The 72,089-nt window shown below is 45.4% G+C and overlaps 1 protein-coding gene across 1 annotated transcript; it reads left to right on the top strand.

Annotated features, from left to right (window-relative positions):
• The first annotated feature begins 34,987 nt into the window (after positions 1-34,987).
• On the top strand, positions 34,988-45,950 carry LOC120042117. Its single transcript, XM_038986976.1, has 5 exons — positions 34,988-35,173; positions 37,239-37,464; positions 37,828-38,840; positions 39,186-39,500; positions 45,837-45,950. Exons 1-5 carry the CDS (start codon positions 34,988-34,990, stop codon positions 45,948-45,950), a joined length of 1,854 nt encoding a protein of 617 aa, XP_038842904.1.
• The last annotated feature ends 26,139 nt before the right edge of the window (positions 45,951-72,089 follow it).

Here is a 72,089-nt window from a genome sequence, read left to right on the forward strand (position 1 = left end):
CTCATTTCTTTTTTGGAACTTTGTTACTGAGGTGGCATAGACTATGGAAGTATTGTTTAATTCTAGTAAGGTAGCCTACAGTATGTATTTTATACGTTAGTGGTAGACTGAGATCAAACAAATAACCTAAGTAAACCTGGATGCTAGTTGTGATATCTAAAACATATTGACTTTGAATTAAGCAAAACACCTGTATTATGAATGGTCAATCATTTGATATTGTTACGCTGTTTTTTACATGTATTTTATTTCACCTTTATTTAACCAGGTAGGCCAGTTGAGAACAAGTTCTCATTTACAACTGCGACCTGGCCAAGATGATGCAAAGCAGTGCGACAAAAACAACAACACAGAGTTACAAATGGAATAAACAAATGTACAGTCAGTAACACAATATAGAAATCTGTATACAGTGTGTGCAAATTGAGTAAGGATTTAAGGTAATACATAGGCCAATAGTGGAGAAGTAATTACATTTGAGCAATTTACACTGGAGTGATATATGTGCAGATGAGGATGTGCAAGTAGAAATACTGGTGTGCAAAAGAGCAGAAAAACAAAAAACAAATATGGGGTTGAGGTAGGAAGTAGGTTGGTTGGGCTATTTACAGATGGGCTGTGTACAGCTGCAGCGATCGGTAAGCTGCTCGGACAGCTGACGCATTAAAGTTAGTGAGGGAGATATAAGTCTCCAACTTCAGTGATTTTTGCAATTCTTTCCAGTCATTGGCAGCAGAGAACTGGAAGGAAAGGCGGCTAAAGGAGGTGTTGGCTTTGGGGATTTCCAGTGAAATATACCCGCTGGAGCGCGTGCTATGAGTTGGTGTTGCTATGGTGACCAGTGAGCTGAGATAAGGCGGAGCTTTACCTAGCAAAGACTTATAGATGACCTGGAGCCAGTGGGTTTGGCAAAGAATATGTAGCGAGGTCCAGCCAACGAGAGCATACAGGTCGCAGTGGTGGGTAGTATATGGGGTTTTGGTGACAAAATGGATGGCACTGTGATAGACTGCATCCAATTTGCTGAGTAGAGTATTGGAGGCTAATTTGTAAATGACATCGCCGAAGTCAAGGATCGGTAGGATAGTCAGTTTTACGAGGATTAGTTTGGCAGCATGAGTGAAGTAGGCTTTGTTGTGAAATAGAAAGCCGATTCTAGATGTAACTTTGGATAGGAGATGCTTAATGTGAGTCTGGAAGGAGAGTTTACAGTCTATGCAGACACCTAGGTATTTATAGTTGTCCGCATATTCTAAGTCAGAACCATCCAGAGTAGTGATGCTAGTCGGGCGGTCGGGTGCGGGCAGCGGTCGGTTGAAGAGCATGCATTTAGTTTTACTAGCATTTAAGAGCAGTTGGAGGCCACGGAAGGAGTGTTGCATGGCGTTGAAGCTCGTTTGGAGGTTTGTTAACACAGTGTCCAAAGAAGAGCCAGATGTATACAGAATGGTGTCGTCTGCGTAAAGGTGGATCAAAGAATCACCCGCAGCAAGAGCGACATCATTGATATATACAGAGAAGAGTCGGCCTGAGAATTGAACCCTGTGGCACCCCCATAGAGACTGCCAGAGGTCCAGACAACAGGCCCTCCGTTTTGACACTGAACTCTATCTGAGAAGTAGTTAGTGAAGCAGGTGAGGCAGTCATTAGAGAATCCAAGGCTGTTTAGTCTGCCGATAAGAATATGGTGATTGACAGAGTTGACTGCCTTGGCCAGGTCGATGAAAACGGCTGCACAGTACTGTACTTTATCGATGGGGGTTATGATATCGTTTAGGACTTTGAGCGTGGCTGAGGTGCACCCGTGACCAGCTCGGAAACCAGATTGCGTAGTGGAGAAGGTACGGTGGGATTCGAAATGGTTGGTGATCTGTTTGTTCAATTGGCTTTCAAAGACTTTAGAAAGGCAGGGCAGGATGGATACAGGTCTGTAACAGTTTAGGTCTAGAGTGTCTCCCCATTTGAAGAGGGGATGACGGCGGCCACTTTGCTATCTTTAGGAATCTCAGACGATACGAAAGAGAGGGGTTGCAACAATGGCGGCGGATAATTTTAGGAAGAGAGGGTCCAGATTGTCTAGCCCAGCTGATTTGTAGGGATCCACATTTTGCAGCTCTTTCAGAACATCAGCTGTCTGGATTTGGGTGAAGGAGAATTGTGGGGGCTTGGGCCAGTTGTTTCGGGGGATGCAGAGCTGTTGGCCGGGGTAGGGGTATCCAGGTGGAAAGCATGGCCAGCCGTAGAGAAATGCTTATTGAAATTCTTGATTATCGTGGATTTATCGGTGGTGACAGTGTCTCCTAGTCTCAGTGGAATGGGCAGGTGGGAGGAGGTGCTCTTATTCTCCATGGCCTTTACAGGGTCCCAAAACGTTTTGGAATTAGTGCTGCAGGATGCACATTTCTGTTTGAAAAAGCTAGCCTTAGCTTTCCTAACTGACTGTGTGATTTGGTTCCTGACTTCCCTGAAAAGTTGGATATCGCGGAGACTATCCAATGCTAGTGCAGTACACCACAGGGTGTTTTGTGCTGGTCAAGGACAGTCAAGTCTGGAGTGAACCAAGGGCTATATCTGTTCTTGGTTCTAATTTTTTTGAGCGAGGCATGCTTATTTAAGATGGTGAGGAAAGCACTTTTAAAGAATAACCAGGCATCCTCTACTGACGGGATGGGGCCAGGTCGATTAGAAAGGCCTGCTCGCTGAAGTGTTTTAGGGAGCGTTTGACAGTGATCAGGGGTGGTCGTTTGACTGCGGACCCATAACTGACGCAGGCAATGAGGCAGTGATCATTGAGATCCTGGTTGAAAACAGCAGAGGTGTATTTAGAGGGCAAGTTGATCAGGATGATATCTATGAGGGTGCCCATGTGTACGGATTTGGGGTTGTACCTCGTAGGTTTTTTGATAATCTGTGTGAGATTGAGGGCATCTATCTTAGATTGTAGGACGGCCGGGGTGTTAAGCATATCCCAATTTAGGCCACCTAGCATTACAAACTCTGACGATAGATGGAGGGCAATCAATTCACATATGGTGTCCAGGTGGGCACAGCTGGGAGCCGAGGGGGTCTGAGGGGGGTCTATAACAAATGGCAACAGTTAGGGACTTATTTCTGGAGAGATGGATCTTTAAAAGTAGAAGCTCAAACTGTTTGGGCATAGACCTGGATAGTATGACAGACCTCTGCAGGGTATCTCTGCAGTATATTGCAATTCCGCCCCCTTTAGCAGTTCTGTCTAGATGGAAAATAATTGGGGATAGAAATTTCTGAATTTTTGGTGGCCTTCCTAAGCCAGGATTCAGACACGGCTAGGAGATCAGGGTTGGCGGAGTATAATGATAGGAGACAGGTGCAGGAATACGGAATAGTTTTTTTTAAATTTCTCCACCCAAAATAAAGTACGTCATGAAAATGTCAGGGACGAAGCACAAAACAAGTAAATACATTACACAGGGATGCAACCCCAAAAAACGAGCGAGGTGTAAACCTCTGAATAATACACGGGACGGGACCCGTAAAAACAAGTGCACAATAACACGTAGCATGAAAGCCGATACAACAGAACACATGTACTCACAAGACCAACGGACATGGCGTTAATAATCAACAAGGACAATGGGGAACAGAGGGCACATATATACACATACTATTCAGGGGGAATAGGAACCAAGTGTGCGTGATGAGACAAGACAGTCCGGGGTTGATGGTAATGAATCCAGTTCAGTGACACCTAGAAGGCCGGTGACGAAGACCTCCGGAGCTGGTGAACGGAATGAGAAGCAGTAGTACTGGGAGGATCCGTGACCGTACTTCCCACTTTCCTCGACGCACTACACCAGCAGCGGGACGACACCGGCCCCACAAACTGTAGGCTCAGCTTCTGACAGGGCAGGCGGAGCGGCAGGCAGAGGGTGGAGAATCAGACCCGGTTGTCTGGAGAGAAAACAGGCGCCTCACTGCGATGGCGGTCGGCCTGTTCCTTGCGCCGACACACTGCCCGCTGGAGACGAGTGTGCGCAGTGTTCCAGGGCTCCTCAGTGTGCCAAAACCACTCGACCACAGCAGGAGCCAAGGTCTGGATCGTATGCCAAGGTGACAGGGCCGGCTGATACCCCAACACACACTGGAAAGGAGTGAGGTTAGTGGAGGAGTGGCGGAGGGAATTCTGCGAGTACTCAGCCAAGGTAGACAATCCGCCCACTCCCCCAGCCGGTCCTGACTGTAACACCTCAGGAACCAGCCCACTTCCTGATTGACCCTCTTCACCTGCCCATTAGCTTGAGTACGGCACCCGGAGGTGAGACAGACCGTGACCCCCAGTGTTCAATGCCCTCCGGGATCCCTTAGTGCCGACAGACGTGCGTATAAAGAGCCTCCGCGGTTTGCATGGCCGACAGGAGCCCAGGCAGAGGAAGGAGGCAACAAGCTTTGGAAAACCGGTCCACAATGACGAGAATGGTGGTGTTCCCCTGGGAGGGGGGAAGGTCAGTGACAAAGTCAACCGAAAGGTGAGACCAAGGTCGTTGTGGAACTGGCAGGGGAAGGAGCTTTCCATAAGGGAGGTGTCTGGGTGTCTTTGACTGGGCACAGAGGGAGCAGGAAGAGATGTAAACTCAGGCGTAGCCAAGGTGGTATACTAGTACTTCTCAGTCAGACAGATGATGGTACGGCTTATCCCAGGATGACCCGACACAGGCGCCGTATGCGCCCAGTTAAGGAAGCGGTCCCGCACACCCGCGGGCATGTAGGTGCTGTTCTCCAGGCACTGTGCAGGTGCGGGTTCCGTGCGCAGGGCCTGCCTTATGTCGGAGTCCATGTCCCACACCACTGCCTTCAGTGTCTCGAACACCCTCTCCGCCATCCAACGAAGCCACTGGGGACATCCTCTCAGCAGGGAGGTAAGAGGCGTGACCACCATGCTGAAGCCCTCCGGAAATGGTTGGCTAACCCCAGGAATCGCTGGACTGCTTTCACGGAGTTGGGGATGGACCATGACCTGACGCGTTGCTCCTCCATCTCCACTCCCGCCGTGGATATGAGGAAGCCCAAAAAGGACACGGTCCGCTGGAAAAACAAACATTTCTCTTGTTTAACAGATAGATCATGCTCAAACAGTCTTCTCAGCACAGACCAGACTAATGAGACATGCTGGGCGCGGTCATCAGAATAGACCAAAATCTCATCTATATAAATCACTACGCCCCTTCCCAGCATGTCCTGAAAACCTTTGTTAATAAAGGCCTGGAAGACTGATTGAGCATTAGACATACCAAAGGTTATTACGAGATAGTCGTTTGTTCGATGATGGTTGGGATGAGGGACAAAGGATAGCTGAACTTAACGGTGGCTTTATTCAGTGTTCGATAATCAATGCAGGGGTGCAGTGCCCCATCTTACTTCTTAACAAAAAATAAGTTTGAGGAGGCTGGTGACGTAGAGGGGCGGATAAAACCCTGCTGGAGGCTCTCCTGTACGTAGGTCTCCATGGCCTCAGTCTCCGCATAGAAGAGGGGATAGACGTGTCCTCTTGGGAGGGCTGCGTCAGACAGCAGGTCAATGGCACAGTCCCAGTTCTCCAAATGAGGAGGCAGGTGTGTAGCCTGGGTCTTAGAGAAAACCCGGTGCAGATCCTGGTATTCCTCCGGTAAATCCACTTGAGGGGCGTGGTCCGGAATTTCCACCGTAGTCGTGTTGACAGACATCGTGAGACACCTCCCCTGACACTCCTGTGACCAAACCAGCAGTTTCCTCTCGGACCATGAAATTACAGGGTTATGCCAAGTCAACCAGGCGAGACCTAAAACAACGGGGTGCGTGGGGGTGTCTTTAATCAAAAAGGTGATCTGTTCTAAATTCTGTGTCATGGGTCAGCAGAGAAACTGGAACAGTGATGTGATGTATAAGCGCTGTCCTTATTGGATGATTATCCAGGGCTCGAACCGGAATGGGTGACTGTAGGGGAACCAAAGGAATGCGTAATGCAGTGGCCAGTGGCCAGTGCACTTTCTAAAAGATTCCTGTCAGCTCCGGAATCAATCAGAGCAAACAGGAGTGAGAGGCTAGGGTATTCATGGAATTAAATGGGAAAACACACTGGTTGAGTTGACAGAAAAGGAGAGGAGATCTTGCATCCTTCGCGGGCAGGTCGGGGAAAAATGACCCCTTTCTCCACAATAGGAGCAGAGGCCCAGATTCCTTCTTCTCCTACGCTATGCCTCAGGCAAACATGCAGAGCCCACCTCCATCGGCTCTGGCCACGGAGCAGGTGTAGCCATGGGCTCCGGACTCATAGCAGGTCTTCGCCGGGACCGCAGGATGTTGTCCAACCGGATCGCCATGCTGATGACCTGGTCGAGTGACAGGTTGTCATCACGGCAGGCTAACTCCATCTGTACCTTCTCCCACAGACCGCTGCGGAACACGTTGACCAGAGCAGACTCGTTCCATCAGGCGCTCTCCGAGGCGGTCCTAGATCCCTGGCATAGTCGGAGTAGGGACTCACCCCCCTCTCGGCCCAATCTAAGCTTGATGCCCTCAATCTCACACAAATGATCAATGAACCCACCAGGTACAACCCCAAATCCGTAAACATGGGCACCCTCATAGATATCATCCACTCAACTTGCCCTCCAAATACACCTCTGCTGTTCTTAACCAAGATCTCAGCGATCACTGCCTCATTGCCTGCATCCATAATGGGTCTGCGGTCAAACGACCACCCCTCATCACTGTCAAACGCTCCCTAAAACACTTCAGCGGGCAGGCCTTTCTAATGGACCTGGCCCGGGTATCCTGGAAGGATATTGACCTCATCCCGTCAGTAGAGGATGCCTGGTTGCTCTTTAAAAGTGCTTTCCTCACCATCTTAAATAAGCATGCCCCATTCAAAATGTAGAACTAAGAACAGACATAGCCCTTGGTTCTCTCCAGACCTGACTTCCCTTGACCAGCACAAAAACATCCTGTGGCGTTCTGCATTAGCATCGAACAGCCCCCATGATATGCAACTTTTCAGGGAAGTTAGGAACCAATATACACAGGCAGTAAGGAAAGCTAAGGCTAGCTTTTTCAAGCAGAGATTTGCATCCTGTAGCACAAACTAAAAAAAGTTCTGGGACACTGTAAAGTCCATGGAGAATAAGAGCACCTCCTTCCAGCTGCCCACTGCACTGAGGATAGGTGTCACGACCGTCAAAAGGAGGAGACCAAGACGCAGCGTGATATGCGTACATTCTTCTTTAATCTAAGAATGAACACTGAACAAAAAGAACCGTGAAGCTATACAAATGAGTGCTGACAGGCAACTAGACATAGACAAGAACCCACAAATACCCAATACCCAATACAAATACCCCTACCTAAATATGGTCCCCAATCAGAGACAACGAAAAACAGCTGCCTCTGATTGGGAACCATATCAGGCCACCATAGACATATATATACCTAGACCTACAAAAAACCCTAGATATACAAAAACCCTAGACAGGACAAAACTAGCATACACACCCTAGTCACACCCTGACCTAACCAAAATAATAAAGAAAACATAGATAACTAAGGTCAGGGCGTGACAATAGGGAACACTGCCACCACCGATAAATCCACTACAATTGAGAATTTCAATAAGCATTTTTCTACAGCTGGCCATGCTTTCCACCTGGCTACCCCTACCCCGATCAACAGCCCTCCAACCCCCACAGCAACTCGCCCAAACCTCCCCCACTTCTCCTTCACCCAAATCCAGATAGGTGATATTCCGAAAGAGCTGCAAAATCTGGACCCCTACAAATCAGCCGGGCTAGACAATCTGGACCCTCTCTTTCTAAAACTATCTGCCGAAATTGTTGCAACCCCCATTACTAGCCTGTTCAACCTCTCTTCCGTATTGTCTGAGACTCCCATAGATTGGAAAGCTGCCGTGGTCATCCCCCACTTCAAAGGGGGAGACACTCTAGACCCAAACTGATACAGACCTGTATCTAGTCTACCCTGCTTTTCTAAAGTCGTCGAAAGCAAAGTTAACAAACAGATAACCGACCATTTCGAATCCCACCGTACCTTCTCCGCTATGCAATCTGTTTTCAGAGCTGGTCATGGGTGCACCTCAGCCACGCTCAAGGTCCTAAACCATATCATGACCGCCATCGATAAGAGACATTACTGTGCAGCCGTTTTCATCGACCTGGCTAAGGCTTTCGACTGTAAAATCACAACATTCTTATTGGCAGACTCAACAGCCTTGGTTTCTCAAATGATTGCCTCGCCTGGTTCACCAACTACTTCTCTGATGGAGTTCAGTGTGTCAAATCGGAGTGCTTGTTGTCCGGACCTCTGGCAGTCTCTATGGGGGTGCCAAAGGGTTCAATTCTCGGGCCGACTCTCTTCTCTGTATACATCAATGATGTAGCTCTTGCTGCAGGTGATTCTCTGATCCACCTCTACGCAGACGACACCATTCTGTATATGTCTTGCCCTTCTTTGGACACTGTGTTAACTAACCTCCAGACGAGCTTCAATGCCATACAACTCTCCTTCCGTGGCCTCCAACTGCTCTTAAATGCAAGTAAAACTAAATGCATGCTCTTCAATCGATCGCTGCCCGTACCTGCCCGCCTGTCCAGCATCACTACTCTGGACGGTTCTGATTTAGAATATGTGGACAACTACAAATACCTAGGTGTCTGGTTAGACTGTAAACTCTCCTTCCAGACTCACATTAACATCTCCAATCCAAATTTAAATCTAGAATTGGCTTCCTATTTCGTAACAAAGCATCCTTCACTCATGCTGCCAAACATACCCTCGTAAAACTGACCATCCTACCAATCCTCGACTTAGGCGATGTCATTTATGAAATAGCCTCCAACACTCTACTCAACAAATTGGATGCAGTCTGTCACAGTGCCATCCATTTTGTCACCAAAGCCCTATATACTACCCACCACTGCGACCTGTACGCTCTCGTTGGCTGGCCCTCGCTTCATACTCGTCACCAAAGATCACTGCACCTGTACATAGCTCATCTGTAAATAGCCCATCCAACCTACCTCATCCCCATACTGTATATATTTATTTATCTTGCTCCTTTGCACTCCAGTATCTCTACTTGCACATTCATCTTCTGCACATTCTACCATTCCAGTGTTTAATTGCTATATTGTAATTACATCGCCACCATGGCCCATTTATTGCCTTACCTCTCTTATCCTACCTCATTTGCACATGCTGTAATATAGATTTTTCCGCTGTATTATTGATTGTATGTTTGTTTATTCCATGTGTAACTCTGTGCTGTTGTATGTGTCGAACTGATTTGCTTTATCTTGGCCAGGTCGCAGTTGCAAATGAGAACTTGTTCACAACTAGCCTACCTGCTTAAATACAGGTCAAATTAAAAATCAAAAATGTAAATGACGACGTTGAAGCCCAAAACAAACACATATATAAATATTTATATTACACAGGGATGCAACCCAAACAGAAGAGCGAGGTGTAAACCTCTAAATAATACACAAGACGAGACCCGTAATAACAACTGCACAAGCACACGTAGCACCAAAGCCGATACAACAGCGCACAGGTACTCACAAGACCAACGGACATGGGGACAATAATCGACAAGGACAGTGGGGAACAGAGGGCACATATATACACATACTAATCAGGGTGAATGGGAACCAGGTGTGCGTAAGGAGACAAGTGTCATGACGTTGGGTTGGGGGTAGGTTTATGACAGTCATAAATACCTCTTTCCCCCTTTTTCTCTCTCCCTACTATAACTGATGTGACATAAGGAAACCCATGGGTTAACATAGAGATTCTGGGTAACATCAGAAGTTGGGGGAAATGAACTATATTCTGGTAATTCGACCAACTGAACATATGCGGTGGTACTTAAGGTATATTATGTCAGTTCGGTTGCCCTCTGACACATTCTCATCAAGGATTGAATGACATAAACTCTACTGTGGAAAGTCTAAATGTCAGAGATATCGGATTCACATGGAATTGTTGTTTAACTTCTTGCGAATATAGGGGGTGCTGTTTCGCATTAGCATAATTTGGTCTCCAGATTAAACTGCCTAGTACTCAATACTTGCTCGTACAATATGCATATTATTGTTATTATTGGATAGAAAACACTCTCTAGTTTCTATAGCCGTTGGAATTATGTCTCTGAGTGGAACAGAACTCATTCTACAGCACTTTTCCTGACAGGGAGTGAGATTTCAGAAATCTTGGCCTCTGGTCCCAGGTCAGTTTTAATGTCCCTGTGAATGCTATGAGGATACAAACACTGCCCACGCCTTCCTCTAGATGTCAGTAAGAGGTGACAATTTGAATGGAGTCGATTGCGCAATCAGGGCCTGTATAAAAGACCACAAGGCGGAAGTAGCTTTCTTTTCTTCCTGCGCCTGACGCACGATGGACGTCGGGACTGGCCTCCTTCCAAGCTTTGGTTTAGGCACTTCTATATCGCCGGTCATGTTTTTACTCGTTATAGGTGTTAAAAACATCATAAGGTAGTTAATTTAAACCGTTTTATAGCAATTTATATCCGTTTAGTGCGATTTTGAGGCATTTCTTTGTGGCGCACTTTGAGGAGCTGGGCACGTTTCCAGTACCGGTCGAACGTTAGTGGCCATTTCGACGGGACAAGAGGACATCTTTCGACCAAAAGACGATTAGACCCGAGAAAGGATACATTGCCCAAGATTCTGATGGAAGATCAGCTCATAGTAAGAACTATTTATGATGATAAATCGTTGTTCTGTTGAAAAATGTTAAACGCATAAGCCGCCATGTTTTTTGGGTAGCTTCGCTTTGGCGAACCCTGTATTGCACAGTAAGGATAATTTTAGAAATGTAATTCAGCGATTGCATTAAGAACTAATTTGTCTTTCGATTGCTGTCCACCCTATATTTTTTAGTAAAGTTTATGATTAGTTATTCATTAGGCTAGATCACTGTCCAAAATGGCGCCCGACATTTTCGGCCCAGGTTGGCTACTATTCTCATTGTATAACCACGTTTTTTTGTGGCTAAATATGCACATTTTCGAACAAACTCTATATGTATGTTGTAATATGATGTTACAGGAGTGTCATCGGAAGAATTCTGAGAAGGTTAGTGAAAAAATTAATATATTTTGTCGATGATAACGATATCGCTCTCTTTGGCTTGAATCAATGCTCGGGTAACGTTTGCATATGTGGTATGCTAATATAACGATTTATTGTGTTTTCGCTGTAAAACACTTAGAAAATCTGAAATATTGTCTGAATTCACAAGATCTGTGTCTTTCCATTGCTATGCGCTGTGTATTTTTAAGAAATGTTTTATGATGAGTAAATTGGTAATACACGTTGCTCTCTGTAGTAATTCTAGTCGCTTTGGTGAGATTTGTGATGGTGGCTGCAATGGCAAACTATGATTTATACCTGAAATATGCACATTTTTCTAACAAAACCTATGCTATACAATAAATATGTTATCAGACTATCATCTGATGAAGTTTTTTCTTGGTTAGTGGCTATTTATATCTTTATTTGGTCGAATTGGTGATAGCACCTGATGGAGTAAGAAACTGATGGAGTTAGAAAAGTGGTGTCTTTTGCTAACGTGGTTAGCTAATAGATTTACATATTTTGTCTTCCCTGTAAAACATTTAAAAAATCTGAAATGGTGGCTTTATTCACAAGATCTGTATCTTTCATTTGGTGTCTTGGACTTGTGATTTAATGATATTTAGATGCTACTATTTAATTGTGACGCTATGCTAGCGATGCTAATCAGTGGGGGGGGGGGGTGCTCCCGGGTCCGGGTTTCTGAGTCGGTAGAAGTTAATTCAAATGTTTGAATATGACATTATTTGTGAAGAGATGAAATGTAATTTTAGCTTCCAAATGAGAGATCTGTGCTTTCATAAGTTTTCCTCTGCTCACAGTGGTCCGCCCCTGTGAAGAGACATGGGTTATAAACCTTTCAGACACACCCCTCTCCCTCCACTATAAAAGCCATTTTCCCAGAAAATAACTTTCTGTTCCGGGTATGCTAGGATGACGATCCAGTGTCAGAATGGTTCAGATAATCACTATAGATGAAGCCAACATCAGCATGGACTTTGACTGTGAATGGTATGAACTTTGAACTCGTATTCACTACAGAAGTGATATCTCCTAGCCTTGGAGTTAGCAACAGCTAAACGCAGGTTCGGAAGGACAGTCCAAGTATCCCGTCTAATACACACAACGTGTTCCCGTGACTACCAGAGACATTCTTCAAAGGACAGAGGACTCGGGTTGGCGACACGGGCCATCTACCACCAACCTACTGAAGCGCAGCTCAGAGTAAATATTGATTGCATTTTCCTCTTCAAATGGGCGGTAATTTAGAATGCATAAGATACTGTATTTACGATAGCACAGCTCGCCTATGTCAAGTCTCCCGCTCTTTCACTAGGACTCCCCCCCTTTCCTTTGTGTAACAAGCTGTCATATCGATTCTGCCCGCTAGGGACGTTTTTCTGTATGACGTAATTTGTGATCAAGTTATGATTTAATTGTGTATGTGTGTTTCTGTGTGATTAGTTAGGTATTTAGTAAATAAATAATTAAACCCAATTTTGTATTGCTGATTCAACTTGTTAGTGTAACGGCTGTCGTAGTCGTTCTCCTCCTCAGACGAGGAGGAGCATGGATCGGACCAAGATGCGGATTGGTAAGTATTCATGTTTTAATGGGAAAACAACAAACACTACAAAATACAACAACCAACAAACGTGACTAACCTGAAACAGTCCTGTGTGGCCCAAACACTGACACAGGAACAAACACCCACAAAACACAAGTGAAACCCTGGCTGCCTTAGTATGATTCTCAATCAGGGACAACGATTCACAGCTGTCTCTGATTGAGAATCATACCAGGCCGAACACAAACTCCCAACATAGAAAATCAAACCTAGACCAACCCACCCAACTCACGCCCTGACCAACTAAAACAAATACATAACAAAGGAAAACAGGTCAGGAACGTGACAGTTAGCCAGGATTCTTGCAGATAATCAAGGACTTACAACTTTCAGATGAGACTGAATAAAATGACGATTAATGTGACTGCTATTTAGGAAAATATTACTAAATCTTTAAGAGTTTATTCGAAAGATAACAGCTCTATAAATATTATTTCGTGGTGTCCCTCTCTAGTTAATTCATATTTACATGATTAGTTCAATCAGGTAATATTAATTACGGAGAAATTATTTTATAGAATAGCATGTCATAGCAATTAATCTGGCATAGTCAAAGACACGACACAAGACAGTCCGGGTTGGTGGTAATGAATCCAATTCAGTGACACAGATATGAGGTAGAGCATTTTATTTTAATAAAAAATGTGGTTACATGGATTCAATATAAATATTAGGTATGACTGTGCTCAATAGGTAAAAAAATGATTAGACATGAGAGCTTCTGTGGGTAATCATGGCAATGGGGCCTTCATTGTGACATCACAAGATTCTGATTCTAGGAGGTTAGCTGTTGTACAGACAAACAGAACAGTGCAAAGAGACTGATTCAACTAACCACTGACAGATTATTCATGTCCTATTTCATTAGTGAGAGAACACGCTGCTTACTTGAGGGGTAGGTTGTAATATAACTTACTGTTTTACTATGTTTCTGTAGAATAACTACTTTTCAAATGACTTGTGTGCTAACATGACCTTTTAAGTAGGCCTAACATGCAATCATGGTGACAAGAGAAACTGTTGATGAGATACAGTTTGCTTGAATCCATTTTTTTGTGAGAAAATGGTTCATCCTGACACCTGAGATGGCATGTTACAGTTGTTGTAGTGAGCCAGCCTAATGGCAAATACATTCTATTGATGAAAGAAAACCCCATCTCTGTGTTAATCCCCAACATATATTGCAATCAATTATCTCTATAAATATGTACCAAATATGTACCTCTTTAAATTGAGTTGCACTCAGAGGCACTCAAAGAGAAGACTGGAGTGTTTACAATAGGTGAAACTGTACAACAAGTTAGGTCCATGATGGATATAGAGTCACTTTCTTCCCCAAAATCTTTTTGGAATGATATTATATTAAGTAAGTGATTAGTGTGGTTTGTGAGAACCAGGCCCAATATGGAGTGGTGTTACATGGGGGGTTGAATAAGGCTCAATATGGAGTGGTGTTACATGGGGGGTTGAATAAGGCTCAATATGGAGTGGCGTTACATGGGGGGTTGAATAAGGCTCAATATGGAGTGGTGTTACATGGGGGGTTGAATAAGGCTCAATATGGAGTGGCGTTACATGGGGGGTTGAATAAGGCTCAATATGGAGTGGTGTTACATGGGGGGTTGAATAAGGCTCAATATGGAGTGGCGTTACATGGGGGGTTGAATATGGCTCAATAGTAAGATACAGAGATAGCCTGAAGTTTGATTTTTGAACTCTGTGTTGTGCTTTGTCATCTCCAATGGCAACGCCTTGCATCACAATGATGATGTCATGAAGGATATTGTTAACATAATGATAGGAACAGCCAAAATCGATTCATTTCAACTTGGTCGCTTTTCCAGCAGCCAACTTTTGACTAGTATTTCAGATAGGCCTACTGCGTAATCATCTCTGGATTGGGATTGTCACTTGCTTAATTGTAAGTAAACGGGAAGAAACGTGTGCACATCGTAAAGAGATGCATTACTATTTGGTTAGCAACACGCCACTTACTACAACGTTATGTAATTTCCAGAGTTATTGTTAGCTAGGAGGAAGACATGGAGGGTTCAACGCTGACACAGAGGAGGGCTGAGTGTCAGTTGAAGGAAAGGGAGATCCAGACAGACTACATGATGGAGCTGGGAGCCAGGTTGGCTCTGATATGGCAGATCCAGAGGGAGCAGGAGAAGGAGATGAAGAGAATTTTGTTTGAGACGAGGAAAATGCCAAGCCTGATTGAGGAGGTAACAAGACCAACTTTGACAAAGTCGACTAGAGTTCTGTTGAACAATATTGATTAAAGCAAATATATGACAATATACGGGCAAAATGTCCCATATGCCATTGAATGTAAGCTAACAGTATTTTGTCTGATAACTTTTCTTGTGTTGTATCGTGTATGTCTCTGAGTATTGTTATGTACATAGTCCTCAGTTCTTATGGTTGCCTTGTCTTGAAAAAAATGTAAATAACAAGACCAAGCGATCTCTCGTAGACCTTCATATCAGGATTATGTAGTTGTCCCACCTAGCTACCTTAAATTGAATGCACTAACTGTAAGTCGTTCTGGATAAATGCTTCTGCTAAATGTCTAAAATGTCAAATGTTATGCTGGGTGTGGGGCATGTATTTTTACACTTAGTTGACTCGTTGCCTAGAAGACCCAGGGTTGGTACAGACTGGTGCAGAGCATCTGAGAGGACAATAGATATATACAGCGTCTTCGGGAAAGTATTCAGACACCTTTTCTTTTTCCACCTTTTGTTACGTTACAGCCTCATTCTAAAATGGATTAAATAATACACACAATACCCCATAATGACACAGCGAAAAAACTGTTTTACATTTTTTTTGCAAATGTATTAAACTTAAAAACAGAAATACCTTATTAACATAAGAATTCAGACCCTTTGCTATGAGTCTCGAAATTGAGGTCAGGTGCATCTTGTTTCCATTGATCGTCCTTGAGATGTTTCTACGACATGTGGTAAATGAAATTGATAGGACATGATTTGGAAAGGCACACACCTGTCTATATAAGGTCCCACAGTTGACAGTGCATGTCAGAGCAAACACCAAACCATGAGGTCGAAGGAATTGTCCGTAGAGTTCAGAGGATTGTGTCGAGGATGAGATCTAGGGAAGGGTATCAAGAAATCTCTGCAGCATTGAAGGTCCCCAAGAACACAGTGGCCTCCATCATTCTAAAATGGAAGACGTTTGGAACCACCAAGACTCTTCCTCGAGCCGGCCGCCCGGCCAAGCTGAGCATTCGGAGGAGAAGGGCCTTGGTCAGGGAGGTGGCCAAGAACCCGATGGTGACTCTGACAGAGCTCAAGAGTTCCTCTGTGGAGATAGGAGATCCTTCCAGAAGGACAACCATCTCTGCAGCACATCACCGATCAGGCTGTTAAAAGGCACATGACAGCCCACTTGGAGTTTGCCAACAGGCACCTAAAGACTCTCAGACCATGAGAAACAAGATGCTCTGGTCTGATGAAACCAAGATTGAAATCTTTGGCCTGATTGCCAAGCGTCACGTCTGGAGGAAATCTGGCACCTACGGCACGGTGAAGCACGGTGGTGGCAGCATCATGCTGTGGGGATGTTTTTCAGCGGCATGGACTAGGAGACTAGTCAAGATCGAGGTAAAGATGAACTGAGCAAAGTACAGAGAGAACCTTGATCAAAACCTGCTCCAGAGCGCTCAGGACCTCAGACTGGGGGCGAAGGGTCACCTTCCAACAGAACAACGACCCTAAGAACAAAGCCAAGACAACGCAGGAGTGACTTTGGGACACGTCTCTGAATGTCCTTGAGTGGCCCAGCCAGAGCCCGGACTTGGAGAGACCTGAAAATAGCTGTGCAGCAACGCTCCCCATCCAACCTAACAGAGCTTGAGAGGATCTGCAGAGAAGAATGGAAGAAAGTCCCCAAACACAAGTATGCCAAGCTTGTAGAGTAAAACCCAAGAAGATTTTATGGTGTAATTGCTGCCAAAGGTGCTTCAACAAAGTACTCAATACGAAAGTAAATCGCCATTTTTTTTGTTGTTGTAATGAATGTGGAACGATTCAGATTTTGCTTTGTCAATATGGGGTATTGTGTGTAGATTGATGAGCGCAAATAATTATTTAATCAATTTTAGAATAAGGCTGTGAGGTAACAAAATGTGGAAAAAGTGAAGGGGTCTGAATACTTTCCGAAGGCACTGTATATGTGATGTATTAGTATATAGTGTTCACTCATAAAGTATGTATGTATTGAATGTGATCACTTTCATCATGTCTGTTACTTTTCTCCTGCAGAATGTGAGAGATGTGACCAACCGTCCACTCACTGAGTTCATGGCTCACTGTATTGACTCCCTCCCACCACTGGCTTTCACCAATCGGAGGCCTATACCAACCATGTTGCATCCCCCCTCTCCATTGGCCATACGCGCTCAGGATGACAAGCGGTTCATTGTATTTTCATACTTTGTCCCTGTTGAGTGCCCAGTTGCCACAGAGACCACTGCAGATGTATCTGCTGGTAAAGGAGAGGACTTATCGACAGATACACATCTTTCCTCAATGCTGCATCGATACCTGCCACACTTCTTTAACAATGACTCCATTCCACCACAGCAGACAGTAGAGGGAACCACTGAGGTCTCAGTTGCTCCAGTGGCAATATCTAATATCAAGGAAGAGGACAGATTCTATCCTTTCTCTCTCCCACCACTGGCTCAGCGGTTCATTGGCAATTCATTCAATGTCCCGGAAACCTCCCAGCCTGCTGTTTCAGCCACGGAGTGCCGAGTTGCCAAAGTGGCCACTGCAGGTACAGCCACTGTCAAGAACCGGTGGGCAGCTAGAATTCTTCCTTCAGTGCTGCCTCCATGCCTGCCACCAGTCTTTGACATTGACTACAAACTGCCAGGGGCGGCAGTAGAGGGAACCAACAAGTGTCCAGTTGCCAGTGAAACAACCAATGATGTGTCCACTCAACTCAAAGAGGACATGGCAGCTGATCAAAGCCCTCCTGACCCTGCAGCACTGCCTCCAAGCTCGCCATGTATCCGTGACTCTGAACACAAACTGACCAAGGAGGAAAAAGAGGACGCCACCGAGTCCTCCGTTGCCACAGAGATGACTGTAGGCACATCCATTGTCCAGGGAGAGGACCTGGATAAAAGCCCTGATCCAAGGCTGCCTCCAAGCTTGTCACACATTTTGGACAGTGACCATAAGCAGCCAGAGGAGACGAAAGAGGGCGCCACTAAGTGCTCAGTCGCCGCTAATAGTGAGGATCCATCGGCAGCTACAGGTCTTCCCTCAGTGCTGCCTTCAAGCCTGCAACTTGTCTTTGACAATGACTACAAACGGCCAGAGGATGCAGTAGAGGGTACCAGCAAGTGTCCAGTTGTCAGTGAAGCAGCCGCTTCCGTGTCCACTGTCCTCGAAGAGGAGTTTTTGGCTGATAAAAGTCCTCCTGCACCTGCAGCTCTGCTTCTAAGGCTGCCCTGCACCCAGAACATTGACCACAAACAGCCAGAGGAGACCGTTGAGAACACCACAGAGTGCTCAGTTGACACAGAGGCAAGTGCAGTTACATCCACTGTCAAGAGAGAGGAACTGACCGGTGATAAAAGCCCTGTCCTTGCACTTCCTCCAAGCCTGGCATGCATCCATGACAAGGACCACAAGCAGCCAGATCAGAAAGTGAAGGGCACTACTGAGGAGGTGGATATCTGCCCTCACGCTCACCAGCTGGTCTCAGATGCTGACTTAACTGCAACCCGCAATGATGAGCTGCCCACCCCTCTGATCTGCGTGGTCACTAAGACGCCTGTTAGAGTGGGAGCCTCCATATGCAGGTCAGAGGATGATGATGAACCCAGGCCCTGGACCCTGGAAGAGGCAATGGTAGGTGTCCTGTTTTACACTACTACTTTACAGGTTGGGGGTCAGTTCCATTTCAATTCAAAGCGTTGTAGAGAATTTGAATTTTAGAGTACTTCCTGAATTGACCTGAATTGACTGGAATTGACCCCAACCCTGCTGCTCTTTGCTGATAGTATAAAACATCACCCCTTACTAAGGTTAACATTTGTATTACTTTTAGTATGGACTCAGGAAGTACATCTATGGGTATTGTAAAATCTAATGGGGTGTCCCATGAGGCCATCATTGTATGTTGATTACTCAAATGTGTATTGAATGTGCAACACTGAAACAATACTACATCTAGAGTCAATGTCTTCCTGTTAGGATTGTTGGATAAGACTTGAAATTGAGAGTGAAGAGAGGAGCGTCAAGGATGTGAGCCCGAGGGAGGGATTGAAGAGTGAGGTGGACTGTGCCCATTCCAAGTGCTCCAATGGGAAGGTTTCATCAGAGAGAGCAGAGACCATCCTGGGAAGAGTGGGCTTTCTGGTCATGAACCACATGCAGAAAATCCCGTGTTTGAAGATGGAGGAAAAAGAGAAAAATAAGAAACTGAATAAGAAGTTGAAAGATGACGAGAAAGAGAGAAAGGAGATGAAACACAAGCAGGAAGAGCAAAAAAAGAGGGAGGAGAAAGACGTGAAGGAGAGAGAGAAAGAGCAGAAGAAAGTCATGAAGGCTGAGAAGAAGAGGGAGAAGTTAGAACAGAAAAAGAGAGAGAAGGAAAGAAAAGAGAAGGAAAAGGCAGAGAAAAAGAGGTTAGAGGGGGTGATGAAGATACATAATGACATGATGAAAGACAGGATTAAGAAAGAGAAGAAGTGTTCTGAGGAGCTGAAAAAGAGAGAGAAAGCTCAAGCTGAGTTCCTGGAGATGGAGCGAAAGATTCAAGAAAAGGAGGAGAAGAAGAGAGAAAAGATGAGGAAAGAGGAGAGGAAGAGACTGGAGAAGAAGAAAAAGGAACTGAGAGGGTGATAGAAGAGCAGGGAAGGGATGAAAGCTTGAAGATGGATGAGTAGACTGGGTAATAGAGAGAGAGCAGGGAGGGATACTGTATTTTTGCATGCAATGAAAAAAGGAATAAAAATATTACATTACAAAGGTTTACTCTCTGTTTGATTTTTGTCAAGACATACTGTACAACACAGTATAAACACACAATGTTTACTTTTCACAAATCTGGGGAGAGTTGCACTGTTTAAATGTTGAATTTCAAATCGACCCGATGGAGCGGGGCTGTGCTGAGATGAGGAGGACGGAAAGGGAGGGGGAGAGGATGGAGGGTAGAGCTGAATTTGATGGAGAGAAATTTGATAGAGAGGAATATGATAGACAGGAATATGATAGATGGGAATATGATAGATGGGAATATGATAGAGGGAATATGATAGAGAATGAATGGAGGAATATCTGATGCTCTTGAGCAAGAGAGGTTGCTAATTGGCTAAATCAACATGGATACAGACAGGTTCAAACATGTTTTTAACAATAGGCACTGTTGGCAGGTTCTATAGTCAGCTGATATTGATTTCCTTAGTTAATAATTTATTGAACTACATTGCAAGAATTCAGGTACACCTCCAACAGCTTCTACCCCAACTCATAAGACTCATGAAAAGCTAATCAATGGGCTACCCAGACCTCTCTTTTACTCTGCTGCTATTCTCTGTTTATTATCTATGCATAGTCACTTTAACTCTACCTACATGTACATATTACCTCAATTACCTCGACTAACCGGTGCCAATGCACTTTGACTCTGTACCGGTACCCCCTGTATATATCCTCGCTATTGTTATTTTACTGCTGCTGTTTAATCATTTGTTACTTTTATTTTTTTTTAATTGACCTAACACTTTTTTTTCTGAAAACTTCTTAAAGCATTGTTGGTTAAGGGCTTGTAAGGAAGCATTTCACTATAAGGTCTACACACCTTTTGTATTCGGCGCATGTGACAAATAACATTTGATTTGATCTACTCTTCAATCAAATGTTTTAGGCCTAGATAATTACACATCCAGCACATCTTATTTCTCTACCAGCATGCGTACTGTGAAGATCCCTCGACTGCAACAGCTGATTTAACCGATCAATGGCTCCGATCACTTGACCAAGATAAACTTGTGGCTGAGCTGCTTGTTGACTTTAGGGCTGCATTTGACCTTGTTGATCATATGGTTAATAGCTGAGGCCATTGAAGAGAGATGTTTTCTTGAATCCTCATTTCTTTTTTGGAACTTTGTTACTGAGGTGGCATAGACTATGGAAGTATTGTTTAATTCTAGTAAGGTAGCCTACAGTATGTATTTTATACGTTAGTGGTAGACTGAGATCAAACAAATAACCTAAGTAAACCTTGGATGCTAGTTGTGATATCTAAAACATATTGACTTTGAATTAAGCAAAACACCTGTATTATGAATGGTCAATCATTTGATATTGTCACGCTGTTTTTTACATGTATTTTATTTCACCTTTATTTAACCAGGTAGGCCAGTTGAGAACAAGTTCTCATTTACAACTGCGACCTGGCCAAGATGATGCAAAGCAGTGCGACAAAAACAACAACACAGAGTTACAAATGGAATAAACAAATGTACAGTCAGTAACACAATATAGAAATCTGTATACAGTGTGTGCAAATTGAGTAAGGATTTAAGGTAATACATAGGCCAATAGTAATTTGAGCAATTTACACTGGAGTGATATATGTGCAGATGAGGATGTGCAAGTAGAAATACTGGTGTGCAAAAGAGCAGAAAAACAAAAAACAAATTTGGGGTTGAGGTAGGAAGTAGGTTGGTTGGGCTATTTACCGATGGGCTGTGTACAGCTGCAGCGATCGGTAAGCTGCTCAGACAGCTGACGCATTAAAGTTAGTGAGGGAGATATAAGTCTCCAACTTCAGTGATTTTTGCAATTCTTTCCAGTCATTGGAAGCAGAAAACTAGAAGGAAAGGCGGCTAAAGGAGGTGTTGGCTTTGTGGATTTCCAGTGAAATATACCCGCTGGAGCGTGTGCTATGAGTTGGTGTTGCTATGGTGACCAGTGAGCTGAGATAAGCTTTACCTAGCAAAGACTTATAGATGACCTGGAGCCAGTGGGTTTGGCAACGAATATGTAGCGAGGTCCAACCAACGAGAGCATACAGGTCGCAGTGGTGGGTAGTATATGGGGTTTTGGTGACAAAATGGATGGCACTGTGATAGACTGCATCCAATTTGCTGAGTAGAGTATTGGAGGCTAATTTGTAAATGACATCGCCGAAGTCAAGGATCGGTAGGATAGTCAGTTTTACGAGGATTCGATTGGCAGCATGAGTGAAGTAGGCCTTGTTGTGAAATAGAAAGCCGATTCTAGATGTAACTTTGGATAGGAGATGCTTAATGTGAGTCTGGAAGGAGAGTTTACAGTCTATGCAGACACCTAGGTATTTATAGTTGTCCACATATTCTAAGTCAGAACCATCCAGAGTAGTGATGCTAGTCGGGCGGTCGGGTGCGGGCAGTGGTCGGTTGATAAGCATGCATTTAGTTTTACTAGCATTTAAGAGCAGTTGGAGGCCACGGAAGGAGTGTTGCATGGCGTTGAAGCTCGTTTGGAGGTTTGTTAACACAGTGTCCAAAGAAGAGCCAGATGTATACAGAATGGTGTCGTCTGCGTAAAGGTGGATCAAAGAATCACCCGCAGCAAGAGCGACATCATTGATACAGAGAAGAGTCGGCCTGAGAATTGAACCCTGTGGCACCCCCATAGAGACTGCCAGAGGTCCAGACAACAGGCCCTCCGTTTTGACACACTGAACTCTACCTGAGAAGTAGTTAGTGAAGCAGGTGAGGCAGTCATTAGAGAATCCAAGGCTGTTTAGTCTGCCGATAAGAATACGGTGATTGACAGAGTTGACTGCCTTGGCCAGGTCGATGATAACGGCTGCACAGTACTGTCTTTTATCGATGGGGGTTATGATATCGTTTAGGACTTTGAGCGTGGCTGAGGTGCACCCGTGACCAGCTCGGAAACCAGGTTGCGTAGTGGAGAAGGTACGGTGGGATTCGAAATGGTTGGTGATCTGTTTGTTCAATTGGCTTTCAAAGACTTTAGAAAGGCAGGGCAGGATGGATACAGGTCTGTAACAGTTTAGGTCTAGAGTGTCTCCCCATTTGAAGAGGGGATGACGGCGGCCACTTTGCTATCTTTAGGAATCTCAGACGATACGAAAGAGAGGGGTTGCAACAATGGCGGCGGATAATTTTAGGAAGAGAGGGTCCAGATTGTCTAGCCCAGCTGATTTGTAGGGATCCACATTTTGCAGCTCTTTCAGAACATCAGCTGTCTGGATTTGGGTGAAAGAGAATTGTGGGGGCTTGGGCCAGTTGTTTCGGGGGATGCAGAGCTGTTGGCCGGGGTAGGGGTATCCAGGTGGAAAGCATGGCCAGCCGTAGAGAAATGCTTATTGAAATTCTTGATTATCGTGGATTTATCGGTGGTGACAGTGTCTCCTAGTCTCAGTGGAATGGGCAGGTGGGAGGAGGTGCTCTTATTCTCCATGGCCTTTACAGTGTCCCAAAACTTTTTGGAATTAGTGCTGCAGGATGCAAATTTCTGTTTGAAAAAGCTAGCCTTAGCTTTCCTAACTGACTGTGTGATTTGGTTCCTGACTTCCCTGAAAAGTTGGATATCGCGGAGACTATCCAATGCTAGTGCAGTACACCACAGGGTGTTTTGTGCTGGTCAAGGACAGTCAAGTCTGGAGTGAACCAAGGGCTATATCTGTTCTTGGTTCTAATTTTTTTGAGCGAGGCATGCTTATTTAAGATGGTGAGGAAAGCACTTTTAAAGAATAACCAGGCATTCTCTACTGACGGGATGGGGCCAGGTCGATTAGAAAGGCCTGCTCGCTGAAGTGTTTTAGGGAGCGTTTGACAGTGATCAGGGGTGGTCGTTTGACTGCGGACCCATAACTGACGCAGGCAATGAGGCAGTGATCATTGAGATCCTGGTTGAAAACAGCAGAGGTGTATTTAGAGGGCAAGTTGATCAGGATGATATCTATGAGGGTGCCCATGTGTACGGATTTGGGGTTGTACCTCGTAGGTTTTTTGATAATCTGTGTGAGATTGAGGGCATCTATCTTAGATTGTAGGACGGCCGGGGTGTTAAGCATATCCCAATTTAGGCCACCTAGCATTACAAACTCTGACGATAGATGGAGGGCAATCAATTCACATATGGTGTCCAGGTGGGCACAGCTGGGAGCCGAGGGGATCTGAGGGGGGTCTATAACAAATGGCAACAGTTAGGGACTTATTTCTGGAGAGATGGATCTTTAAAAGTAGAAGCTCAAACTGTTTGGGCATAGACCTGGATAGTATGACAGAACTCTGCAGGGTATCTCTGCAGTATATTGCAATTCCGCCCCCTTTAGCAGTTCTGTCTAGATGGAAAATAATTGGGGATGGAAATTTCTGAATTTTTGGTGGCCTTCCTAAGCCAGGATTCAGACACGGCTAGGAGATCAGGGTTGGCGGAGTATAATAATAGGAGACAGGCGCAGGAATACGGAATCGTTTTTTTAAATTTCTCCACCCGAAATAAAGTACGTCATGAAAATGTCGGGGACGAAGCACAAAACAAGTAAATACATTACACAGGGATGCAACCCCAAAAAACGAGCGAGGTGTAAACCTCTGAATAATACACGGGACGAGACCCGTAAAAACAAGTGCACAATAACACGTAGCATGAAAGCCGATACAACAGAACACAGGTACTCACAAGACCAACGGACATGGCGACAATAATCAACAAGGACAATGGGGAACAGAGGGCACATATATACACATACTATTCAGGGGGAATAGGAACCAAGTGTGCGTGATGAGACAAGACAGTCCGGGGTTGATGGTAATGAATCCAGTTCAGTGACACCTAGAAGGCCGGTGACGAAGACCTCCGGAGCTGGTGAACGGAATGAGAAGCAGTAGTACTGGGAGGATCCGTGACCGTACTTCCCACCTTCCTCGACGCACTACACCAGCAGCGGGACGACACCGGCCCCACAAACTGTAGGCTCAGCTTCTGACAGGGCAGGCGGAGCGGCAGGCAGAGGGTGGAGAATCAGACCCGGTTGTCTGGAGAGAAAACAGGCGCCTCACTGCGATGGCGGTCGGCCTGTTCCTTGCGCCGACACACTGCCCGCTAGAGACGAGTGTGCGCAGCGTTCCAGGGCTCCTCAGTGTGCCAAAACCACTCGACCACAGCAGGGGCCAAGGTCTGGATCGTATGCCAAGGTGACAGGGCCGGCTGATACCGCAACACACACTGGAAAGGAGTGAGGTTAGTGGAGGAGTGGCGGAGGGAATTCTGCGAGTACTCAGCCCAAGGTAGACAATCCGCCAACTCCCCCAGCCGGTCCTGACTGTAACACCTCAGGAACCAGCCCACTTCCTGATTGATCCTCTTCACCTGCCCATTAGCTTGAGTACGGCACCCGGAGGTGAGACAGACCGTGACCCCCAGTGTTCAATGCCCTCCGGGATCCCTTAGTGCCGACAGATGTGCGTATAAAGAGCCTCCGCGGTTTGCATGGCCGACAGGAGCCCAGGCAGAGGAAGGAGGCGACAAGCTTTGGAAAACCGGTCCACAATGACGAGAATGGTGGTGTTCCCTGGGAGGGGGGAAGGTCAGTGACAAAGTCAACCGAAAGGTGAGACCAAGGTCGTTGTGGAACTGGCAGGGGAAGGAGCTTTCCATAAGGGAGGTGTCTGGGTGTCTTTGACTGGGCACAGAGGGAGCAGGAAGAGATGTAAACTCAGGCGTAGCCAAGGTGGGCAACTAGTACTTCTCAGTCAGACAGATGATGGTACGGCTTATCCCAGGATGACCCGACACAGGCGCCGTATGCGCCCAGTTAAGGAAGCGGTCCCGCACACCCACGGGCATGTAGGTGCTGTTCTCCAGGCACTGTGCAGGTGCGGGTTCCGTGCGCAGGGCCTGCCTTATGTCGGAGTCCATGTCCCACACCACTGCCTTCAGTGTCTCGAACACCCTCTCCGCCTCCGCCGTCCAACGAAGCCACTGGGGACATCCTCTCAGCAGGGAGGTAAGAGGCGTGACCACCATGCTGAAGCCCTCTGGAAATTGTTGGCTAACCCCAGGAATCGCTGGACTGCTTTCACGGAGTTGGGGATGGGCCATGACCTGACGCGTTGCTCCTCCATCTCCACTCCCTCCGTGGATATGAGTGGATATGAGGAAGCCCAAAAAGGACACGGTCCGCTGGAAAAACAAACATTTCTCTTGTTTAACAGATAGATCATGCTCAAACAGTCTTCTCAGCACAGACCAGACTAATGAGACATGCTGGGCGCGGTCATCAGAATAGACCAAAATCTCATCTATATAAATCACTACGCCCCTTCCCAGCATGTCCTGAAAACCTTTGTTAATAAAGGCCTAGAAGACTGACTGAGCATTAGACATACCAAAGGTTATTACGAGATAGTCGTTTGTTCGATGATGGTTGGGATGAGGGACAAAGGATAGCTGAACTTAACGGTGGCTTTATTCAGTGTTCGATAATCAATGCAGGGGTGCAGTGCCCCATCTTACTTCTTAACAAAAAATAAGTTTGAGGAGGCTGGTGACGTAGAGGGGCGGATAAAACCCTGCTGGAGGCTCTCCTGTACGTAGGTCTCCATGGCCTCAGTCTCCGCATAGAAGAGGGGATAGACGTGTCCTCTTGGGAGGGCTGCGTCAGACAGCAGGTCAATGGCACAGTCCCAGTTCTCCCAATGAGGAGGCAGGCGTGTAGCCTGGGTCTTAGAGAAAACCCGGTGCAGATCCTGGTATTCCTCCGGTAAATCCACTTGAGGGGCGTGGTCCGGAATTTCCACCGTAGTCGTGTTGACAGACATCGTGAGACACCTCCCCTGACACTCCTGTGACCAAACCAGCAGTCTCCTCTCGGACCATGAAATTACAGGGTTATGCCAAGTCAACCAGGCGAGACCTAAAACAACGGGGTGCGTGGGGGTGTCTATAATCAAAAAGGTGATCTGTTCTAAATGTGTGTCATGGGTCAGCAGAGAAACTGGAACAGTGATGTGATGTATAAGCGCTGTCCTTATTGGATGATTATCCAGGGCTCGAACCGGAATGGGTGACTGTAGGGGAACCAAAGGAATACGTAATGCAGTGGCCAGTGGCCAGTGCACTTTCTAAAAGATTCCCGTCAGCTCCGGAATCAATCAGAGCAAACAGGAGTGAGAGGCTAGGGCAGGGGTGGGCAAACTTTTTGACTCGCGGGCCACAATGGGTTCTAAAATTTGACAGAGGGGCCGGGCCAGGAGCATTTGGAGGGAGTGTTTGGGCCGGATATACTAAAGCATTAAATGTAGTGTGTGCAAACCTCATAGCACAGTAAGAACACTACAACCCAATTTATTAACTGTCTTTCAAATGTGAAAAATAGCCCTTATCAGTTAATAAATTTGTCTCAAGGAATATGCAAGATATGGCATTTACATACTATTTCGCCGCCCGTTCTTGTGTTGACTGCTTGCTAGCATAGTTTGCATGCTTCGTGGCAAAGTGACGGCTGATATTGTACTCTTTGAAAACCGCAACAGCTTCTTGGCATATCAGACATACAGCCGTTGATCGGACTTCAGTGAAGAAGTATTTTGTTGTCCACTCCTTATTAAACACTCGGCATTCGCTGTCCACTTTCCTTCTCTTTGGTCCGCTCATTTTCACAGAAGGGCTTAATGGTGACGTGAAACGAAGTGAAAATTAAAGTGAAATAAAGAGAAATACGCGCCACTCCAACAACGGTCAATGTGTTTTGAGTGCGCCATCTATTGGGGAAACGGGGGCATTGCAGGGAAAGGGGAAAAAAAGGAGGTTTTTACTATAATTTGGACAAGTTCGGCGGGCCGGATTAAAAAGCCTAACGGGCCGTATGTGGCCCGCGGGCCGTAGTTTGCCCATGTCTGGGCTAGGGTATTCATGGAATTAAATGGGAAAACACACTGGTTGAGTTGACAGAAAAGGAGAGGAGATCTTGCATCCTTCGTGGGCAGGTCGGGGAAAAATGACCCCTTTCTCCACAATAGGAGCAGAGGCCCAGATTCCTTCTTCTCCTACGCTCTGCCTCAGGCAAACGTGCAGAGCCCACCTCATCGGCTCTGGCCACGGAGCAGGTGTAGCCATGGGCTCCGGACTCATAGCAGGTCTTCGCCGGGACAGCAGGAGGTTGTCCAACCGGATTGCCATGCTGATGACCTGGTTGAGTGACAGGTTGTCATCACGGCAGGCTAACTCCATCTGTACCTTCTCCCGCAGACCGCTGCGGAACACGTTGACCAGAGCAGACTCGTTCCATCAGGCGCTCTCCGAGGCGGTCCTAGATCCCTGGCATAGTCGGAGTAGGGACTCACCCCCCTCTCGGCCCTCCACAGGATGATCAAACACAGAGAGGAAGAGGAGGGTGAAGCGCTCGTGGGACTCGACCTCAGGTCCGCCCATTTCCCAGACCACAGCACCCTAGTCCAGGGCCCAGGGTCCAGGGCCAGAACCGCAGGATGGTTGCAAGCACGCTGTCCATGGCGCTGCTGAGTCTGGAGAGACAGTCCTCGTGATGCTGGACTATCTCTCGGTGGTTGCCAGCTTGGCCTAACCCACTGTCTCCATTTAGATGGGTCGATTATTCTGTCAGGCTGTATAATGATAGGAGACAGGCGCAGGAATACGTAATATTGGGCTTAATTTCTCCACCCAAAATAAAATATGTCATAAAGTACGGACTTCTACTTTTAAAAATCCATCTTTCCAGAAACAAGTCTCTCACCGTTGCCGCTTGCTATAGACCACCCTCTGCCCCCAGCTGTTCCCTGGACACCATATGTTAATTGATTGCCCCATCTATCGTCAGAGCTTGTGCTGCTAGGTGACCTAAACTGTGACATGCTTAACACCCCGGCCATCCTACAATCTAAGCTTGATGCCCTCAATCTCACACAAATGATCAATGAACCCACCAGGTGCAACCCCAAATCCGTAAAAACGGGCACCCTCATAGATATCATCCTCATCAACTTGCCCTCCAAATACACCTCTGCTGTTTTTAACCAAGATCTCAGCGATCACTGCCTCATTGCCTGCATCCGTAATGGGTCTGCGGTCAAACGACCACCCCTCATCACTGTCAAACGCTCCCTAAAACACTTCAGCGAGCAGGCTTTTCTAATGGACCTGGCACGGGTATCCTGGAAGGATATTGACCTCATCCCGTCAGTAGAGGATGCCTGGTTGCTCTTTAAAAGTGCTTTCCTCACCATCTTAAATAAGCATGCCCCATTCAAAAAATTTAGAACTAAGAACAGACATAGCCCTTGGTTCTCTCCAGACCTGACTTCCCTTGACCAGCACAAAAACATCCTGTGGCGTTCTGCATTAGCATCGAACAGCCCCCATGATATGCAACTTTTCAGGGAAGTTAGGAACCAATATACACAGGCAGTTAGGAAAGCTAAGGCTAGCTTTTTCAAGCAGAAATTTGCATCCTGTAGCACAAACTAAAAAAAGTTCTGGGACACTGTAAAGTCCATGGAGAATAAGAGCACCTCCTTCCAGCTGCCCACTGCACTGAGGATAGGTGTCACGGCCGTCAAAAGGAGGAGACCAAGGCGCAGCGTGATATGCGTACATTCTTCTTTAACCTGTTTGGGCTGCAGGGGCAGTATTGAGTAGCCGGATAAAAGGTGCCCATTTCAAACGGCCTCGTACTCAATTCTTGCTCGTACAATATGCATATTATTATTACTATTGGATAGAAAACACTCTCTAGTTTCTAAAACCGTTTGAATTATATCTGTGAGTAAAACAGAACTCATTTTGCAGCAAACTTCCTGACAGGAAGTGGAAAATCTGAAATCGATGCTCTGTTCTAGGCCCTGCCTATAAATGTCTTTGATATATATCAGTATACATGCACTTCATACGTCTTCCACTAGATGTCGACAGGCAGTGAGAAGAAATGAAGTGTATAACTTGATCTGGGGTCGAATAAAAGCTCTTTGCATGACGTGTCACCAGTTTCCTGTTTTCTGGAGAGCGCGTGAAGGGACCTGGATTTGCCTTCTGATAAGCTGTCGTTATAGACGACTAATATCTCCGGCTTTGATTTTATTTGATACATGTGACAATATCATCGTAAAGTATGTTTTTTCAATATAGTTTTATTAGATTATTGAAATTTTTTCGGGACGTTAGGTGTGTTGCTTTGTCTGCGTATGTTCAGGAAGGAGAGCTTCGCGCCACTTTGCTAGCTTTCCGTGCTAATTGACTGGAGAAGAGGACATTCTAAATCCAAACAACGATTGTTCTGGACAAAGGACCCCTTGTACAACATTCTGATGGAAGATCATCAAAAGTAGGACCCATTTTATGATGTTATTTCATATATCTGTCGTACATGTGAACTAGTAGTTTGCGGCCAGGTTTTGGGCACGCTCTCGCCATAACGTAAACTGCATATCGTAATGAAGTTATTTTTAGAATTCTAACACGGCGATTGCATTAAGAACTAGTGTATCTATCATTTCCTATACAACATGTATTTTTTAGTTATGTTTATGAATAGTTATTTGGTCAGAATATGTGTGTCAGAAAAAGTGTCAGAAAAATATCCGGACGTTGTGGGAAAAAGATGCTACGTTAGCACAATGTATAACCACTGATTTCAGCTCTAAATATGCACATTTTCGAACAAAACATAAGTGTATGTATAACCTGATGTTATAGGACTGTCATCTGATGAAGCTTATCAAGGTTAGTCAAAAATTATATATCTTTTGCTGGTTTGTTACGATCGCTAACTTTTGCTGCTGGGGAATGGCTTGTGTTTCTGGCTATTGTGGTAAGCTAATATAATGCTATATTGTGTTTTCGCTGTAAAACACTTAAGAAATCGGAAATATTGGCTGGAATCACAAGATGCCTGTCTTTCATTTGCTGTACACCATGTATTTTTCAGAAATGTTTTATGATGAGTATTTAGGTATTTGACGTTGGTGTCTGTAATTACTCTGGCTGCTTCGGTCCTATTTGTGACGGTAGCTGTGATGGTAGCTGCAATGTAAAACTGATTTATACCTCAAATATGCACATTTTTCGAACAAAACATAGATTTATTGTTTAACATGTTATAAGACTGTCATCTGATGAAGTTGTTTCTTGGTTAGTTTGGTTGGTTCTTGGTTAGTTAGGTTGGCTTTGTGCATGCTACCTGTGCTGTGAAAAATGTCTGTCCTTTTTTGTATTTGGTGGTGAGCTAACATAAATATATGTGGTGTTTTCGCTGTAAAACATTTTAAAAATCGGACATGTTGGCTGGATTCACAAGATGTTTATCTTTCATATGCTGTATTGGACTTGTTAATGTGTGAAAGTTAAATATTTCTAAAAAATATATTTTGAATTTCGCGCCCTGCACTTGAAGAGGCTGTTGTCATATTGTGCCCGGCTTCAGGCTTGCAGCCCAAAGAAGTTAATCTAAGAATGAACACTGAACAAAACGAACCGTGAAGCTATACAAATGAGTGCTGACAGGCAACTAGACATAGACAAGAACCCACAAATACCCAAGGGAAAATGGCTACCTAAATATGGTCCCCAATCAGAGACAACGAAAAACAGCTGCCTCTGATTGGGAACCATATCAGGCCTCCATTGACATATATATACCTAGACCTACAAAAACCCCTAGATATACAAAAACCCTAGACAGGACAAAACTAGCATACACACCCTAGTCACACCCTGACCTAACCAAAATAATAAAGAAAACATAGATAACTAAGGTCAGGGCGTGACAATAGGAAACACTGCCACCACCGATAAATCCACTACAATTGAGAATTTCAATAAGCATTTTTCTACAGCTGGCCATGCTTTCCACCTGGCTACCCCTACCCCGATCAACAGCCCTCCACCCCCCACAGCAACTCGCCCAAACCTCCCCCACTTCTCCTTCACCCAAATCCAGATAGGTGATATTCTGAAAGAGCTGCAAAATCTGGACCCCTACAAATCAGCCGGGCTAGACAATCTGGACCCTCTCTTTCTAAAACTATCTGCCGAAATTGTTGCAACCCCCATTACTAGCCTGTTCAACCTCTCTTCCGTATTGTCTGAGACTCCCATAGATTGGAAAGCTGCCGTGGTCATCCCCCACTTCAAAGGGGGAGACACTCTAGACCCAAACTGATACAGACCTGTATCTATTCTACCCTGCCTTTCTAAAGTCGTCGAAAGCAAAGTTAACAAACAGATAACCGACCATTTCGAATCCCACCGTACCTTCTCCGCTATGCAATCTGTTTTCAGAGCTGGTCATGGGTGCACCTCAGCCACGCTCAAGGTCCTAAACGATATCATGACCGCCATCGATAAGAGACATTACTGTGCAGCCGTTTTCATCGACCTGGCTAAGGCTTTCGACTGTAAAATCACAACATTCTTATTGGCAGACTCAACAGCCTTGGTTTCTCAAATTATTGCCTCGCCTGGTTCACCAACTACTTCTCTGATGGAGTTCAGTGTGTCAAATCGGAGGGCCTGTTGTCTGGACCTCTGGCAGTCTCTATGGGGGTGCCAAAGGGTTCAATTCTCGGGCCGACTCTCTTCTCTGTATACATCAATGATGTAGCTCTTGCTGCAGGTGATTCTCTGATCCACCTCTACGCAGACGACACCATTCTGTATATCTCTTGCCCTTCTTTGGACACTGTGTTAACTAACCTCCAGACGAGCTTCAATGCCATACAACTCTCCTTCCGTGGCCTCCAACTGCTCTTAAATGCAAGTAAAACTAAATGCATGCTCTTCAATCGATCACTGCCCGTACCTGCCCGCCCGTCCAGCATCACTACTCTGGACGGTTCTGATTTAGAATATGTGGACAACTACAAATACCTAGGTGTCTGGTTAGACTGTAAACTCTCCTTCCAGACTCACATTAACATCTCCAATCCAAATTTAAATCTAGAATTGGCTTCCTATTTCGCAACAAAGCATCCTTCCCTCATGCTGCCAAACATACCCTCGTAAAACTGACCATCCTACCGATCCTCGACTTAGGCGATGTCATTTATGAAATAGCCTCCAACACTCTACTCAACAAATTGGATGCAATCTGTCACAGTGCCATCCATTTTGTCACCAAAGCCCTATATACTACCCACCACTGCGACCTGTATGCTCTCGTTGGCTGGCCCTCGCTTCATACTCGTCAGCAAAGATCACTGCACCTGTACATAGCTCATCTGTAAATAGCCCATCCAACCTACCTCATCCCCATACTGTATATATTTATTTATCTTGCTCCTTTGCACTCCAGTATCTCTACTTGCACATTCATCTTCTGCACATTCTACCATTCCAGTGTTTAATTGCTATATTGTGATTACATCGCCACCATGGCCCATTTATTGCCTTACCTCTCTTATCCTACCTCATTTGCACATGCTGTAATATAGATTTTTCCGCTGTATTATTGATTGTATGTTTGTTTATTCCATGTGTAACTCTGTGCTGTTGTATGTGTCGAACTGATTTGCTTTATCTTGGCCAGGTCGCAGTTGCAAATGAGAACTTGTTCACAACTAGCCTACCTGCTTAAATACAGGTCAAATAAAATGAAATCAAAAAATGTAAATGACGACGTTGAAGCCCAAAACAAACACATATATAAATATTTATATAACACAGGGATGCAACCCAAACAGAAGAGCGAGGTGTAAACCTCTAAATAATACACAAGACGAGACCCGTAATAACAACTGCACAAGCACACGTAGCACCAAAGCCGATACAACAGCGCACAGGTACTCACAAGACCAACGGACATGGGGACAATAATCGACAAGGACAGTGGGGAACAGAGGGCACATATATACACATACTAATCAGGGTGAATGGGAACCAGGTGTGCGTAAGGAGACAAGACAGTCCGGGTTGGTGGTAATGAATCCAATTCAGTGACACAGATATGAGGTAGAGCATTTTATTTTAATAAAAAATGTGGTTACATGGATTCAATATAAATATTAGGTATGACTGTGCTCAATAGGTAAAAAAATGATTAGACATGAGAGCTTCTGTGGGTAATCATGGCAATGGGGCCTTCATTGTGACATCACAAGATTCTGATTCTAGGAGGTTAGCTGTTGTACAGACAAACAGAACAGTGCAAAGAGACTGATTCAACTAACCACTGACAGATTATTCATGTCCTATTTCATTAGTGAGAGAACACGCTGCTTACTTGAGAGGTAGGTTGTAATATAACTTACTGTTTAACTATGTTTCTGTAGAATAACTACTTTTCAAATGACTTGTGTGCTAACATGACCTTTTAAGTAGGCCTAACATGCAATCATGGTGACAAGAGAAACTGTTGATGAGATACAGTTTGCTTGAATCCATTTTTTTGTGAGAAAATGGTTCATCCTGACACCTGAGATGGCATGTTACAGTTGTTGTAGTGAGCCAGCCTAATGGCAAATACATTCTATTGATGAAAGAAAACCCCATCTCTGTGTTAATCCCCAACATATATTGCAATCAATTATCTCTATAAATATGTACCAAATATGTACCTCTTTAAATTGAGTTGCACTCAGAGGCACTCAAAGAGAAGACTGGAGTGTTTACAATAGGTGAAACTGTACAACAAGTTAGGTCCATGATGGATATAGGGTCACTTTCTTCCCAAAAATCTTTTTTGAATGATATTATATAAGTGATTAGTGTGGTTTGTGAGAACCAGGCCCAATATGGAGTGGTGTTACATGGGGGGTTGAATAAGGCTCAATATGGAGTGGTGTTACATGGGGGGTTGAACAAGGCTCAATATGGAATGGTGTTACATGGGGGGTTGAATATGGCTCAATAGTAAGGTACAGAGAGAGCCTGAAGTTTTCTTTTTAAAGTCTTTTGTACTTTGTCATCTCCAATAGCAACGCCTTGCATCACAATGATGATGTCATGAAGGATATTGTGCACATAATGATAGGAACAGCCAAAATCGATTCATTTGAACTTGGTCGCTTTTCCAGCGGCCAACTTTTTACTAGTATTTCAGATAGGCCTACTGCGTAATCATCTCTGGATTGGGATTGTCACTTGCTTAATTGTAAGTAAACGGGAAGAAACGTGTGCACATCGTAAAGAGATGCATTACTATTTGGTTAGCAACACGCCACTTACTACAACGTTATGTAATTTCCAGAGTTATTGTTAGCTAGGAGGAAGACATGGAGGGTTCAACGCTGACACAGAGGAGGGCTGAGTGTCAGTTGAAGGAAAGGGAGATCCAGACAGACTACATGATGGAGCTGGGTGCCAGGTTGGCTCTGATGTGGCAGATCCAGAGGGAGCAGGAGAAGGAGATGAAGAGGATTTGGTTTGAGACGAGGAAAATGCCAAGCCTGATTGAGGAGGTAACAAAACCAACTTTGACAAAGTCGACTAGAGTTCTGTTGAACAATATTGATTAAAGCAAATATATGTCAATATACGGGCAAAATGTCCCATATGCCATTGAACGTAAGCTAACAGTATTTTGTCTGATAACTTTTCTTGTGTTGTATCGTGTATGTCTCTGAGTATTGTTATGTACATAGTCCTCAGTTCTTATAGTTGCCTTGTCTTGAAAAAAATTAAATAACAAGACCAAGCGATCTCTCGTAGACCTTCATATCAGGATTATGTAGTTGTCCCACCTAGCTACCTTAAATTGAATGCACTAACTGTAAGTCGTTCTGGATAAATGCTTCTGCTAAATGTCTAAAATGTAAAATGTTATGCTGGGTGTGGGGCATGTATTTTTACACTTAGCTGACTCGTTGCCTAGAAGACCCAGGGTTGGTACAGACTGGTGCAGAGCATCTGAGAGGACAATAGATATATACAGCGTCTTCGGGAAAGTATTCAGACACCTTTTCTTTTTCCACCCTTTTGTTACGTTACAGCCTCATTCTAAAATGGATTAAATAATACACACAATACCCCATAATGACACAGCGAAAAAACTGTTTTACATTTTTTTTTGCAAATGTATTAAACTTAAAAACAGAAATACCTTATTAACATAAGAATTCAGACCCTTTGCTATGAGTCTCGAAATTGAGGTCAGGTGCATCCTGTTTCCATTGATCGTCCTTGAGATGTGTCTACGACATGTGGTAAATGAAATTGATAGGACATGATTTGGAAAGGCACACACCTGTCTATATAAGGTCCCACAGTTGACAGTGCATGTCAGAGCAAACACCAAACCATGAGGTCGAAGGAATTGTCCGTAGAGTTCAGAGGATTGTGTCGAGGATGAGATCTAGGGAAGGGTATCAAGAAATCTCTGCAGCATTGAAGGTCCCCAAGAACACAGTGGCCTCCATCATTCTAAAATGGAAGACGTTTGGAACCACCAAGACTCTTCCTCGAGCCGGCCGCCCGGCCAAGCTGAGCATTCGGAGGAGAAGGGCCTTGGTCAGGGAGGTGGCCAAGAACCCGATGGTGACTCTGACAGAGCTCAAGAGTTCCTCTGTGGAGATAGGAGATCCTTCCAGAAGGACAACCATCTCTGCAGCACATCACCGATCAGGCTGTTAAAAGGCACATGACAGCCCGCTTGGAGTTTGCCAACAGGCACCTAAAGACTCTCAGATCCATGAGAAACAAGATGCTCTGGTCTGATGAAACCAAGATTGAAATCTTTGGCCTGATTGCCAAGCGTCATGTCTGGAGGAAATCTGGCACCTACGGCACGGTGAAGCACGGTGGTGGCAGCATCATGCTGTGGGGATGTTTTTCAGCGGCATGGACTAGGAGACTAGTCAAGATCGAGGTAAAGATGAACTGAGCAAAGTACAGAGAGAACCTTGATCAAAACCTGCTCCAGAGCGCTCAGGACCTCAGACTGGGGCGAAGGGTCACCTTCCAACAGAACAACGACCCTAAGAACAAAGCCAAGACAACGCAGGAGTGACTTTGGGACACGTCTCTGAATGTCCTTGAGTGGCCCAGCCAGAGCCCGGACTTGGAGAGACCTGAAAATAGCTGTGCAGCAACGCTCCCCATCCAACCTAACAGAGCTTGAGAGGATCTGCAGAGAAGAATGGAAGAAAGTCCCCAAACACAAGTATGCCAAGCTTGTAGAGTAAAACCCAAGAAGATTTTATGGTGTAACTGCTGCCAAAGGTGCTTCAACAAAGTATTCAATACGAAAGTAAATCGCCATTTTTTTTGTTGTTGTAATGAATGTGGAACGATTCAGATTTTGCTTTGTCAATATGGGGTATTGTGTGTAGATTGATGAGCGCAAATAATTATTTAATCAATTTTAGAATAAGGCTGTGAGGTAACAAAATGTGGAAAAAGTGAAGGGGTCTAAATACTTTCCGAAGGCACTGTATATGTGATGTATTAGTATATAGTGTTCACTCATAAAGTATGTATGTACTGAATGTGATCACTTTCATCATGTCTGTTTCTTTTCTCCTGCAGAATGTGAGAGATGTGACCAACCGTCCACTCACTGAGTTCATGGCTCACTGTATTGACTCCCTCCCACCACTGGCTTTCACCAATCGGAGGCCTATACCAACCATGTTGCATCCCCCCTCTCCATTGGCCATACGCGCTCAGGATGACAAGCGGTTCATTGTATTTTCATACTTTGTCCCTGTTGAGTGCCCAGTTGCCACAGAGACCACTGCAGATGTATCTGCTGGTAAAGGAGAGGACTTATCGACAGATACACATCTTTCCTCAATGCTGCATCGATACCTGCCACACTTCTTTAACAATGACTCCATTCCACCACAGCAGACAGTAGAGGGAACCACTGAGGTCTCAGTTGCTACAGTGGCAATATCTAATATCAAGGAAGAGGACAGATTCTATCCTTTCTCTCTCCCACCACTGGCTCAGCGGTTCATTGGCAATTCATTCAATGTCCCGGAAACCTCCCAGCCTGCTGTTTCAGCCACGGAGTGCCGAGTTGCCAAAGTGGCCACTGCAGGTACAGCCACTGTCAAGAACCGGTGGGCAGCTAGAATTCTTCCTTCAGTGCTGCCTCCATGCCTGCCACCAGTCTTTGACATTGACTACAAACTGCCAGGGGCGGCAGTAGAGGGAACCAACAAGTGTCCAGTTGCCAGTGAAACAACCAATGATGTGTCCACTCAACTCAAAGAGGACATGGCAGCTGATCAAAGCCCTCCTGACCCTGCAGCACTGCCTCCAAGCTCGCCATGTATCCGTGACTCTGAACACAAACTGACCAAGGAGGAAAAAGAGGACGCCACCGAGTCCTCCGTTGCCACAGAGATGACTGTAGGCACATCCATTGTCCAGGGAGAGGACCTGGATAAAAGCCCTGATCCAAGGCTGCCTCCAAGCTTGTCACACATTTTGGACAGTGACCATAAGCAGCCAGAGGAGACGAAAGAGGGCGCCACTAAGTGCTCAGTCGCCGCTAATAGCGAGGATCCATCGGCAGCTACAGGTCTTCCCTCAGTGCTGCCTTCAAGCCTGCAACTTGTCTTTGACAATGACTACAAACGGCCAGAGGATGCAGTAGAGGGTACCAGCAAGTGTCCAGTTGTCAGTGAAGCAGCCGCTTCCGTGTCCACTGTCCTCGAAGAGGAGTTTTTGGCTGATAAAAGTCCTCCTGCACCTGCAGCTCTGCTTCTAAGGCTGCCCTGCACCCAGAACATTGACCACAAACAGCCAGAGGAGACCGTTGAGAACACCACAGAGTGCTCAGTTGACACAGAGGCAAGTGCAGTTACATCCACTGTCAAGAGAGAGGAACTGACCGGTGATAAAAGCCCTGTCCTTGCACTTCCTCCAAGCCTGGCATGCATCCATGACAAGGACCACAAGCAGCCAGATCAGAAAGTGAAGGGCACTACTGAGGAGGTGGATATCTGCCCTCACGCTCACCAGCTGGTCTCAGATGCTGACTTAACTGCAACCCGCAATGATGAGCTGCCCACCCCTCTGATCTGCGTGGTCACTAAGACGCCTGTTAGAGTGGGAGCCTCCATATGCAGGTCAGAGGATGATGATGAACCCAGGCCCTGGACCCTGGAAGAGGCAATGGTAGGTGTCCTGTTTTACACTACTACTTTACAGGTTGGGGGTCAGTTCCATTTCAATTCAAAGCGTTGTAGAGAATTTGAATTTTAGAGTACTTCCTGAATTGACCTGAATTGACTGGAATTGACCCCAACCCTGCTGCTCTTTGCTGATAGTATAAAACATCACCCCTTACTAAGGTTAACATTTGTATTACTTTTAGTATGGACTCAGGAAGTACATCTATGGGTATTGTAAAATCTAATGGGGTGTCCCATGAGGCCATCATTGTATGTTGATTACTCAAATGTGTATTGAATGTGCAACACTGAAACAATACTACATCTAGAGTCAATGTCTTCCTGTTAGGATTGTTGGATAAGACTTGAAATTGAGAGTGAAGAGAGGAGCGTCAAGGATGTGAGCCCGAGGGAGGGATTGAAGAGTGAGGTGGACTGTGCCCATTCCAAGTGCTCCAATGGGAAGGTTTCATCAGAGAGAGCAGAGACCATCCTGGGAAGAGTGGGCTTTCTGGTCATGAACCACATGCAGAAAATCCCGTGTTTGAAGATGGAGGAAAAAGAGAAAAATAAGAAACTGAATAAGAAGTTGAAAGATGACGAGAAAGAGAGAAAGGAGATGAAACACAAGCAGGAGGAGCAAAAAAAGAGGGAGGAGAAAGACGTGAAGGAGAGAGAGAAAGAGCAGAAGAAAGTCATGAAGGCTGAGAAGAAGAGGGAGAAGTTAGAACAGAAAAAGAGAGAGAAGGAAAGAAAAGAGAAGGAAAAGGCAGAGAAAAAGAGGTTAGAGGGGGTGATGAAGATACATAATGACATGATGAAAGACAGGATTAAGAAAGAGAAGAAGTGTTCTGAGGAGCTGAAAAAGAGAGAGAAAGCTCAAGCTGAGTTCCTGGAGATGGAGCGAAAGATTCAAGAAAAGGAGGAGAAGAAGAGAGAAAAGATGAGGAAAGAGGAGAGGAAGAGACTGGAGAAGAAGAAAAAGGAACTGAGAGGGTGATAGAAGAGCAGGGAAGGGATGAAAGCTTGAAGATGGATGAGTAGACTGGGTAATAGAGAGAGAGCAGGGAGGGATACTGTATTTTTGCATGCAATGAAAAAAGGAATAAAAATATTACATTACAAAGGTTTACTCTCTGTTTGATTTTTGTCAAGACATACTGTACAACACAGTATAAACACACAATGTTTACTTTTCACAAATCTGGGGAGAGTTGCACTGTTTAAATGTTGAATTTCAAATCGACCCGATGGAGCGGGGCTGTGCTGAGATGAGGAGGACGGAAAGGGAGGGGGAGAGGATGGAGGGTAGAGCTGAATTTGATGGAGAGAAATTTGATAGAGAGGAATATGATAGACAGGAATATGATAGATGGGAATATGATAGATGGGAATATGATAGAGGGAATATGATAGAGAATGAATGGAGGAATATCTGATGCTCTTGAGCAAGAGAGGTTGCTAATTGGCTAAATCAACATGGATACAGACAGGTTCAAACATGTTTTTAACAATAGGCACTGTTGGCAGGTTCTATAGTCAGCTGATATTGATTTCCTTAGTTAATAATTTATTGAACTACATTGCAAGAATTCAGGTACACCTCCAACAGCTTCTACCCCAACTCATAAGACTCATGAAAAGCTAATCAATGGGCTACCCAGACCTCTCTTTTACTCTGCTGCTATTCTCTGTTTATTATCTATGCATAGTCACTTTAACTCTACCTACATGTACATATTACCTCAATTACCTCGACTAACCGGTGCCAATGCACTTTGACTCTGTACCGGTACCCCCTGTATATATCCTCGCTATTGTTATTTTACTGCTGCTGTTTAATCATTTGTTACTTTTATTTTTTTTTAATTGACCTAACACTTTTTTTTCTGAAAACTTCTTAAAGCATTGTTGGTTAAGGGCTTGTAAGGAAGCATTTCACTATAAGGTCTACACACCTTTTGTATTCGGCGCATGTGACAAATAACATTTGATTTGATCTACTCTTCAATCAAATGTTTTAGGCCTAGATAATTACACATCCAGCACATCTTATTTCTCTACCAGCATGCGTACTGTGAAGATCCCTCGACTGCAACAGCTGATTTAACCGATCAATGGCTCCGATCACTTGACCAAGATAACCTTGTGGCTGAGCTGCTTGTTGACTTTAGGGCTGCATTTGACCTTGTTGATCATATGGTTAATAGCTGAGGCCATTGAAGAGAGATGTTTTCTTGAATCCTCATTTCTTTTTTGGAACTTTGTTACTGAGGTGGCATAGACTATGGAAGTATTGTTTAATTCTAGTAAGGTAGCCTACAGTATGTATTTTATACGTTAGTGGTAGACTGAGATCAAACAAATAACCTAAGTAAACCTGGATGCTAGTTGTGATATCTAAAACATATTGACTTTGAATTAAGCAAAACACCTGTATTATGAATGGTCAATCATTTGATATTGTCACGCTGTTTTTTACATGTATTTTATTTCACCTTTATTTAACCAGGTAGGCCAGTTGAGAACAAGTTCTCATTTACAACTGCGACCTGGCCAAGATAATGCTGTCACGACTTCCGCCGAAGTCGGCCCTTCTCCTTGTTCGGGTGGTGTTCGGCGGTCGACGTCACCGGCTTTCTAGTCACCATCGATCCATTTTTCAGTTTCGTTTTGTTTTGTCTGTATATTACACACCTGGTTTAAATTCCCCCATCATGTTCCCTATTTAACCCTCTGGCTTTCATTTCTGTTTTGTCCGTGATTGTTTGTGCGTTAGTGGTTGTGGTTGATACGTGTATGTATCTGTTTATTTCCATTTGTGGAATTTTGCCTTCATTTTGAGTAAAACACTGTGGTTTCGCTCAACACCTGTGTCCTGCGTTTGACTCCGAATATTCTCCGCACACAACCCTGACAGATGCAAAGCAGTGCGACAAAAACAACAACACAGAGTTACAAATGGAATAAACAAATGTACAGTCAGTAACACAATATAGAAATCTGTATACAGTGTGTGCAAATTGAGTAAGGATTTAAGGTAATACATAGGCCAATAGTGGAGAAGTAATTACATTTGAGCAATTTACACTGGAGTGATATATGTGCAGATGAGGATGTGCAAGTAGAAATACTGGTGTGCAAAAGAGCAGAAAAACAAAAAACAAATATGGGGTTGAGGTAGGAAGTAGGTTGGTTGGGCTATTTACAGATGGGCTGTGTACAGCTGCAGCGATCGGTAAGCTGCTCGGACAGTTGACGCATTAAAGTTAGTGAGGGAGATATAAGTCTCCAACTTCAGTGATTTTTGCAATTCTTTCCAGTCATTGGCAGCAGAGAACTGGAAGGACAGGCGGCTAAAGGAGGTGTTGGCTTTGGGGATTTCCAGTGAAATATACCAGCTGGAGCGCGTGCTATGAGTTGGTGTTGCTATGGGGACCAGTGAGCTGAGATAAGGCGGAGCTTTACCTAGCAAAGACTTATAGATGACCTGGAGCCAGTGGGTTTGGCAATGAATATGTAGCGAGGTCCAGCCAACGAGAGCATACAGGTCGCAGTGGTGGGTAGTATATGGGGTTTTGGTGACAAAATGGATGGCACTGTGATAGACTGCATCCAATTTGCTGAGTAGAGTATTGGAGGCTAATTTGTAAATGACATCGCCGAAATCAAGGATCGGTAGGATAATCAGTTTTACGAGGATTAGTTTTGCAGCATGAGTGAAGTAGGCCTTGTTGTGAAATAGAAAGCCGATTCTAGATGTAACTTTGGATAGGAGATGCTTAATGTGAGTCTGGAAGGAGAGTTTACAGTCTAACCAGACACCTAGGTATTTGTAGTTGTCCGCATATTCTAAGTCAGAACCATCCAGAGTAGTGATGCTAGTCGGGCGGTCGGGTGCGGGCAGCAGTCGGTTGAAGAGCATGCATTTAGTTTTACTAGCATTTAAGAGCAGTTGGAGGCCACGGAAGGAGTGTTGCATGGCGTTGAAGCTCGTTTGGAGGTTTGTTAACACAGTGTCCAAAGAAGAGCCAGATGTATACAGAATGGTGTCGTCTGCGTAAAGGTGGATCAAAGAATCACCCGCAGCAAGAGCGTCATCATTGATATATACAGAGAAGAGTCGGCCTGAGAATTGAACCCTGTGGCACCCCCATAGAGACTGCCAGAGGTCCAGACAACAGGCCCTCCGTTTTGACACACTGAACTCTATCTGAGAAGTAGTTAGTGAAGCAGGTGAGGCAGTCATTAGAGAATCCAAGGCTGTTTAGTCTGCCGATAAGAATACGGTGATTGACAGAGTTGACTGCATTGGCCAGGTCGATGAAAACGGCTGCACAGTACTGTCTTTTATCGATGGGGGTTATGATATCGTTTAGGACTTTGAGCGTGGCTGAGGTGCACCCGTGACCAGCTCGGAAACCAGGTTGCGTAGTGGAGAAGGTACGGTGAGATTCGAAATGGTTGGTGATCTGTTTGTTCAATTGGCTTTCAAAGACTTTAGAAAGGCAGGGCAGGATGGATACAGGTCTGTAACAGTTTAGGTCTAGAGTGTCTCCCCATTTGAAGAGGGGATGACGACGGCCACTTTGCTATCTTTAGGAATCTCAGACGATACGAAAGAGAGGGGTTGCAACAATGGCGGCGGATAATTTTAGGGAGAGAGGGTCCAGATTGTCTAGCCCAGCTGATTTGTAGGGATCCACATTTTGCAGCTCTTTCAGAACATCAGCTGTCTGGATTTGGGTGAAGGAGAATTGTGGGGGCTTGGGCCAGTTGTTTCGGGGGATGCAGAGCTGTTGGCCGGGGTAGGGGTATCCAGGTGGAAAGCATGGCCAGCCGTAGAGAAATGCTTATTGAAATTCTTGATTATCGTGGATTTATCGGTGGTGACAGTGTCTCCTAGTCTCAGTGGAATGGGCAGGTGGGAGGAGGTGCTCTTATTCTCCATGGCCTTTACAGTGTCCCAAAACTTTTTGGAATTAGTGCTGCAGGATGCAAATTTCTGTTTGAAAAAGCTAGCCTTAGCTTTCCTAATTGACTGTGTGATTTGGTTCCTGACTTCCCTGAAAAGTTGGATATCGCGGAGACTATCCAATGCTAGTGCAGTACACCACAGGGTGTTTTGTGCTGGTCAAGGACAGTCAAGTCTGGAGTGAACCAAGGGCTATATCTGTTCTTGGTTCAAATTTTTTTGAGCGAGGCATGCTTATTTAAGATGGTGAGGAAAGCACTTTTAAAGAATAACCAGGCATCCTCTACTGACGGGATGGGGCCAGGTCGATTAGAAAGGCCTGCTCGCTGAAGTTTTTTAGGGAGCGTTTGACAGTGATCAGGGGTGGTCGTTTGACTGCGGACCCATAACTGACGCAGGCAATGAGGCAGTGATCATTGAGATCCTGGTTGAAAACAGCAGAGGTGTATTTAGAGGGCAAGTTGATCAGGATGATATCTATGAGGGTGCCCATGTGTACGGATTTGGGGTTGTACCTCGTAGGTTTTTTGATAATCTGTGTGAGATTGAGGGCATCTATTTTAGATTGTAGGACGGCCGGGGTGTTAAGCATATCCCAATTTAGGCCACCTAGCATTACAAACTCTGACGATAGATGGAGGGCAATCAATTCACATATGGTGTCCAGGTGGGCACAGCTGGGAGCCGAGGGGGTCTGAGGGGGGTCTATAACAAATGGCAACAGTTAGGGACTTATTTCTGGAGAGATGGATCTTTAAAAGTAGAAGCTCAAACTGTTTGGGCATAGACCTGGATAGTATGACAGACCTCTGCAGGGTATCTCTGCAGTATATTGCAATTCCGCCCCCTTTAGCAGTTCTGTCTAGATGGAAAATAATTGGGGATGGAAATTTCTGAATTTTTGGTGGCCTTCCTAAGCCAGGATTCAGACACGGCTAGGAGATCAGGGTTGGCGGAGTATAATGATAGGAGACAGGCGCAGGAATACAGAATCGTTTTTTTTAAATTTCTCCACCCAAAATAAAGTACGTCATGAAAATGTCGGGGACGAAGCACAAAACAAGTAAATACATTACACAGGGATGCAACCCCAAAAAACGAGCGAGGTGTAAACCTCTGAATAATACACGGGACGAGACCCGTAAAAACAAGTGCACAATAACACGTAGCATGAAAGCCGATACAACAGAACACAGGTACTCACAAGACCAACGGACATGGCGACAATAATCAACAAGGACAATGGGGAACAGAGGGCACATATATACACATACTATTCAGGGGGAATAGGAACCAAGTGTGCGTGATGAGACAAGACAGTCCGGGGTTGATGGTAATGAATCCAGTTCAGTGACACCTAGAAGGCCGGTGACGAAGACCTCCGGAGCTGGTGAACGGAATGAGAAGCAGTAGTACTGGGAGGATCCGTGACCGTACTTCCCACCTTCCTCGACGCACTACACCAGCAGCGGGACGACACCGGCCCCACAAACTGTAGGCTCAGCTTCTGACAGGGCAGGCGGAGCGGCAGGCAGAGGGTGGAGAATCAGACCCGGTTGTCTGGAGAGAAAACAGGCGCCTCACTGCGATGGCGGTCGGCCTGTTCCTTGCGCCGACACACTGCCCGCTAGAGACGAGTGTGCGCAGCGTTCCAGGGCTCCTCAGTGTGCCAAAACCACTCGACCACAGCAGGGGCCAAGGTCTGGATCGTATGCCAAGGTGACAGGGCCGGCTGATACCGCAACACACACTGGAAAGGAGTGAGGTTAGTGGAGGAGTGGCGGAGGGAATTCTGCGAGTACTCAGCCCAAGGTAGACAATCCGCCAACTCCCCCAGCCGGTCCTGACTGTAACACCTCAGGAACCAGCCCACTTCCTGATTGATCCTCTTCACCTGCCCATTAGCTTGAGTACGGCACCCGGAGGTGAGACAGACCGTGACCCCCAGTGTTCAATGCCCTCCGGGATCCCTTAGTGCCGACAGATGTGCGTATAAAGAGCCTCCGCGGTTTGCATGGCCGACAGGAGCCCAGGCAGAGGAAGGAGGCGACAAGCTTTGGAAAACCGGTCCACAATGACGAGAATGGTGGTGTTCCCTGGGAGGGGGGAAGGTCAGTGACAAAGTCAACCGAAAGGTGAGACCAAGGTCGTTGTGGAACTGGCAGGGGAAGGAGCTTTCCATAAGGGAGGTGTCTGGGTGTCTTTGACTGGGCACAGAGGGAGCAGGAAGAGATGTAAACTCAGGCGTAGCCAAGGTGGGCAACTAGTACTTCTCAGTCAGACAGATGATGGTACGGCTTATCCCAGGATGACCCGACACAGGCGCCGTATGCGCCCAGTTAAGGAAGCGGTCCCGCACACCCACGGGCATGTAGGTGCTGTTCTCCAGGCACTGTGCAGGTGCGGGTTCCGTGCGCAGGGCCTGCCTTATGTCGGAGTCCATGTCCCACACCACTGCCTTCAGTGTCTCGAACACCCTCTCCGCCTCCGCCGTCCAACGAAGCCACTGGGGACATCCTCTCAGCAGGGAGGTAAGAGGCGTGACCACCATGCTGAAGCCCTCTGGAAATTGTTGGCTAACCCCAGGAATCGCTGGACTGCTTTCACGGAGTTGGGGATGGGCCATGACCTGACGCGTTGCTCCTCCATCTCCACTCCCTCCGTGGATATGAGTGGATATGAGGAAGCCCAAAAAGGACACGGTCCGCTGGAAAAACAAACATTTCTCTTGTTTAACAGATAGATCATGCTCAAACAGTCTTCTCAGCACAGACCAGACTAATGAGACATGCTGGGCGCGGTCATCAGAATAGACCAAAATCTCATCTATATAAATCACTACGCCCCTTCCCAGCATGTCCTGAAAACCTTTGTTAATAAAGGCCTAGAAGACTGAGTGAGCATTAGACATACCAAAGGTTATTACGAGATAGTCGTTTGTTCGATGATGGTTGGGATGAGGGACAAAGGATAGCTGAACTTAACGGTGGCTTTATTCAGTGTTCGATAATCAATGCAGGGGTGCAGTGCCCCATCTTACTTCTTAACAAAAAATAAGTTTGAGGAGGCTGGTGACGTAGAGGGGCGGATAAAACCCTGCTGGAGGCTCTCCTGTACGTAGGTCTCCATGGCCTCAGTCTCCGCATAGAAGAGGGGATAGACGTGTCCTCTTGGGAGGGCTGCGTCAGACAGCAGGTCAATGGCACAGTCCCAGTTCTCCCAATGAGGAGGCAGGCGTGTAGCCTGGGTCTTAGAGAAAACCCGGTGCAGATCCTGGTATTCCTCCGGTAAATCCACTTGAGGGGCGTGGTCCGGAATTTCCACCGTAGTCGTGTTGACAGACATCGTGAGACACCTCCCCTGACACTCCTGTGACCAAACCAGCAGTCTCCTCTCGGACCATGAAATTACAGGGTTATGCCAAGTCAACCAGGCGAGACCTAAAACAACGGGGTGCGTGGGGGTGTCTATAATCAAAAAGGTGATCTGTTCTAAATGTGTGTCATGGGTCAGCAGAGAAACTGGAACAGTGATGTGATGTATAAGCGCTGTCCTTATTGGATGATTATCCAGGGCTCGAACCGGAATGGGTGACTGTAGGGGAACCAAAGGAATACGTAATGCAGTGGCCAGTGGCCAGTGCACTTTCTAAAAGATTCCCGTCAGCTCCGGAATCAATCAGAGCAAACAGGAGTGAGAGGCTAGGGTATTCATGGAATTAAATGGGAATTGACAGAAAAGGAGAGGAGATCTTGCATCCTTCGCGGGCAGGTCGGGGAAAAATGACCCCTTTCTCAACAATAGGAGCAGAGGCCCAGATTCCTTCTTCTCTTATGCTCTGCCTCAGGCAAACGTGCAGAGCCCACCTCCATCGGCTCTGGCCACGGAGCAGGTGTAGCCATGGGCTCCGGACTCATAGCAGGTCTTCGCCGGGACCGCAGGAGGTTGTCCAACCGGATCGCCATGCTGATGACCTGGTCGAGTGACAGGTTGTCATCACGGCAGGCTAACTCCATCTGTACCTTCTCCCGCAGACCGCTGCGGAACACGTTGACCAAAGCAGACTCGTTCCATCAGGCGCTCTCCGAGGCGGTCCTAGATCCCTGGCATAGTCGGAGTAGGGACTCACCCCCCTCTCGGCCCTCCACAGGATGATCAAACACAGAGAGGAAGAGGAGGGTGAAGCGCTCGTGGGACTCGACCTCAAGTCCGCCCATTTCCCAGACCACACCACCATAGACGAGGGCCCAGGGTCCAGGGCCGGAACCGCAGGATGGTTGCAAGCACGCTGTCCATGGCGCTGCTGAGTCTGGAGAGACAGTCCTCGTGATGCTGGACTATCTCTCGGTGGTTGCCAGCTTGGCCTAACCCACTGTCTCCATTTAGATGGGTCGATTATTCTGTCAGGCTGTATAATGATAGGAGACAGGCGCAGGAATACGTAATATTGGGTTTAATTTCTCCACCCAAAATAAAATATGTCATAAAGTACGAACTTCTACTTTTAAAAATCCATCTTTCCAGAAACAAGTCTCTCACCGTTGCCGCTTGCTATAGACAACCCTCTGCCCCCACCTGTACCCTGGACACCATATGTTAATTGATTGCCCCATCTATCATCAGAGCTTGTGCTGCTAAGTGACCTAAACTGTGACATGCTTAACACCCCGGCCATCCTACAATCTAAGCTTGATGCCCTCAATCTCACACAAATGATCAATGAACCCACCAGGTACAACCCCAAATCCGTAAACACGGGCACCCTCATAGATATCATCCTAATCAACTTGCCCTCCAAATACACCTCTGCTGTTTTTAACCAAGATCTCAGCGATCACTGCATCATTGCCTGCATCCGTAATGGGTCTGCGGTCAAACGACCACCCCTCATCACTGTCAAACGCTCCCTAAAACACTTCAGCGAGCAGGCCTTTCTAATGGACCTGGCCCGGGTATCCTGGAAGGATATTGACCTCATCCCGTCAGTAGAGGATGCCTGGTTACTCTTTAAAAGTGCTTTCCTCACCATCTTAAATAAGCATGCCCCATTCAAAAAATGTAGAACTAAGAACACACATAGCCCTTGGTTCTCTCCAGACCTGACTTCCCTTGACCAGCACAAAACATCCTGTGGCGTTCTGCATTAGCATCGAACAGCCCCCATGATATGCAACTTTTCAGGGAAGTTAGGAAGCAATATACACAGGCAGTTAGGAAAGCTAATCCTAGCTTTTTCAAGCAGAAATTTGCATCCTGTAGCACAAACAAAAAAAAGTTCTGGGACACTGTAAAGTCCATGGAGAATAAGAGCACCTCCTTCCAGCTGCCCACTGCACTGAGGATAGGTGTCACGGCCGTCAAAAGGAGGAGACCAAGGCGCAGCGTGATATGCGTACATTCTTCTTTAATCTAAGAATGAACACTGAACAAAACTAACAAAATAACAAAACGAACCGTGAAGCTATACAAATGAGTGCTGACAGGCAACTAGACATAGACAAGAACCCACAAATACTCAAGGGAAAATGGCTACCTAAATATGGTCCCCAATCAGAGACAACGAAAAACAGCTGCCTCTGATTGGGAACCATATCAGGCCACCATAGACATATATATACCTAGACCTACAAAAAACCCTAGATGTAACGTCCTGACCAGAGTTCTTATGTGTTTTGCTTGTTTAGTGTTGGTCAGGACGTGAGCTGGGTGGGAATTCTATGTTGTGTGTACAGTCTGTACATTCTTGTGTGTCAGGGTACGTGTTCGTTGGTTTGTGTTTATTCGTGTTTCTCACTTTGTTTGTGGTGAAACATTTGTTTTAGAGTAGCGTCGTGTTTTCACCCGTGTGGGGAATTAAATTTGGAACGCTATTCTGAACTCTCTGTCTCCTGCGTTTGACTCCTTTCATCCACGACACCCCGGGCATTACACTAGATATACAAAAACCCTAGACAGGACAAAACTAGCATACACACCCTAGTCACACCCTGACCTAACCAAAATAATAAAGAAAACATAGATAACTAAGGTCAGGGCGTGACAATAGGAAACACTGCCACCACCGATAAATCCACTACAATTGAGAATTTCAATAAGCATTTTTCTACAGCTGGCCATGCTTTCCACCTGGCTACCCCTACCCCGATCAACAGCCCTCCACCCCCCACAGCAACTCGCCCAAACCTCCCCCACTTCTCCTTCACCCAAATCCAGATAGGTGATATTCTGAAAGAGCTGCAAAATCTGGACCCCTACAAATCAGCCGGGCTAGACAATCTGGACCCTCTCTTTCTAAAACTATCTGCCGAAATTGTTGCAACCCCGATTACTAGCCTGTTCAACCTCTCTTCCGTATTGTCTGAGACTCCCATAGATTGGAAAGCTGCCGTGGTCATCCCCCACTTCAAAGGGTGAGGCACTCTAGACCCAAACTGCTACAGACCTGTATCTATTCTACCCTGCCTTTCTAAAGTCGTCGAAAGCAAAGTTAACAAACAGATAACCGACCATTTCGAATCCCACCGTACCTTCTCCGCTATGCAATCTGGTTTCAGAGCTGGTCATGGGTGCACCTCAGCCACGCTCAAGGTCCTAAACGATATCATGACCGCCATCGATAAGAGACATTACTGTGCAGCCGTTTTCATCGACCTGGCTAAGGTTTTCGACTGTAAAATCACAACATTCTTATTGGCAGACTCAACAGCCTTGGTTTCTCAAATGATTGCCTCGCCTGGTTCACCAACTACTTCTCTGATGGAGTTCAGTGTGTCAAATCGGAGTGCTTGTTGTCCGGACCTCTGGCAGTCTCTATGGGGGTGCCAAAGGGTTCAATTCTCGGGCCGACTCTCTTCTCTGTATACATCAATGATGTAGCTCTTGCTGCAGGTGATTCTCTGATCCACCTCTACGCAGACGACACCATTCTGTATATCTCTTGCCCTTCTTTGGACACTGTGTTAACTAACCTCCAGACGAGCTTCAATGCCATACAACTCTCCTTCCATGGCCTCCAACTGCTCTTAAATGCAAGTAAAACTAAATGCATGCTCTTCAATCGATCGCTGCCCGTACCTGCCCGCCCGTCCAGCATCACTACTCTGGACGGTTCTGATTTAGAATATGTGGACAACTACAAATACCTAGGTGTCTGGTTAGACTGTAAACTCTCCTTCCAGACTCACATTAACATCTCCAATCCAAATTTAAATCTAGAATTGGCTTCCTATTTCGCAACAAAGCATCCTTCACTCATGCTGCCAAACATACCCTCGTAAAACTGACCATCCTACCGATCCTCGACTTAGGCGATGTCATTTATGAAATAGCCTCCAACACTCTACTCAACAAATTGGATGCAGTCTGTCACAGTGCCATCCATTTTGTCACCAAAGCCCTATATACTACCCACCACTGCGACCTGTACGCTCTCGTTGGCTGGCCCTCGCTTCATACTCGTCACCAAAGATCACTGCACCTGTACATAGCTCATCTGTAAATAGCCCATTCAACCTACCTCATCCCCATACTGTATATATTTATTTATCTTGCTCCTTTGCACTCCAGTATCTCTACTTGCACATTCATCTTCTGCACATTCTACCATTCCAGTGTTTAAATGCTATATTGTGATTACATCTCCACCATGGCCCATTTATTGCCTTACCTCTCTTATCCTACCTCATTTGCACATGCTGTAATATAGATTTTTCCGCTGTATTATTGATTGTATGTTTGTTTATTCCATGTGTAACTCTGTGCTGTTGTATGTGTCGAACTGATTTGCTTTATCTTGGCCAGGTCGCAGTTGCAAATGAGAACTTGTTCACAACTAGCCTACCTGCTTAAATACAGGTCAAATTAAATTAAATCAAAAAATGTAAATGACGACGTTGAAGCCCAAAACAAACACATATATAAATATTTATATAACACAGGGATGCAACCCAAACGGAAGAGCGAGGTGTAAACCTCTAAATAATACACAAGACGAGACCCGTAATAACAACTGCACAAGCACACGTAGCACCAAAGCCGATACAACAGCGCACAGGTACTCACAAGACCAACGGACATGGGGACAATAATCGACAAGGACAGTGGGGAACAGAGGGCACATATATACACATACTAATCAGGGTGAATGGGAACCAGGTGTGCGTAAGGAGACAAGACAGTCCGGGTTGGTGGTAATGAATCCAATTCAGTGACACAGATATGAGGTAGAGCATTTTATTTTAATAAAAAATGTGGTTACATGGCTTCAATATAAATATTAGGTATGACTGTGCTCAATAGGTAAAAAAATGATTAGACATGAGAGCTTCTGTGGGTAATCATGGCAATGGGGCCTTCATTGTGACATCACAAGATTCTGATTCTAGGAGGTTAGCTGTTGCACAGACAAACAGAACAGTGCAAAGAGACTGATTCAACTAACCACTGACAGATTATTCATGTCCTATTTCATTAGTGAGAGAACACGCTGCTTACTTGAGAGGTAGGTTGTAATATAACTTACTGTTTAACTATGTTTCTGTAGAATAACTACTTTTCAAATGACTTGTGTGCTAACATGACCTTTTAAGTAGGCCTAACATGCAATCATGGTGACAAGAGAAACTGTTGATGAGATACAGTTTGCTTGAATCAATTTTTTTGTGAGAAAATGGTTCATCCTGACACCTGAGATGGCATGTTACAGTTGTTGTAGTGAGCCAGCCTAATGGCAAATACATTCTATTGATGAAAGAAAACCCCATCTCTGTGTTAATCCCCAACATATATTGCAATCAATTATCTCTATAAATATGTACCAAATATGTACGTCTTTAAATTGAGTTGCACTCAGAGGCACTCAAAGAGAAGACTGGAGTGTTTAAAATAGGTGAAACTGTACAACAAGTTAGGTCCATGATGGATATAGGGTCACTTTCTTCCCCAAAATCTTTTTTGAATGATATTATATAAGTGATTAGTGTGGTTTGTGAGAACCAGGCCCAATATGGAGTGGTGTTACATGGGGGGTTGAATAAGGCTCAATATGGAGTGGTGTTACATGGGGGGTTGAACAAGGCTCAATATGGAGTGGCGTTACATGGGGGGTTGAATAAGGCTCAATATGGAGTGGCGTTACATGGGGAGTTGAATAAGGCTCAATAAGGAGTGGTGTTACATGGGGGGTTGAACAAGGCTCAATATGGAGTGGCGTTACATGGGGGGTTGAATATGGCTCAATAGTAAGGTACAGAGAGAGCCTGAAGTTTACTTTTTAAAGTATTTTGTACTTTGTCATCTCCAATAGCAACGCCTTGCATCACAATGATGATGTCATGAAGGATATTGTGCACATAATGATAGGAACAGCCAAAATCGATTCATTTGAACTTGGTCGCTTTTCCAGCGGCCAACTTTTTACTAGTATTTCAGATAGGCCTACTGCGTAATCATCTCTGGATTGGGATTGTCACTTGCTTAATTGTAAGTAAACAGGAAGAAACGTGTGCACATCGTAAAGAGATGTATTATTATTTGGTTAGCAACACGCCACTTACTACAACGTTATGTAATTTCCAGAGTTATTGTTAGCTAGGAGGAAGACATGGAGGGTTCAACGCTGACACAGAGGAGGGCTGAGTGTCAGTTGAAGGAAAGGGAGATCCAGACAGACTACATGATGGAGCTGGGTGCCAGGTTGGCTCTGATGTGGCAGATCCAGAGGGAGCAGGAGAAGGAGATGAAGAGGATTTGGTTTGAGACGAGGAAAATGCCAAGCCTGATTGAGGAGGTAACAAAACCAACTTTGACAAAGTCGACTAGAGTTCTGTTGAACAATATTGATTAAAGCAAATATATGTCAATATACGGGCAAAATGTCCCATATGCCATTGAACGTAAGCTAACAGTATTTTGTCTGATAACTTTTCTTGTGTTGTATCGTGTATGTCTCTGAGTATTGTTATGTACATAGTCCTCAGTTCTTATAGTTGCCTTGTCTTGAAAAAAAATTAAATAACAAGACCAAGCGATCTCTCGTAGACCTTCATATCAGGATTATGTAGTTGTCCCACCTAGCTACCTTAAATTGAATGCACTAACTGTAAGTCGTTCTGGATAAATGCTTCTGCTAAATGTCTAAAATGTAAAATGTTATGCTGGGTGTGGGGCATGTATTTTTACACTTAGCTGACTCGTTGCCTAGAAGACCCAGGGTTGGTACAGACTGGTGCAGAGCATCTGAGAGGACAATAGATATATACAGCGTCTTCGGGAAAGTATTCAGACACCTTTTCTTTTTCCACCCTTTGTTACGTTACAGCCTCATTCTAAAATGGATTAAATAATACACACAATACCCCATAATGACACAGCGAAAAAACTGTTTTACTTTTTTTTTGCAAATGTATTAAACTTAAAAACAGAAATACCTTATTAACATAAGAATTCAGACCCTTTGCTATGAGTCTCGAAATTGAGGTCAGGTGCATCCTGTTTCCATTGATCGTCCTTGAGATGTGTCTACGACATGTGGTAAATGAAATTGATAGGACATGATTTGGAAAGGCACACACCTGTCTATATAAGGTCCCACAGTTGACAGTGCATGTCAGAGCAAACACCAAACCATGAGGTCGAAGGAATTGTCCGTAGAGTTCAGAGGATTGTGTCGAGGATGAGATCTAGGGAAGGGTATCAAGAAATCTCTGCAGCATTGAAGGTCCCCAAGAACACAGTGGCCTCCATCATTCTAAAATGGAAGACGTTTGGAACCACCAAGACTCTTCCTCGAGCCGGCCGCCCGGCCAAGCTGAGCATTCGGAGGAGAAGGGCCTTGGTCAGGGAGGTGGCCAAGAACCCGATGGTGACTCTGACAGAGCTCAAGAGTTCCTCTGTGGAGATAGGAGATCCTTCCAGAAGGACAACCATCTCTGCAGCACATCACCGATCAGGCTGTTAAAAGGCACATGACAGCCCGCTTGGAGTTTGCCAACAGGCACCTAAAGACTCTCAGACCATGAGAAACAAGATGCTCTGGTCTGATGAAACCAAGATTGAAATCTTTGGCCTGATTGCCAAGCGTCATGTCTGGAGGAAATCTGGCACCTACGGCACGGTGAAGCACGGTGGTGGCAGCATCATGCTGTGGGGATGTTTTTCAGCGGCATGGACTAGGAGACTAGTCAAGATCGAGGTAAAGATGAACTGAGCAAAGTACAGAGAGAACCTTGATCAAAACCTGCTCCAGAGCGCTCAGGACCTCAGACTGGGGGCGAAGGGTCACCTTCCAACAGAACAACGACCCTAAGAACAAAGCCAAGACAACGCAGGAGTGACTTTGGGACACGTCTCTGAATGTCCTTGAGTGGCCCAGCCAGAGCCCTGACTTGGAGAGACCTGAAAATAGCTGTGCAGCAATGCTCCCCATCCAACCTAACAGAGCTTGAGAGGATCTGCAGAGAAGAATGGAAGAAAGTCCCCAAACACAAGTATGCCAAGCTTGTAGAGTAAAACCCAAGAAGATTTTATGGTGTAACTGCTGCCAAAGGTGCTTCAACAAAGTATTCAATACGAAAGTAAATCGCCATTTTTGTTGTTGTTGTAATGAATGTGGAACGATTCAGATTTTGCTTTGTCAATATGGGGTATTGTGTGTAGATTGATGAGCGCAAATAATTATTTAATCAATTTTAGAATAAGGCTGTGAGGTAACAAAATGTGGAAAAAGTGAAGGGATCTAAATACTTTCCGAAGGCACTGTATATGTGATGTATTAGTATATAGTGTTCACTCATAAAGTATGTATGTACTGAATGTGATCACTTTCATCATGTCTGTTTCTTTTCTCCTGCAGAATGTGAGAGATGTGACCAACCGTCCACTCACTGAGTTCATGGCTCACTGTATTGACTCCCTCCCACCACTGGCTTTCACCAATCGGAGGCCTATACCAACCATGTTGCATCCCCCCTCTCCATTGGCCATACGCGCTCAGGATGACAAGCGGTTCATTGTATTTTCATACTTTGTCCCTGTTGAGTGCCCAGTTGCCACAGAGACCACTGCAGATGTATCTGCTGGTAAAGGAGAGGACTTATCGACAGATACACATCTTTCCTCAATGCTGCATCGATACCTGCCACACTTCTTTAACAATGACTCCATTCCACCACAGCAGACAGTAGAGGGAACCACTGAGGTCTCAGTTGCTACAGTGGCAATATCTAATATCAAGGAAGAGGACAGATTCTATCCTTTCTCTCTCCCACCACTGGCTCAGCGGTTCATTGGCAATTCATTCAATGTCCCGGAAACCTCCCAGCCTGCTGTTTCAGCCACGGAGTGCCGAGTTGCCAAAGTGGCCACTGCAGGTACAGCCACTGTCAAGAACCGGTGGGCAGCTAGAATTCTTCCTTCAGTGCTGCCTCCATGCCTGCCACCAGTCTTTGACATTGACTACAAACTGCCAGGGGCGGCAGTAGAGGGAACCAACAAGTGTCCAGTTGCCAGTGAAACAACCAATGATGTGTCCACTCAACTCAAAGAGGACATGGCAGCTGATCAAAGCCCTCCCGACCCTGCAGCACTGCCTCCAAGCTCGCCATGTATCCGTGACTCTGAACACAAACTGACCAAGGAGGAAAAAGAGGACGCCACCGAGTCCTCCGTTGCCACAGAGATGACTGTAGGCACATCCATTGTCCAGGGAGAGGACCTGGATAAAAGCCCTGATCCAAGGCTGCCTCCAAGCTTGTCACACATTTTGGACAATGACCATAAGCAGCCAGAGGAGACGAAAGAGGGCGCCACTGAGTGCTCAGTCGCCACAGAGGCATCAGTTGCTAATAGAGAGGATCCATCAGCAGCTACAGGTCTTCCCTCAGTGCTGCCTTCATGTCTGCCACTTGTCTTTGACAATGACTACAAACGGCCAGAGGATGCAGTAGAGGGTACCAGCAAGTGTCCAGTTGTCAGTGAAGCAGCCGCTTCCGTGTCCACTGTCCTCGAAGAGGAGTTTTTGGCTGATAAAAGTCCTCCTGCACCCGCAGCTCTGCTTCTAAGGCTGCCCTGCACCCACAACATTGACCACAAACAGCCAGAGGAGACCGTTGAGAACACCACAGAGTGCTCAGTTGACACAGAGGCAAGTGCAGTTACATCCACTGTCAAGAGAGAGGGACTGACCGGTGATAAAAGCCCTGTCCTTGCACTTCCTCCAAGCCTGGTATGCATCCATGACAAGGACCACAAGCAGCCAGATCAGAAAGTGAAGGGCACTACTGAGGAGGTGGATATCTGCCCTCACGCTCACCAGCTGGTCTCAGATGCTGACTTAACTCTGGCAACCCGCAATGATGAGCTGCCCACCCCTCTGATCTGCGTGGTCACTAAGACGCCTGTTAGAGTGGGAGCCTCCATATGCAGGTCAGAGGATGATGATGAACCCAGGCCCTGGACCCTGGAAGAGGCAATGGTAGGTGTCCTGTTTTACACTACTACTTTACAGGTTGGGGGTCAGTTCCATTTCAATTCAAAAAGCGTTGTAGAGAATTTGAATTTTAGAGTACTTCCTGAATTGACCTGAATTGACTGGAATTGACCCCAACCCTGCTGCTCTTTGCTCATAATATAAAACATCACCCCTTACTAGGGTTAACATTTGTATTACTTTTAGTATGGACTCAGGAAGTACATCTATGGGTATTGTAAAATCTAATGGGGTGTCCCATGAGGCCATCATTGTATGTTGATTACTCAAATGTGTATTGAATGTGCAACACTGAAACAATACTACATCTAGAGTCAATATCTTCCTGTTAGGATTGTTGGATAAGACTTGAAATTGAGAGTGAAGAGAGGAGCGTCAAGGATGTGAGCCCGAGGGAGGGATTGAAGAGTGAGGTGGACTGTGCCCATTCCAAGTGCTCCAATGGGACGGTTTCATCAGAGAGAGCAGAGACCATCCTGGGAAGAGTGGGCTTTCTGGTCATGAACCACATGCAGAAAATCCCGTGTTTGAAGATGGAGGAAAAAGAGAAAAATAAGAAACTAAATAAGAAGTTGAAAGATGACAAGAAAGAGAGAAAGGAGATGAAACACAAGCAGGAGGAGCAAAAAAAGAGGGAGAAGAAAGACATGAAGGAGAGAGAGAAAGAGCAGAAGAAAGTCATGTAGGCTGAGAAGAAGAGGGAGAAGTTAGAACAGAAAAAGAGAGAGAAGGAAAGAAAAGAGAAGGAAAAGGCAGAGAAAAAGAGGTTAGAGGGGCTGATGAAGAGAGAGAAAGCTCAAGCTGAGTTCCTGGAGATGGAGCGAAAGATTCAAGAAAAGGAAGAGAAGAAGAGAGAAAAGATGAGGAAAGAGGAGAGGAAGAGACTGGAGAAGAAGAAAAAGGAACTGAGAGGGTGATAGAAGAGCAGGGAAGGGATGAAAGCTTGAAGATGGATGAGTAGACTGGGTAATAGAGAGAGAGCAGGGAGGGATACTGTATTTTTGCATGCAATGAAAAAAGGAATAAAAATATTACATTACAAAGGTTTACTCTCTGTTTGATTTTTGTCAAGACATACTGTACAACACAGTATAAACACACAATGTTTACTTTTCACAAATCTGGGGAGAGTTGCACTGTTTAAATGTTGAATTTCAAATCGACCCGATGGAGTGGGGCTGTCCTGAGATGAGGAGGACGGAAAGGGAGGGGGAGTGGATGGAGGGTAGAGCTGAATTTGATGGAGAGAAATTTGATAGAGAGGAATATGATAGACAGGAATATGATAGATGGGAATATGATAGATGGGAATATGATAGATGGGAATATGATAGAGGGAATATGATAGAGAATGAATGGAGGAATATCTGATGCTCTTGAGCAAGAGAGGTTGCTAATTGGCTAGATCAACATGGATACAGACAGGTTCAAACATGTTTTTAACAATAGGCACTGTTGGCAGGTTCTATAGTCAGCTGATATTGATTTCCTTAGTTAATAATTTATTGAACTACAATGCAAGAATTCAGGTACACCTCCAACAGCTTCTACCCCAACTCATAAGACTCCTGAACAGCTAATCAATGGGCTACCCAGACCTCTCTTTTACTCTGCTGCTATTCTCTGTTTATTATCTATGCATAGTCATTTTAACTCTACCTACATGTACATATTACCTCAATTACCTCGACTAACCGGTGCCAATGCACTTTGACTCTGTACCGGTACCCCCTGTATATATCGTCGCTATTGTTATTTTACTGCTGCTGTTTAATAATTTGTTACTTTTATTTTTTTTAAATTGACCTAAAACTTTTTTTTCTGAAAACTTCTTAAAGCATTGTTGGTTAAGGGCTTGTAAGGAAGCATTTCACTATAAGGTCTACACACCTTTTGTATTCGGCGCATGTGACAAATAACATTTGATTTGATCTACTCTTCAATCAAATGTTTTAGGCCTAGATAAGTACACATCCAGCACATCTTATTTCTCTACCAGCATGCGTACTGTGAAGATCCCTCGACTGCAACAGCTGATTTAACCGATCAATGGCTCCGATCACTTGACCAAGATAACCTTGTGGCTGAGCTGCTTGTTGACTTTAGGGCTGCATTTGACCTTGTTGATCATATGGTTAATAGCTGAGGCCATTGAAGAGAGATGTTTTCTTGAATCCTCATTTCTTTTTTGGAACTTTGTTACTGAGGTGGCATAGACTATGGAAGTATTGTTTAATTCTAGTAAGGTAGCCTACAGTATGTATTTTATACGTTAGTGGTAGACTGAGATCAAACAAATAACCTAAGTAAACCTGGATGCTAGTTGTGATATCTAAAACATATTGACTTTGAATTAAGCAAAACACCTGTATTATGAATGGTCAATCATTTGATATTGTCACGCTGTTTTTTACATGTATTTTATTTCACCTTTATTTAACCAGGTAGGCCAGTTGAGAACAAGTTCTCATTTACAACTGCGACCTGGCCAAGATGATGCAAAGCAGTGCGACAAAAACAACAACACAGAGTTACAAATGGAATAAACAAATGTACAGTCAGTAACACAATATAGAAATCTGTATACAGTGTGTGCAAATTGAGTAAGGATTTAAGGTAATACATAGGCCAATAGTGGAGAAGTAATTACATTTGAGCAATTTACACTGGAGTGATATATGTGCAGATGAGGATGTGCAAGTAGAAATACTGGTGTGCAAAAGAGCAGAAAAACAAAAAACAAATATGGGGTTGAGGTAGGAAGTAGGTTGGTTGGGCTATTTACAGATGGGCTGTGTACAGCTGCAGCGATCGGTAAGCTGCTCGGACAGCTGACGCATTAAAGTTAGTGAGGGAGATATGTCTCCAACTTCAGGGATTTTTGCAATTCTTTCCAGTCATTGGCAGCAGAGAACTGGAAGGAAAGGCGGCTAAAGGAGGTGTTGGCTTTGGGGATTTCCAGTGAAATATACCCGCTGGAGCGCGTGCTATGAGTTGGTGTTGCTATGGTGACCAGTGAGCTGAGATAAGGCGGAGCTTTACCTAGCAAAGACTTAGATGACCTGGAGCCAGTGGGTTTGGCAACGAATATGTAGCGAGGTCCAGCAAACGAGAGCATACAGGTCGCAGTGGTGGGTAGTATATTGGGTTTTGGTGACAAAATGGATGGCACTGTGATAGACTGCATCCAATTTGCTGAGTAGAATATTGGAGGCTAATTTGTAAATGACATCGCCGAAGTCAAGGATTGGTAGGATAATCAGTTTTACGAGGATTAGTTTGGCAGCATGAGTGAAGTAGGCCTTGTTGTGAAATAGAAAGCCGATTCTAGATGTAACTTTGGATAGGAGATGCTTAATGTGAGTCTGGAAGGAGAGTTTACAGTCTATGCAGACACCTAGGTATTTATAGTTGTCCGCATATTCTAAGTCAGAACCATCCAGAGTAGTGATGCTAGTCGGGCGGTCTGGTGCAGGCAGCAGTCGGTTGAAGAGCATGCATTTAGTTTTACTAGCATTTAAGAGCAGTTGGAGGCCACGGAAGGAGTGTTGCATGGCGTTGAAGCTCGTTTGGAGGTTTGTTAACACAGTGTCCAAAGAAGAGCCAGATGTATACAGAATGGGGTCGTCTGCGTAAAGGTGGATCAAAGAATCACCCTCAGCAAGAGCGACATCATTGATATATACAGAGAAGAGTCGGCCTGAGAATTGAACCCTGTGGCACCCCCATAGAGACTGCCAGAGGTCCAGACAACAGGCCCTCCGTTTTGACACACTGAACTCTATCTGAGAAGTAGTTAGTGAAGCAGGTGAAGCAGTCATTAGAGAATCCAAGGCTGTTTTGTCTGCCGATAAGAATACGGTGATTGACAGAGTTGACTGCCTTGGCCAGGTCGATGAAAACGGCTGCACAGTACTGTCTTTTATCGATGGGGGTTATGATATCGTTTAGGACTTTGAGCGTGGCTGAGGTGCACCCGTGACCAGCTCGGAAACCAGATTGCGTAGTGGAGAAGGTACGGTGGGATTCAAAATGGTTGGTGATCTGTTTGTTCAATTGGCTTTCAAAGACTTTAGAAAGGCAGGGCAGGATGGATACAGGTCTGTAACAGTTTAGGTCTAGAGTGTCTCCCCATTTGAAGAGGGGATGACGGCGGCCACTTTGCAATCTTTAGGAATCTCAGACGATACGAAAGAGAGGGGTTGCAACAATGGCGGAAGAGAGGGTCCAGATTGTCTAGCCCAGCTGATTTGTAGGGATCCACATTTTGCAGCGCTTTCAGAACATCAGCTGTCTAGATTTGGGTGAAGGAGAATTGTGGGGGCTTGGGCCAGTTGTTTCGGGGGATGCAGAGCTGTTGGCCGGGGTAGGGGTATCCAGGTGGAAAGCATGGCCAGCCGTAGAGAAATGCTTATTAAAATTCTTGATTATCGTGGATTTATTCTGTCTAGATGGAAAATAATTGGGGATGGAAATTTCTGCATTTTTGGTGGCCTTCCTAAGCCAGGATTCAGACACGGCTAGGAGATCAGGGTTGGCGGAGTATAATGATAGGAGACAGGCGCAGGAATACGGAATAGTTTTTTAAAATTAAAAATTAAATTAAATTTCCTCACCCAAAATAAAGTACGTCATGAAAATGTCGGGGACGAAGCACAAAACAAGTAAATACATTACACAGGGATGCAACCCCAAAAAACGAGCGAGGTGTAAACCTCTGAATAATACACGGGACAAGACCCGTAAAAACAAGTGCACAATAACACGAAGCATGAAAGCCGATACAACAGAACACAGGTACTCACAAGACCAACGGACATGGCGACAATAATCAACAAGGACAATGGGGAACAGAGGGCACATATATACACATACTATTCAGGGGGAATAGGAATCAAGTGTGTGTGATGAGACAAGACAGTCCTGGGTTGATGGTAATGAATCCAGTTCAGTGACACCAAGAAGGCCGGTGACGAAGACCTCCGGAGCTGGTGAACGGAATGAGAAGCAGTAGTACTGGGAGGATCCGTGACCGTACTTCCCACCTTCCTCGACGCACTACACCAGCAGCGGGACGACACCGGCCCCACAAACTGTAGGCTCAGCTTCTGACAGGGCAGGCGGAGTGGCAGGCAGAGGGTGGAGAATCAGACCCGGTTGTCTGGAGAGAAAACAGGCGCCTCACTGCGATGGCGGTCGGCCTGTTCCTTGCGCCGACACACTGCCCGCTGGAGACGAGTGTGCTCAGCGTTCCAGGGCTCCTCAGTGTGCCAAAACCACTCGACCACAGCAGGGGCCTCGGTCTGGATCGTATGCCAAGGTGACAGTGCCGGATGATACCCCAACACACACTGGAAAGGAGTGAGGTTAGTGGAGGAGTGGCGGAGGGAATTCTGCGAGTACTCAGCCCAAGGTAGACAATCCGCCCACTCCCCCAGCCGGTCCTGACTGTAACACCTCAGGAACCAGCCCACTTCCTGATTGATCCTCTTCACCTGCCCATTAGCTTGAGTACGGCACCCGGAGGTGAGACAGACCGTGACCCCCAGTGTTCAATGCCCTCCGGGATCCCTTAGTGCCGACAGACGTGCGTATAAAGAGCCTCCGCGGTTTGCATGGCCGACAGGAGCCCAGGCAGAGGAAGGAGGCGACAAGCTTTGGAAAACCGGTCCACAATGACGAGAATGGTGGTGTTCCCCTGGGAGGGGGGAAGGTCAGTGACAAAGTCAACCGAAAGGTGAGACCAAGGTCGTTGTGGAACTGGCAGGGGAAGGAGCTTTCCATAAGGGAGGTGTCTGGGTGTCTTTGACTGGGCACAGAGGGAGCAGGAAGAGATGTAAACTCAGGCGTAGCCAAGGTGGGCAACTAGTACTTCTCAGTCAGACAGATGATGGTACGGCTTATCCCAGGATGACCCGACACAGGCGCCGTATGCGCCCAGTTAAGGAAGCGGTCCCGCACACCCGCGGGCATGTAGGTGCTGTTCTCCAGGCACTGTGCAGGTGCGGGTTCCGTGCGCAGGGCCTGCCTTATGTCGGAGTCCATGTCCCACACCACTGCCTTCAGTGTCTCGAACACCCTCTCCGCCTCCGCCGTCCAACGAAGCCACTGGGGACATCCTCTCAGCAGGGAGGTAAGAGGCGTGACCACCATGCTGAAGCCCTCCGGAAATTGTTGGCTAACCCCAGGAATCGCTGGACTGCTTTCACGGAGTTGGGGATGGGCCATGACCTGACGCGTTGCTCCTCCATCTCCACTCCCGCCGTGGATATGAGGAAGCCCAAAAAGGACACGGTCCGCTGGAAAAACAAACATTTCTCTTGTTTAACAGATAGATCATGCTCAAACAGTCTTCTCAGCACAGACCAGACTAATGAGACATGCTGGGCGCGGTCATCAGAATAGACCAAAATCTCATCTATATAAATCACTACGCCCCTTCCCAGCATGTCCTGAAAACCTTTGTTAATAAAGGCCTGGAAGACTGAGTGAGCATTAGACATACCAAAGGTTATTACGAGATAGTCGTTTGTTCGATGATGGTTGGGATAAGGGACAAAGGATAGCTGAACTAAACGGTGGCTTTATTCAGTGTTCGATAATCAATGCAGGGGTGCAGTGCCCCATCTTACTTCATAACAAAAAATAAGTTTGAGGAGGCTGGTGACGTAGAGGGGCGGATAAAACCCTGCTGGAGGCTCTCCTGTACGTAGGTCTCCATGGCCTCAGTCTCCGCATAGAAGAAGGGATAGACGTGTCCTCTTGGGAGGGCTGCATCAGACAGCAGGTCAATGGCACAGTCCCAGTTCTCCCAATGAGGAGGCAGGCGTGTAGCCTGGGTCTTAGAGAAAACCCGGTGCAGATCCTGGTATTCCTCCGGTAAATCCACTTGAGGGGCGTGGTCCAGAATTTCCACCGTAGTCGTGTTGACAGACATCGTGAGACACCTCCCCTGACACTCCTGTGACCAAACCAGCAGTTTCCTCTCGGACCATGAAATTACAGGGTTATGCCAAGTCAACCAGGCGAGACCTAAAACAACGGGGTGCGTGGGGGTGTCTATAATCAAAAAGGTGACCTGTTCTAAATTCTGTGTCATGGGTCAGCAGAGAAACTGGAAAAGTGATGTGATGTATAAGCGCTGTCCTTATTGGATGATTATCCAGGGCTCGAACCGGAATGGGTGACTGTAGGGGAACCAAAGGAATGCGTAATGCAGTGGCCAGTGGCCAGTGCACTTTCTAAAAGATTCCCGTCAGCTCCGGAATCAATCAGAGCAAACAGGAGTGAGAGGCTAGGGCAGGGGTGGGCAAACTTTTTGACTCGCGGGCCACAATGGGTTCTAAAATTTGACAGAGGGGCCGGGCCAGGAGCATTTGGAGGGAGTGTTTGGGCCGGATATACTAAAGCATTAAATGTAGTGTGTGCAAACCTCATAGCACAGTAAGAACACTACAACCCAATTTATTAACTGTCTTTCAAATGTGAAAAATAGCCCTTATCAGTTAATAAATTTGTCTCAAGGAATATGCAAGATATGGCATTTACATACTATTTCGCCGCCCGTTCTTGTGTTGACTGCTTGCTAGCATAGTTTGCATGCTTCGTGGCAAAGTGACGGCTGATATTGTACTCTTTGAAAACCGCAACAGCTTCTTGGCATATCAGACATACAGCCGTTGATCGGACTTCAGTGAAGAAGTATTTTGTTGTCCACTCCTTATTAAACACTCGGCATTCGCTGTCCACTTTCCTTCTCTTTGGTCCGCTCATTTTCACAGAAGGGCTTAATGGTGACGTGAAACGAAGTGAAAATTAAAGTGAAATAAAGAGAAATACGCGCCACTCCAACAACGGTCAATGTGTTTTGAGTGCGCCATCTATTGGGGAAACGTGGGCATTGCAGGGAAAGGGGAAAAAAAGGAGGTTTTTACTATAATTTGGACAAGTTCGGCGGGCCGGATTAAAAAGCCTAACGGGCCGTATGTGGCCCGCGGGCCGTAGTTTGCCCATGTCTGGGCTAGGGTATTCATGGAATTAAATGGGAAAACACACTGGTTGAGTTGACAGAAAAGGAGAGGAGATCTTGCATCCTTCGTGGGCAGGTCGGGGAAAAATGACCCCTTTCTCCACAATAGGAGCAGAGGCCCAGATTCCTTCTTCTCCTACGCTCTGCCTCAGGCAAACGTGCAGAGCCCACCTCATCGGCTCTGGCCACGGAGCAGGTGTAGCCATGGGCTTCGGACTCATAGCAGGTCTTCGCCGGGACAGCAGGAGGTTGTCCAACCGGATCGCCATGCTGATGACCTGGTTGAGTGACAGGTTGTCATCACGGCAGGCTAACTCCATCTGTACCTTCTCCCGCAGACCGCTGCGGAACACGTTGACCAGAGCAGACTCGTTCCATCAGGCGCTCTCCGAGGCGGTCCTAGATCCCTGGCATAGTCGGAGTAGGGACTCACCCCCCTCTCGGCCCTCCACAGGATGATCAAACACAGAGAGGAAGAGGAGGGTGAAGCGCTCGTGGGACTCGACCTCAGGTCCGCCCATTTCCCAGACCACAGCACCCTAGTCCAGGGCCCAGGGTCCAGGGCCAGAACCGCAGGATGGTTGCAAGCACGCTGTCCATGGCGCTGCTGAGTCTGGAGAGACAGTCCTCGTGATGCTGGACTATCTCTCGGTGGTTGCCAGCTTGGCCTAACCCACTGTCTCCATTTAGATGGGTCGATTATTCTGTCAGGCTGTATAATGATAGGAGACAGGCGCAGGAATACGTAATATTGGGCTTAATTTCTCCACCCAAAATAAAATATGTCATAAAGTACGGACTTCTACTTTTAAAAATCCATCTTTCCAGAAACAAGTCTCTCACCGTTGCCGCTTGCTATAGACCACCCTCTGCCCCCAGCTGTTCCCTGGACACCATATGTTAATTGATTGCCCCATCTATCGTCAGAGCTTGTGTTGCTAGGTGACCTAAACTGTGACATGCTTAACACCCCGGCCATCCTACAATCTAAGCTTGATGCCCTCAATCTCACACAAATGATCAATGAACCCACCAGGTGCAACCCCAAATCCGTAAAAACGGGCACCCTCATAGATATCATCCTCATCAACTTGCCCTCCAAATACACCTCTGCTGTTTTTAACCAAGATCTCAGCGATCACTGCCTCATTGCCTGCATCCGTAATGGGTCTGCGGTCAAACGACCACCCCTCATCACTGTCAAACGCTCCCTAAAACACTTCAGCGAGCAGGCTTTTCTAATGGACCTGGCACGGGTATCCTGGAAGGATATTGACCTCATCCCGTCAGTAGAGGATGCCTGGTTGCTCTTTAAAAGTGCTTTCCTCACCATCTTAAATAAGCATGCCCCATTCAAAAAATTTAGAACTAAGAACAGACATAGCCCTTGGTTCTCTCCAGACCTGACTTCCCTTGACCAGCACAAAAACATCCTGTGGCGTTCTGCATTAGCATCGAACAGCCCCCATGATATGCAACTTTTCAGGGAAGTTAGGAACCAATATACACAGGCAGTTAGGAAAGCTAAGGCTAGCTTTTTCAAGCAGAAATTTGCATCCTGTAGCACAAACTAAAAAAAGTTCTGGGACACTGTAAAGTCCATGGAGAATAAGAGCACCTCCTTCCAGCTGCCCACTGCACTGAGGATAGGTGTCACGGCCGTCAAAAGGAGGAGACCAAGGCGCAGCGTGATATGCGTACATTCTTCTTTAACCTGTTTGGGCTGCAGGGGCAGTATTGAGTAGCCGGATAAAAGGTGCCCATTTCAAACGGCCTCGTACTCAATTCTTGCTCGTACAATATGCATATTATTATTACTATTGGATAGAAAACACTCTCTAGTTTCTAAAACCATTTGAATTATATCTGTGAGTAAAACAGAACTCATTTTGCAGCAAACTTCCTGACAGGAAGTGGAAAATCTGAAATCGATGCTCTGTTCTAGGCCCTGCCTATAAATGTCTTTGATATATATCAGTATACATGCACTTCATACGTCTTCCACTAGATGTCGACAGGCAGTGAGAAGAAATGAAGTGTATAACTTGATCTGGGGTCGAATAAAAGCTCTTTGCATGACGTGTCACCAGTTTCCTGTTTTCTGGAGAGCGCGTGAAGGGACCTGGATTTGCCTTCTGATAAGCTGTCGTTATAGACGACTAATATCTCCGGCTTTGATTTTATTTGATACATGTGACAATATCATCGTAAAGTATGTTTTTTCAATATAGTTTTATTAGATTATTGAAATTTTTTCGGGACGTTAGGTGTGTTGCTTTGTCTGCGTATGTTCAGGAAGGAGAGCTTCGCGCCACTTTGCTAGCTTTCCGTGCTAATTGACTGGAGAAGAGGACATTCTAAATCCAAACAACGATTGTTCTGGACAAAGGACCCCTTGTACAACATTCTGATGGAAGATCATCAAAAGTAGGACCCATTTTATGATGTTATTTCATATATCTGTCGTACATGTGAACTAGTAGTTTGCGGCCAGGTTTTGGGCACGCTCTCGCCATAACGTAAACTGCATATCGTAATGAAGTTATTTTTAGAATTCTAACACGGCGATTGCATTAAGAACTAGTGTATCTATCATTTCCTATACAACATGTATTTTTTAGTTATGTTTATGAATAGTTATTTGGTCAGAATATGTGTGTCAGAAAAAGTGTCAGAAAAATATCCGGACGTTGTGGGAAAAAGATGCTACGTTAGCACAATGTATAACCACTGATTTCAGCTCTAAATATGCACATTTTCGAACAAAACATAAGTGTATGTATAACCTGATGTTATAGGACTGTCATCTGATGAAGCTTATCAAGGTTAGTCAAAAATTATATATCTTTTGCTGGTTTGTTACGATCGCTAACTTTTGCTGCTGGGGAATGGCTTGTGTTTCTGGCTATTGTGGTAAGCTAATATAATGCTATATTGTGTTTTCGCTGTAAAACACTTAAGAAATCGGAAATATTGGCTGGAATCACAAGATGCCTGTCTTTCATTTGCTGTACACCATGTATTTTTCAGAAATGTTTTATGATGAGTATTTAGGTATTTGACGTTGGTGTCTGTAATTACTCTGGCTGCTTCGGTCCTATTTGTGACGGTAGCTGTGATGGTAGCTGCAATGTAAAACTGATTTATACCTCAAATATGCACATTTTTCGAACAAAACATAGATTTATTGTATAACATGTTATAAGACTGTCATCTGATGAAGTTGTTTCTTGGTTAGTTTGGTTGGTTCTTGGTTAGTTAGGTTGGCTTTGTGCATGCTACCTGTGCTGTGAAAAATGTCTGTCCTTTTTTGTATTTGGTGGTGAGCTAACATAAATATATGTGGTGTTTTCGCTGTAAAACATTTTAAAAATCGGACATGTTGGCTGGATTCACAAGATGTTTATCTTTCATATGCTGTATTGGACTTGTTAATGTGTGAAAGTTAAATATTTCTAAAAAATATATTTTGAATTTCGCGCCCTGCACTTGAAGAGGCTGTTGTCATATTGTGCCCGGCTTCAGGCTTGCAGCCCAAAGAAGTTAATCTAAGAATGAACACTGAACAAAACGAACCGTGAAGCTATACAAATGAGTGCTGACAGGCAACTAGACATAGACAAGAACCCACAAATACCCAAGGGAAAATGGCTACCTAAATATGGTCCCCAATCAGAGACAACGAAAAACAGCTGCCTCTGATTGGGAACCATATCAGGCCTCCATTGACATATATATACCTAGACCTACAAAAACCCCTAGATATACAAAAACCCTAGACAGGACAAAACTAGCATACACACCCTAGTCACACCCTGACCTAACCAAAATAATAAAGAAAACATAGATAACTAAGGTCAGGGCGTGACAATAGGAAACACTGCCACCACCGATAAATCCACTACAATTGAGAATTTCAATAAGCATTTTTCTACAGCTGGCCATGCTTTCCACCTGGCTACCCCTACCCCGATCAACAGCCCTCCACCCCCCACAGCAACTCGCCCAAACCTCCCCCACTTCTCCTTCACCCAAATCCAGATAGGTGATATTCTGAAAGAGCTGCAAAATCTGGACCCCTACAAATCAGCCGGGCTAGACAATCTGGACCCTCTCTTTCTAAAACTATCTGCCGAAATTGTTGCAACCCCCATTACTAGCCTGTTCAACCTCTCTTCCGTATTGTCTGAGACTCCCATAGATTGGAAAGCTGCCGTGGTCATCCCCCACTTCAAAGGGGGAGACACTCTAGACCCAAACTGATACAGACCTGTATCTATTCTACCCTGCCTTTCTAAAGTCGTCGAAAGCAAAGTTAACAAACAGATAACCGACCATTTCGAATCCCACCGTACCTTCTCCGCTATGCAATCTGTTTTCAGAGCTGGTCATGGGTGCACCTCAGCCACGCTCAAGGTCCTAAACGATATCATGACCGCCATCGATAAGAGACATTACTGTGCAGCCGTTTTCATCGACCTGGCTAAGGCTTTCGACTGTAAAATCACAACATTCTTATTGGCAGACTCAACAGCCTTGGTTTCTCAAATGATTGCCTCGCCTGGTTCACCAACTACTTCTCTGATGGAGTTCAGTGTGTCAAATCGGAGGGCCTGTTGTCTGGACCTCTGGCAGTCTCTATGGGGGTGCCAAAGGGTTCAATTCTCGGGCCGACTCTCTTCTCTGTATACATCAATGATGTAGCTCTTGCTGCAGGTGATTCTCTGATCCACCTCTACGCAGACGACACCATTCTGTATATCTCTTGCCCTTCTTTGGACACTGTGTTAACTAACCTCCAGACGAGCTTCAATGCCATACAACTCTCCTTCCGTGGCCTCCAACTGCTCTTAAATGCAAGTAAAACTAAATGCATGCTCTTCAATCGATCACTGCCCGTACCTGCCCGCCCGTCCAGCATCACTACTCTGGACGGTTCTGATTTAGAATATGTGGACAACTACAAATACCTAGGTGTCTGGTTAGACTGTAAACTCTCCTTCCAGACTCACATTAACATCTCCAATCCAAATTTAAATCTAGAATTGGCTTCCTATTTCGCAACAAAGCATCCTTCCCTCATGCTGCCAAACATACCCTCGTAAAACTGACCATCCTACCGATCCTCGACTTAGGCGATGTCATTTATGAAATAGCCTCCAACACTCTACTCAACAAATTGGATGCAATCTGTCACAGTGCCATCCATTTTGTCACCAAAGCCCTATATACTACCCACCACTGCGACCTGTATGCTCTCGTTGGCTGGCCCTCGCTTCATACTCGTCAGCAAAGATCACTGCACCTGTACATAGCTCATCTGTAAATAGCCCATCCAACCTACCTCATCCCCATACTGTATATATTTATTTATCTTGCTCCTTTGCACTCCAGTATCTCTACTTGCACATTCATCTTCTGCACATTCTACCATTCCAGTGTTTAATTGCTATATTGTGATTACATCGCCACCATGGCCCATTTATCGCCTTACCTCTCTTATCCTACCTCATTTGCACATGCTGTAATATAGATTTTTCCGCTGTATTATTGATTGTATGTTTGTTTATTCCATGTGTAACTCTGTGCTGTTGTATGTGTCGAACTGATTTGCTTTATCTTGGCCAGGTCGCAGTTGCAAATGAGAACTTGTTCACAACTAGCCTACCTGCTTAAATACAGGTCAAATAAAATGAAATCAAAAAATGTAAATGACGACGTTGAAGCCCAAAACAAACACATATATAAATATTTATATAACACAGGGATGCAACCCAAACAGAAGAGCGAGGTGTAAACCTCTAAATAATACACAAGACGAGACCCGTAATAACAACTGCACAAGCACACGTAGCACCAAAGCCGATACAACAGCGCACAGGTACTCACAAGACCAACGGACATGGGGACAATAATCGACAAGGACAGTGGGGAACAGAGGGCACATATATACACATACTAATCAGGGTGAATGGGAACCAGGTGTGCGTAAGGAGACAAGACAGTCCGGGTTGGTGGTAATGAATCCAATTCAGTGACACAGATATGAGGTAGAGCATTTTATTTTAATAAAAAATGTGGTTACATGGATTCAATATAAATATTAGGTATGACTGTGCTCAATAGGTAAAAAAATGATTAGACATGAGAGCTTCTGTGGGTAATCATGGCAATGGGGCCTTCATTGTGACATCACAAGATTCTGATTCTAGGAGGTTAGCTGTTGCACAGACAAACAGAACAGTGCAAAGAGACTGATTCAACTAACCACTGACAGATTATTCATGTCCTATTTCATTAGTGAGAGAACACGCTGCTTACTTGAGAGGTAGGTGTTAATATAACTTACTGTTTAACTATGTTTCTGTAGAATAACTACTTTTCAAATGACTTGTGTGCTAACATGACCTTTTAAGTAGGCCTAACATGCAATCATGGTGACAAGAGAAACTGTTGATGAGATACAGTTTGCTTGAATCCATTTTTTTGTGAGAAAATGGTTCATCCTGACACTTGAGATGGCATGTTACAGTTGTTGTAGTGAGCCAGCCTAATGGCAAATACATTCTATTGATGAAAGAAAACCCCATCTCTGTGTTAATCCCCAACATATATTGCAATCAATTATCTCTATAAATATGTACCAAATATGTACGTCTTTAAATTGAGTTGCACTCAGAGGCACTCAAAGAGAAGACTGGAGTGTTTAAAATAGGTGAAACTGTACAACAAGTTAGGTCCATGATGGATATAGGGTCACTTT

This window comes from Salvelinus namaycush, unplaced genomic scaffold, assembly GCF_016432855.1.
Source record: "Salvelinus namaycush isolate Seneca unplaced genomic scaffold, SaNama_1.0 Scaffold615, whole genome shotgun sequence".
Taxonomy (NCBI): Eukaryota; Metazoa; Chordata; class Actinopteri; order Salmoniformes; family Salmonidae; genus Salvelinus; species Salvelinus namaycush.

What these genes read in the sequence shown, in the direction of transcription:
- LOC120042117 (XM_038986976.1), top strand. Translation starts at nt 34,988, where the DNA reads ATGGAGGGTTCAACGCTGACACAGAGGAGGGCTGAGTGTCAGTTGAAG. An exon ending in CACTGCAGATGTATCTGCTG is followed by an intron (nt 37,465 to 37,827) that starts GTAAAGGAGAGG and finishes GCCTGCCACCAG; the next exon opens with TCTTTGACATTGACTACAAA. An exon ending in GGACCCTGGAAGAGGCAATG is followed by an intron (nt 38,841 to 39,185) that starts GTAGGTGTCCTG and finishes TCTTCCTGTTAG; the next exon opens with GATTGTTGGATAAGACTTGA.